This window comes from Camelus dromedarius, chromosome 33 (assembly GCF_036321535.1).
Source record: "Camelus dromedarius isolate mCamDro1 chromosome 33, mCamDro1.pat, whole genome shotgun sequence".
Lineage (NCBI taxonomy): Eukaryota > Metazoa > Chordata > Mammalia > Artiodactyla > Camelidae > Camelus > Camelus dromedarius.
Genome location: NC_087468.1, coordinates 14,959,215 through 15,016,834, shown reverse-complemented (window position 1 = coordinate 15,016,834; position 57,620 = coordinate 14,959,215). Strand labels below are relative to the sequence as shown.

The following is a 57,620-nucleotide window of genomic DNA, read 5'->3' as shown; positions in this document are numbered from 1 at the left end:
CCAGGCCTCCCCTCTCCTTCATGGGGCTCCTGTTGTGTGGGAAACACCTGGGCAGCTTTGGTTTCGTTGGTTTGCTGTGACCAAACCAGACTGGTTTCGCTGCCTCTCTCCCTCACACGGCAGGCTAAGCCCCAAATAACTCCAAGGCATTGAAGAGGAAGAGAGAGACCTGTGGGTCGTGTGTGGGTCTGTGCCGCGGGCTTATTTAAGTACATTCAGTCAGTAACTGTTTGTCTGAGCCAAACTGTGTGCTCAGCATGGGGCAACCGAGTCACCCTCCAGCGTGTCCTCATGTCTGTAAAGCCCCCAAGGGCAGGCCGGCCTGGTGACCATGTGTCTAGGGAGGACCAAGTCCCGCCTGAGCTCTGCCGGGCTGCTCTGCCCTTGGCGCGGCCCCTGTCAGTGGAGGAGATGGGCAGGTAGGCCGTGAACCCATCTGCCAACACAGCCGTGTGGGCTCAGGGTGGTGAAGGAGCTCAGAGGAGGGGGTCTCGAGAATCTGCTAGTGGAAGAGAATGGGGCCAGGTCGGGGGATGTGTCACTGAGGAGGTGGCATTTGAGCTGCCCTCTGAAGGATGAAAGGAATTCACCAGGTGGAGGGAGGGCACTCTTGGCAGGAGAACAGCATGATCAAAGCTCAGAGGCTTGGGTGTATGAGGCACAGAGAGGGTGCTATGGGTGTGAGGGGGTGTGTGTGTGTAAGAGAGAGTCAGAGACACACAGAGACAGAGACTCCGTTGATGCTCACCTAACTTTTTTGGTCTCTGATTTCCCCCTTGAGCCCCTGCCCCGGGGCTCTTGGCCCAGCCCTGGCCTCTCCGGGCCTCTCCCGGCCCCCCTGTGGGCTCGGAGCTTCTGCATTTGAGCCCCACAAGAGCTTCCCTGTTCCCTCAGCAGCTCCCGCCTTGACTTTGTTCTTCCTAAGCCGGCCCTACGCTTGGCTTCCATGAGGACACTTGATCCCATCCCGTGGCTGGCAGTGGGGCGCGGCCCTCGGAGCAGCTGCGGGGATGGTGTTGACTCCAGATGGAAAGTGTTTCGAGAATTCTGACGTGACATCACGCTGTCAGGACACTGCGCGGCCAGTAACTGATCTGGGAAGGGCCAGGTGAAGTCATTTCCAACCTTGCCGCTGGTCCAGGGCTGGCTGGGACCAGGGAGCCCGGCTGCGGGCGTGGGGATCTAGAACCAAGGGTGACACCGGGAGAGGCCTTCTGGGCGTCTGACTGTCACCGGGAGCAGCCCCGAGGCAAACAGAGGCACTTCATCCATTTCCTGTGACTTGAGCCCAGCGGAGGCGCCGCACTCACATCACGGGCTGTGGGTGAGGCTGCCTGGCTGCTCTCGGCTCTCCCACCCCATCCCGGGGCTTTGGCCACCTCTCACAGGGCCATTCCCAAAGGACCACTGACACTCTGCATGTGGCCTCCCCCGGCTCAGCCCTGCTAGCCCCGCTAAGCCCTGCTTAGCCAGGTGAAGAGTGGGGGCTGCCCAGCCGCCTGCCGGAGGGGGAAAGGGGAGCCCCGCCACAGCTGACATCCGCACCCGGGCCCAGGCCCAGGGCTTGTCTTCAAGGCACCATCTGTTGCCTGCGAGGGCTGAGCAGGGACAGAAGTCTGGCACCGGAGCTCAGAAGGCAGGGCTGGGAGGGGCAAGCCACAGGGCTTGCATGGCGGTTTGGGGATGCCCTCGGGGAGACAGCACCCTCATTGCCCCTTCTTCTGCCACCATCACCCACCTGTGCAAAGTCTGGACCTGGGCCTGAAGAATAAAAAGAGTTAGAAGCGGTCAGTCCCCAGTTCAGGCGGGCTTCGGCTTCCCTGACATCAAGAGCATTCCCTTCTGGGGAAGCCAGAGGGCACAGCCAGATGGTCTCCAGCCCAGGCCCTGGGCTTCGGGCCACAGGATGGGCTGCCCGGGGTTGGCGCCCTGGCTGGCTCTCTGCCCCTCCCTGGGAGCAGGCCAGGGACACAGAGCTGGACATGGTGGGAGACACCTCTGGGTGGGAACAAAACCTCGGCTGGTCAGGGCCCTCAGGACAGGGACATGCTCATGGGGACTGGGAGCAAGAGAGCCATCTGGGCCCTTGGCTGCCTATTCCTGCCACCTGCTGCTTTAAAAGGGGCCGGTGGGTTTGGTGGGTTGGAGAGAAGGGAAAAAGGGAAGGTGAGGGGGCCCGAAGATCAGGAGGGAAAGAGAGAAAAACATGAGAGGGGGAGGAGGAGAAGGGGAGGAGAGGGGAGAGGAAGGGTTGGGGTACAGGTAACAGACACCCCAAAATAACAGTGCCTTAAACAAGATGGCAGATGGCAGTTCCTCTTACATAGGTAGGTGGTCCAGTGCTAGAGTGGGCTCATTCTTTTTCCACCATTCCTGACAATCCTGAGCTGCTGCGTGGACGAAGGGGTGGGAAAGGGGCGGGGCCCACACCTCATTTTAGGGCCCCGTGAGGGGGTTGTACACATCACTTCCCTGCAAGCTCACTGGCCAGAATGTAGTCACGAGAGAGACACAGCTGCGAGAGAGGCTGGGAAATGCAGTCTTTGTTCTGAGCACCCATGTGTCTAGAGAAAAAAGCTCAATGAGAAAGGAGACTGGATATCGGGGCAGGAAAATAAAGAGGAAGGGCAGCTCTTGGAAGAACGAGAGGAGAGGACAGGAAGGGAAGGAGGGTAAAACCCTTTGGAGCAGCTTGTACCCATGGCCAGACCTGACCTCCCAGCACATCTGGCTCCACCCCAGGGTGGCCAGGTTTAGGGGTCTGTCATAAGCAAGTTCCTCGTGGGCCAGGAGCCCTTTCCCTTCTGAAAAGTCGATTAACCTGCTTCTGAAGCCCAGAGCTGAAGTGGGCTGTGGATGCCTTGCCAAAGGTCTCTGGAGAAGTTCTGCATCTAACAAAAAAAAAAAGAAGAAGAAGGAGGGGGAGGAGGGGGGAGGGGGGGAGGGGAGGGGGAGGGGGGAGGAGGAGGAGAAGAAGGAGAAGAAGGAGGAGGAGGAGGAGAAGAAGGAGAAGAAGGAGAAGGAGGAGAAGGAGAAGAAAAAGAAGAAAAAGAAAAAGAAAAAGACAATACAGGGTTTTACTTTCCTGCTTAGCCAAGAAGATGCTCCGGAGTGACCTGGTGATGGTGAGGAGGACGTGATAAGCCACACTTAAGTCAAACTCTTTCAGGACAAAAGGAAGGAACTTGTCCTGTTTCCTTCAAGGTACGTGAAGGTACATAACACATGGGGCCACTTCACATATCAATCAGGTTGCTTTGGGCCGCAAGTAACAGTAAACCCAACCCAAATGTTCAATCAGAGCGTGTATTATGTCCCCAAACAAGAAGTCCAGATGAGGGCAGTTCCAGGATTGGTTAATTCAACAGCTCTGTGATGTCTGGGCTCTGGTTCCATTTCCCAGAAATTCTCATAGCTTTTTTTTTTTTTAACGTTTCTTTATTGAGTTATAGTCATTTTACAATGTTGTGTCAATTTCCAGTGCACAGCACAATTTTCAGTTATACATGAACACACATATATTCATTGTCACATTTTTTTGCTTTGAGCTACCACAAGATCTTGTATATATTCCCCTGTGCTACACAGTATAATCTTGTTTATCTATTCTGCATATGCCTGTCAATGTCTACAAATTTTAAAATCCCAGTCTGTCCCTTCCCACCCCCCTCCCCCTCTCATAGCTTTCTTCTTTGGTTATAAGATGGCAGCCAGACCTGCAAGCATTACATCCTCCTAAAATTGCTTTCAAAGAAAGTCTGTTCCTCCCCAGTGTCATTTTATCTGGGTGGATAACCTTTCTCAGAATCTCTCCATTAGAATTTCCCTTCTCTTGGCTACACTGGGTTACCTCTCTGCTCTTAATCAAATACTGGCAAGGGGAAATGGGATTACCCCTTCCCATGGGATGGCTGGGTTAGACCAGCTGTGACTCATCATGTGGGGCCCACTTTCTCTGAGCGCACTGCATCTAGATTCGAACAAAAATGAGTTCTGTTATCAGAGAAATAGGGAGCCATTGCCTCATGCGGTGTCTTTAATATGTCTACAAATTCTTTGACTCTTCCCTTCAAAAGGTGGCAGCAGATTCTCATCCCCTTGAGTGTGGGCTGAGCCTAGTGGTTCATTTCTAACGAATAGAGAGTGGCAGGAGCGATCATGCATGAATTTGGAGACCAGGTATAAAAGGCAGAGGAGATTTTGCCTTTCTTTCTCTTGGATCACTTGTTCCAGGAAGGCCAGCCACCGGGCCACGAGGACACTCCGGTGGCCCCACAAAAAAGTCCACATGGGGAGGAAGTGAGACCTTCTACCAACAGCCATATGAGGGAGCCATTTTGGAAATGGGTCTTCCAGCCCCAGTCAAGTCTTCAGATGACCGCAGCCCTGGCCAACGTCTTGACGACAACCTTGTGAGAGACCCCAAGCCAAAACCCTCCAGCTAAGCTACTCTCAGATTCCTGACTTTCTCACAGGAACTGTGAGATCATAAATGTTTATTGTTTGAAGCCACCAAGTTCTGGGGTGATTTGTTGTGCAGCCAGAGATGGGACTAGGGTAAAGCGGGTGAGGAAACCAGGGCACAAAGTCTGAGGTCCAGTGCTGAGAGTGAGTGCCTCCTTAGATACTGTGCCCTCGGTTCCTCACTTCCACCTCTGTATCTAGCAGTACATAAACCTCCACACCCCTTTCCTCTTCCCAGCATTCTCCAGCTTGTACTTGGCGGTCCTTGGGGTTCTGAAGAAGCTGGCTGCATCTCTGGGTCAAAGGGTGGAGCATGCGGCTAAGCCCGTCAGCACATTCCAGTACCCTTACATCATGGTGACAGGCTCGGTTGTGGCACGTGACCCAGTCTCGTCCAATCAGAGTAGATGTCAAGCCTTTCGCTAGGGATGCTGGGACAGATATGATTACACTTGATTGAACAAGTCAGTGTAACCATTGGGGATTTCTGGTAGCCTTTTTGGGGACCTCTGAGGGGAATCAGTTTGAGGATAATGCTGTTAGAAGGATACAAAGAAACCGGGTTTTTGGTAATATTGTTCAGCTGCTAGATTAACACCTACCCAGAGCCAGCTTTCTCTCTGGACTTTTGAGCCCAGTGAGCTCAGAATTTCCCTTTAAAATATTTAAACCAGTTTGAGTCTGGTTTTCTATTACAGGCAAAGGAAAACCCAAATGTGATGTTAAACACACATAGGAGACCCCACATCGGTTACTCACACAGATGCTGCCAAGGACCCAGCTGTTCCACACTGTGCAGAGTAATTATCCAGATGTTCTGCCGAAGTGTTCTTGTTTCAGCCAGATGTTGAATATCTTGTAGATGCGAGGTTAACATGATCTAATGCTTAAAAGCAAACGTTCCCCTCTTCCCCTCACTCCTTTGCCCCCGATCTGGTGCCTGCCCACTTCTGGTCCTTTCCAGGTAGTCATGTCCCACCCAACTCCTCAGGCAGGTGCCATGACTTGTATCATGTGAAACCACCTCCCCGACTTGTCCCCTTCTTCCACGACTATTTGGACCAGGAATTTGTATCTAGCCCAGAGAGCCAGTCTAGGGGCTGGGCAATAACCCATGTGTGGCCTGGCATGAAGAGATGAGCTGGGGCAATTAGCGTCTTTCTTTGTCTCTCTGAACTAAGACATCTTGAAAAAGTGGTTACAAGCAGAGCCATGGAGCAGAGATGGGGCCCCTGGAGGATGTTAAGCAAACAAAAGTTATACAGGAGCAGAAATGAGAAGCAGGTGAGGCTACAAGGAGAGAAGCATTATCCTAGAGTCCAGGGAAAGAGTGAGCTTGTTGGTAGGGAGAAGAGGATGGAGTCAATCCACAGAGAAGCTGACTCCTGAGAGACGGCAGGAGCCACTGAGAAAGAGATGGAGAAGAATTAGTCAGGATAGGCTAGATTCTGCTGTGGGAACAAACATCCCCCAAAGCTCAGTGGCTTAACCCAACAAGAGTTCATTCTGGACCACACATGACATGTCCGTCACAGGTGAGCAGAGGAGGCTCTGTGCACTTGGTCTCGTGAGAACTCAGGCCAACAGAGGTTCCATCTTGACACATGTTTCCATGATTGCAAAGGTGGGGGAAGGAAATTCAGCCAGTTGCATGTCAGCTGTTTAGGCTTCTGTCCAGAGGTGACACCTGCCCCTTCTGCTTACGATTCATTGGCTAAAACAAAGCTCATGGCTGTGCCTAATTTTAAAGGTAGAAGAGTTGTGTGATACTATTGTGTGCATAGAAAGGGGAAAACCAGGAATGTTTGTGACCAGTCTTATTGATGTCCAGAGAGAGGGAAGCTGGTCCTGAAAGAAGCCTCAGGTCCCACAGGTCCAGATTTTGGGGGGCCTTGCCTTACTGCTGTGGTTTGTACTCACACGAGATCCCCATCCCCACCAGCCTCCCTCTCCACACACATGCTTATTTCTTGCCCTACCTCCAGAGACTCCTTATTTCCTTTGAATGCTCCTTTCCCAGTGAAGGACTCCGTTCCTCAAAAGCCTAAAGCCAGCACAAATCACCTCTGTGTCTCTGTTTGATTACAAGGTGGTGATCTCAGGAATGTCCCAGAGGACTGTGGGAAACTCAGTTTGCACATGAAGACTTTGTAGGCTCCCCTGGCAGGAAATGATCCACATCCATGAAGCTTTCTAGTGCTTACTCTTTGCCAAGCACTGGGCTAAGAAGTTTGCTTGAATTATCTCATTTAAAACCCTTTTCAAAAAATTCTTATTTTTTACTGAAGTGTGGTCAGTTTACAATGTTAGTTTCAGGTGTACAGCAAAGTGATTTAGTTACACACACACACACACACATTTGTTTTCAGAATCTTTTTCATTACAACTCATTATAATAAATTGAATATAGTTCCCTGTGCCATACTTGTTGTTTATCTATTTTATATACAGTAATGTGTGTTTCTTAATCCCAAACTCCTAATCTCCCTCCCCTCTTCTTTCCCCTCCTGGTAACCACAGTTTGCTTTCTACGTCCATGAGTCTTAAAATACTTTTTGGCCTCATTTTGCAGATGAAGAAACTGTGGCATTGAAACTATGGCATCTCCCTCGAGGTTTGATTTTCGTATCTTTGTTCCTTACATTATAATATGCACCCGAGAGAGATGGTGAGGAGGGCTTCAGGACTGATGGGCCAGCCCTGGGGGACCGAAGTTAATCTTTGGGGAGCGGATAAGGGGGGAAGCTGCCTCAGGTAGGTAGACAGCTTACCTCCAAGGAGGAGAAACACACTTAGTGGGGCAGGGTGTGGTATCCTGCAGATGCCCTTGGGCCCGGACTCAAGTCCTTCTTGGAGAAGATTAAGAAGTTGAAAGAAAATATGCTGTCTTTGATTGAGCACATACAGTGACCAAATTGTGGTCTCTAAGCATCTTTCCTCACTGAAAGGATCCAAGGCTTCTCGGAGAATTGGCTGTTTCCAGATCCAGAGCAGCAATTATATAAGATAAGCCCAGAGAATCTTGTATCCAAAGGTAAGAAAGCTGTCAAACACCACCGGGGCTGTGTCAGAAGGACTCACATGCCAACCAGAAGGAGCTCCTGCAGGATAAAATGGGATCATTTGTGCATCAAAACCAAAACTGAACAAACAACCCTGCAATGAAGTGAAACACATCAAGTAGTTTTAAAAGCCACGAATTCAAAATAATAATTGAAAAAAGACACTTGGAAGATGCTCAGAGAAAACCAACCAGTATTCTGAGAACTGATAAATAAAGGGAAAGAAGTTTTTAAAAAGCTGCCTGTGGCATCTCCCAATGATACCGCGAAGTTGAGGTTAGTTGGAAGGCTTCCCATGTGCTCCGTAAACTCTCCCTCAGGCTTTTTCCAGGCCTGAATTTCCACCATTAGAGACTCATTTCTTTGACTTTAGAAATGTCCTGAATCAGAGTCAAAGTGCCCTTGGGAAAGGTTTGCTAACTACTTTCCTCACAGATTGTAATAGAGGAAAAGTAGAGAATCCCTTGGTTTCTGGGTCTGGACAGGCAAGGGTACAGATAGAGAGAGGGGCTGGAGGGGAAGAACTTAGCACCAGCACGGAGGGCAGCGGAACCCCCTGGGCTGGCCTTCTGAAGTGCAGCTCCTTGACAGCCCAATCAGCTGGAGTCTGATCCAGCAGGTGGAAAGAATGGCAGAGACGTGCATTTTGTCACACGTCCCAGGTGATTTGAACACAGGGTGTTCTGCATTTTCTGGGAGACACTGGTCCAGGGTTCCTGAATCTCTCCTCTTGGCCTGTGTGACTTCCTGCTCCAGCAGCTCTGAACTGTCACTACTGAGCACTTACAGCCTCCACAGACTTCACCAGACCCCTCAACCTTGGACCTCTTCACTACTGCCAGGTCCCTTTAAGATGCCAGGCCCTTCCTGGTGTGGGGAAGCTGGTGCCATGGAGAAGGGCCCCAGCCACAAGGGTGCCAGTGTGAGCCACCTGCCCTCAGCCCCTCTCATGGCTTCGCAAGTGGTCCCAACATGCTCAAATTCTCGTGTGAAAACCCACTTACTCGTGGCCCCTGACGCTTGGCAACCTTTCCTTGGGCTCTGCTGGCCCAGGACCCTACCTCTCAGCCCGGGCCCTGAGGTGCCCTGGGCCCTGGGGTCCCTCTTGCCTCCCTAGTGTCCTCATGGGACACATCCCTGAACAGGAGGTTCTCTGCCACCTCGCTGATCAGCTCTGAGGCTCAGCCAGATTTGGAGCTAGTCTGAGTCCATCCTTCCCTAGCCAGGCTCCTCAGCCTGTCTCTTTCCCGGGGACTGACTGCCCAGGTCAGGGCTGACCTTCCAAGTCCGGTCCCCACAGCCCCGGCCCTGACCAACGGGTCCAGGCTGAAAGCCCCTGTTCTGACACCAAGCCTTTGCCTGACCCGTGGGTTAGCTTGGGCGCCAGCCTCGGCCCTCCCCGGCTGGCCTGTCCCCCACCCCCTGAGCCTGGGTTATGACATCTTTCTGCCGAGCGGCTCTTATTTTGAGAAGACAAACACGGTGGCGCCCACAGGCATGTGCACACGCTAGCACACGCACACACGCACCCCTCCCGGCCCCGACGCCTCACGCGCTGGCGTGAAAATCCGGCTGGCCGTGTTTATTTTTCTTCCTTTTAATTTCCTCTTTAGAACAAACGCCAGTGCTGTAACACTGAGCACCCTCCCCTTTCAGATCCGCAGCCTCCCCCCAGCCCCGCACTCGCCCCGGTCCTGGCCCTCCCGGTCCTCCCCTCGCAGCTGTGAATGAGAACAGAGTCAGTCTTTTAGCAGGAGGCAGGGGCCTGAAGGGATTGATCTGAGCCTCAAAGCCAGCAGGGGAGGGGGGCTGGTGAGTGTGTGTCTCTGTTCCTTAGAAACTCTCGGCACATCCCTGAGCTCCTCTTTTTCCCTGTGCCTTGGAGCGAACACCTCCCTGCCTCACCCCTCCCCCTTCCTTCCACATTTTATTTGAATTCATTTTTGGTCCCATGCATTTTGTTTTCTGTTTTCGACAAGGGAGCCTGAATCAGGGCCTCAGAAAAACAAGGCCGAGCTGCCAACTGGAAATGTTTGCTCTGGGGGCGAGTTCGGAGGCTGGCGTCAGGCGGGGCAAGATCCGTGCCAGTGGAATGTGATTTGGGGGGGAAGCTGCAGGTCACTCAATCGCTGGCAGCCCGCCCGGGAGCAACTGAATGCTTTCTGGGCTGTGTGTGTGTGTGTGCGTGTGTGTGTGTGTAGACTTTTTTCCCTCTTGCAAACAGAGCCCTGGAGACGTGGAGACAGAAGCATTAGGAAGAAACTAGACAAGGGTTGGAAAATCAGGGGAACTGGGAAGATTAGGTGGGTGGGGGTGGGAAGAGGGTGCCAGGATCCGTGCGGCCACTGCATCCAGCACCCTCTGTGTTCTCTGTCTGGAGTTGGGGGTTCCTGCGAGTAAGGGGAGATGCAGACCACCCTGGGCCCCAGCGACTCATGGGCTCTTTGGAGAAACAGGACTCCCAGTACAGAACACAGTCAGGCCAGCCTGGACGTTTCCCAGAGCGGGCTGCATGATTGGCTGATGGTGTTCAGGGAAGGCTTCCTAGAGGAGGTGTGGTAGGGTCTGGGCCCCGAAGCATGAAGTACAGGTCTGCCTCTGCTTACAGTGGGGGAATAAACCCCTAATAAACTCACCACCCATTGAAACTACTGTTAAGTGAGAATGCATTTAAGACAAGCAACTTACTGAACATCATAGCTGAGCCTAGCCTACCTAGATGGGCTCAGAACACGTACACTAGCCTACAGCTGGGCAGTCGTCTAACACAAAGTCTATTTTATAATAAAATTTGACCAGCTCATGTAAGTTATGGAATACGGGACTGAAAGTGAAAAACAGAAGGTCGTCTGGGTCCAGAATGGTTGGGTGATGGCGTGATGGTGTGCTTGGGAACTGCGGCTGCCGCTGCCGGCATCTCAAGAGAGTATCTCTTGTACCGCGTGTACAGGAAAAGAACAGAATTCAAAATTCCAGGTACAGGGTCTACTGAATGTGTATCAGTTTCACACCATTGTAAAGTCGAAAACCCCGTCAAACCATTGGAAGTCGGGGACTGTACGTGTGGCATTGAAAGGAAAGCGCGGATGTTTAGGATACTGTTAGTGGCTACCACGGGCCAAGCCCTGTGCTGAGCCCTTAATCCTCCCAACAGCCCACAAGGGTCTGTGAGCTTTCTATCCGAAATTGCAAACAAGGAAACTGAGGCCCAGAGAGATTAGGGAATGTGACCAAGCTCCCAGCTTGTAAGTGTTAAGCCGTGTTCAGCTCAGAGCCTGACTTCTCTCCACCACCAAGGGTCCCTTCCCACTGAGCCAAGTTCCCTGGGTTAAGGGACTGTTTTTGTTTTTTATTTTTATTTTTTTGTCCCTGGAAAGAGAATTGTTAAATTCAAGTTGGGGATCTAAGATGCCAATGTGGACTTCCCAGAGGGAAGTGTGACAAGTGCTCGGAGATCAGAGGGACACTTGCCTCGTCTCACCCATCCCCAGAGGTGGTAGGTGGTGGCTGGGCCCCTTGGCAGTCTCGCCAGAGGTCCTACTATGCCAGGCTTCTCCGACAGCCTGGCTCACTGTACCAATGACTTGTGTCCCCTCCCACACTCCTCAGCAAACCCCTTCACATGCCAAGATCTTTCCCATCCCAAATGTTCACCGTGGGACTGCCCACTTCGGGGGCCCTTAGAAGTTATCTGCTGTTCCTAGTAGGGCATGCACTCCAGGTGGGCCAGACAGAATGGATTTATCCAGGGCAACCTGCAGGACCCAAGAAGTGAAGTCAGGGACCCCAGAGGTGCCAGTGCTTCCCAAGATGCATAGCAAGTCTGTTCCCTGAGGAGTGGTCTGGACAGCCTTTGAGCTGTCACAGATGGAAGGAGAGAATCTAAGATGGCAGAACTGACGTGTAGGTGTTGGGTGGGGGGCGTCCGGGCCTCTGCAGAAGGGTTCTGGGCCAGAGGAAGCAGGGTCCATTGCAAGGTCTCTCCTGGGCTTGGGAGAGGAGATGGAGATGAGCCAGGTTTGGCTGGGAGGAGAAGATGGGGGCGAGGGAGTAGAGTCATGGTCAAATGGTTAGACCCAAGCTTGTTGGGGCAGAGGTCAGGTGGACGGTTCTCCATCTGATTAGAACGACTCTGCTGGTCATTTGGGGATTTTATTGTCCTGTGGCCAAATTGTTGGTTAGTCTCACCTACCGATGGCTTCTGACCGTCTAAGCACTAGTGTTAGGTAAACACTGGCGTGGGGGTCACCCAGGCCTGCCAGATCACCTACATTGGTCGACCTGATTTGTCAATTCCATGAGATGACTGCTTTTACCAGTTATTTCCAGGAAACAGACAACTGACTGAATTAACCAAACCCAATAACCGTTTTGGTTTTTCAAAGGCAGTCTTTGGATCTGACATCTTTGGTCCTCGGAGACATAGAGGCCCCCTGCCATTTACCAACAACAGCCAGACCCCCCAAGAAGGCTGGGAAAGGCCCTACAAACAATGGGCTTTGGGACTTAGTCTCCCCCATCAATAAAATGGGAAGGCTGGACTAGACCCAGAGCGGCCAACACATGGCCTGAATACTGCTCTTCTTCCCCTTTTGTCCATGGCAGACATTGCCAATTGATTACAGCACTCTTTCCCAGGGGACCCAGATGCAGCCTCAGAATCCTTTCAGTGCAGGGCTTCAGGCAGCCCCTACCAATCAATTAGATCTGGCAGGCAGGATAGAAGGCATCTGTCCTCTGGGCCCTAGGTGATCTCCAAGCCTCCCTCCAGCTGTGCTGACCTAGGATTGCAACGTATTAGGTGCCTGAGGCCTCAGTCTGGAGACCACCAGGTCGACAGCTGTCCCCAGGGCTTCCCGGGTCTGCGGCGCTGCCCTGGGGCTGGGCCGTGGGGTAGCCGCTACCTTTTTCATTTTCCTCACTGCTAATAAATGTGCATTGCGTCAGCTCCGTTCTGCCCCCTCACGTTCTCCGGCTGCCGCCATCTGCGGGGACTTTCTCAGAGAGCTGTAAAAATAGTTTTTCAAGGATCCTGTACAGAAGAAGCAGCCAGGCCTTTTTTTTTTTTGTTTCCTTTCTTTTTGGAGGGATTGGGGAATATGGGTAGGGACTACTTCACAATGAAGGAATGTGCTCCTTGGGGAATTTAAAATTGTTTGCCTTGGAAAAAAAAAAAAAAAGAAGAAGAAGAAGAAGAAGAAAAAGAAGAAGGAGTTATCACACTCTGGTAACAGCTCCCAGGAGATCACTGGTTTAAGCCAGGTCTTGTTAGGCTGTTGACAACCAGGTCCTGATGAGCAAAGCACTAATGGGCTGCTGGCTCGCTCCCTGGCCGCCCCCTGGCTGATCCAGCTTCGGTGTTCCAGTGGGCTTGATGGCCGTGACAGAGCTTTCCTTGCCTGCAACAGGGGTTAGGGCTGCAGGAGAGCTAACTTTCTTATGAGTGTAGGTTTCCCTTCCCCCTACTGTGCTCTGGGGCTTGAGGAGGCTTAAGACACATGCTAAGATGCTCAGATCCCGGGGCAGGTGGGTGCTATCACATCCTCACTCTTCCCATTTTATAGGTGAAGAAACTGAGGCTTGCTGAGGGCAGGAGACAGGGGAAGCAGGTGCCCAAGGGAAGGGTCCTGGTCCTGGGGACAGAATACATCTCTTGTCTCCGAGACCAGCAAATCAAAGCTGCAAGAAAACTCCGAGAGCGTCCAGCCCAGAGCTTCTTCAACCTGGGTAATGTGTGCTCCTGTCTCAAAGGGTGACACGTTGTCACAGAGCCCGAGGACATAGTTATGCTCTTCTGCTTTATGCTTTTAATTCTTATACAATTATAAGCAGAAATTAATAAATTAACAAGAAAAATGGAAAAGGTGATAAAATTCATATTAAGAACATGAAATTATCATGACGGATAATGTTATTTTGCTGAAACAGCCCATAGGGCATTGGAGAGGAGCAGAGCAGATGCCACAGAAGACCCTGGGCCTTCTGCATCAGAGGCCATCTGGGGGACAGTGTGATGCCGGGAGAGGGAAGAGGACCAGAGAAGGCAGGGCCAAGTCAGAGGCTGGTCGGAGGAGGCAAACAGCCTGGACTCTTAGCTGCTTCGGGCAGCCCTCGTGTTCTTTTAGGGGGTGAGCTTGCCCAGCACAGCCTGGCTTGCAGTGTAGCTTCCTTGGGTGAATCTCCTTGAGGCTCAGACATCCCCTCACTTCCTGGTGACTTCCTGACAGTCAGGGCGGTGCTCTGTGACCATCCCCTCTCTCCTCTGCCGTCTTACCTGCTCATGGGAAGAACCTTCGCTAAGCTTTGTAAGCGAGCAGGTGCCTCTCCTGCCTGCCACTTCCTGTCTCTTTTGGGTGAGAACACGGACCTTAGACATGAAGCGTTAGTCGACCATAGAGGGTGTGACAAGGAGAAAGGGGCTGGCGGTTCCACCTGTAAGTGGGTGGTGAGGGGAGGCCTTAGTGAGGAGGTTTGGAGGGGGCAAGGGAGCCAGCCGTGGCAGTTGTCAGGGAGGTGATCTGCCTGGCCAAATCCCACCATCCTTCCAGCCTGTTCCAGCCCCGTCCTGCAGCCTGGCTTCATCTGTCAAATGAATGAATGAATGACTGTTGATTTGCACCCATCGTCCCCCACTTAGTTTATTAGGCTGGGAGACCCAAAGCCAGAGAAGAGAGGGTGAATTCGACACAACTGCTGGTGCCCGGTGGTCAGAGCAGCTATTCCTGGGACGTGATCAGCTCTGTCTCTGGACACACTGATTTCTTCTGTCAAAGCAGCTGGTTGAATATCTGAGTAAGACCTGGTCTGAACTGAGCAGTGGGCCTTCGTTCATCCAGTAAATATTTGAGTGTCTGCTGTGTACCAGGATTGTTCTAGATGCTGGGACACAGCAGTGAACAAGGCAGGCAAAATTTTCTGCCCCCATGGAGCTGACATTCTAGTGGTGGAGGAAAAATAAATGAAAACCCTATATAATGTGTCTGGTGATGGTTAAGTGCTTGAAAAATTAAAGCCAGGAAGAGGTAGATACTGAAGGGGAAGGGTACAAACTTTATATGAGGTGCCTAGGGACAGCCTTACTGAGAAGGTGACATCAAAACACCAGGAGAGGGTAAGGGTGTGAGCCACCAGGCTACCTGGGGGGAGAGCATTCCAGGCCAAGGGAACAGCCAGGGCAAAGGCCCTGAGGCAGAAGGGAGCTTGCTGGGTAAGTTCAAGGAGTAGCAAGAAACCGAGTGGTGGGAGGATGGAAGGGATGAGGTCAGAGAGGAAATGGGGGACCAGATGTCAGCCTTGGTTCCTGCGCTAATGCTCCAGTTCTCTGTTACTGCATAACCAACCACCCCAAAGTGCAGTGGCTTAACACAACAATTCAAGTCTCGTTCCCTGTGGGTTGGTTCTGTGGGTTGGCTGGGCTCAGCTGGGCGGTTCTTGCTCAGGTTCCCCCATGTGGTTGTAGCCAGACAGAGGCTAGAGGCGTCTGGAGGCTCCCCTGGGCTGGCTGTTCACATGCCTTCCTCACTCACAGGTCTGGCACCACAGGGCTCTCTGCGGGGCCTTTCGCTCCAGCAGAGCAACCTGGACTTCTCACACGGTGCCCCAGGGCTCCCACTGGCAGGAAGCTGAAGGAGATAGTCGCCTTAAAGCTCAGTGTCCCTTCGGCTCCTGCAGGCCCCTGTGAGCCACGGCAGTCGCAGGCCAGCCCAGGTTCACGGGGCGGAGAAGCAGACGCCACCTGTCCAGACTTGCAGAGGGAGAGGATTGCTGGCAGCCCCTAACACACCGGAGCAAAATAGGAAGTCACCGGGAGGCTCTGAGCAGAGGAATGACATGATGTGTCCTGTGTTTCAAAGGCTGTCTGGCCAACTGTGTGGAAACCTGGCACCAGCCTGTCCGTCATGCCAGGCTCTCCCTGGGGCTTGTGGGACACCTTCTCTCCCGACCCAACCCTCCCATTGCCTCCCCGACCACAGGCGTCAGGACTAGGTGAGCCCCTCGGGCTACGCCCTCTGCAGGGGAAGCTGCTCCACTGACCACAGAGCATGTGCTCCATCCGAGCTGAGCAGGTGGCACTGGCGCATCCCAGAGGGAGTCCCAGAGAGGGAGGGCTGAAAGTCTCCCTCCCTCCCTCCTGCTGCACCCTTATCCAGCCCCTGTCCCAGCCCTGAAGGCTTTCTTAATTTTCCATAGTCGAGATGGTCACTTGGACAGAGGGAGGCAGAAGGAAGGCTGGAGAGTGAGTCTGGAAGAGCTCCCTGCCTGCATGTCTCATTGCTCTGGATCCAGCAACCTGCTGGTTAATGGTGGCTGTGCGGACACTGACTGAAGGGTAGGGAGGGGCTTTCGGGGCCACCAGGCTGGCTGTGTGCTACTTTCTGCTCACTCCCCTGGGTGTTCCTATCGGGGTGGGTATGAGCACAACTCCAGAAGGCCCTGATCACAGGCGTTCTGTTTCCTCCTGGCAGACTAACTGCCATTCTTTCTCCCTTTCTCGAATGGATGACACACCCACTTTGGAACAATCTGAACAGCCAGAAACAGGGACTCCAGAGTCAGGAATGTAGAGTTCCATGTAACAGGTATCCAAGGGTCCATCCCATTTGGCCAAGAAGACAGCAGTCACTGCAGAGACACCCTGCTCTTACCCATGGGTGGCACATACGCACTCAGGAATTGCTGGGAAGATTCTACCCAGCAATGCCAGGAGGGCACCAGTGTCTGGATGAGATCTGGGGTCCACATGCCTGAGGCCATCACATGCCCAGAGGCAGTGCCCTGCCACCTGACCCTGACCCTGACCTGGAAGGAGCTGGAGCGGCCCTAGCTGGTCCAAGGGAGGTTGGTGGCACATGCAGGGACAGCCAGGTTACTAGAAAAGCCAGGCCCATAGGTGGCCCAGTTACTTACCTCCCCAGTTGCTAGTCATTGACATCTCTGGAGGCAGCAAAGCACAATGGTTCAAAGCTTGAGTTTTTGAGTCAGTTGACCTGGGTTCAAATCTCACTTCTGTTACTTCCTGTCTGTTGGTAAGTTTTTTTTAAATCTAAGAGCCTCAGTTTCCTTATCTGTAGAATGGGCTTATTTCCCTTGGTCATTATAAGGACTTAGTGAAATAGAGCCTGATTTCACTTCCCGTGTGGTAGTGATTATTGCTGCCTGGCTTTCTAGCGTTTGTTCCTAGTGGCCTAAGCCTTTCTTGTCTTCACTTCCCTTTCTAGCTTTGTCCCTATTCCCTGGACCAGCCATCCAGGGGATGTGGAACCTCCCAGTGGCACTATCAGGCTAGCCCAGAGTAACCTCAAAACACTTGATTCAGTGGGGGATATTTTTAATGTTGGGCGTAGGTTTTCATTCCAAGCAGGAAGTGAGACCACCTGGAGCCTCTAAAGCCTTTTTATCTTGGCAATTCTATGAATTCACAAAATCCATATCACTGTCATCAGAGGACCACCACTCGGCTCTAAATCCTTGTGGGGAGAGGGCTATGTTGTGTGTAGTCCAGACAGTGTCCTACCACCAGGGGGCGCCGGCAGGCTAGTCTGTCTCCACTTCTCCCAGAGGCTCAGGGAAGGGACCTGGGTGGCAGGTTTGCCCTTAGGCTGGGGCGGGGGGCATGGGCAGTTAGCTTGGTCTTTGAAGGTCTGCCACCTGGTGGACTGGGATTCGCAAAAACAGGGATCCCTCACATCACTTGGGCCCTCCTGTTTGCCTCCTGTTCTGATACACGGCATTCAGTCTTAACGACTAAGGGGATAACGCACGGAAAACAAACTGCAGCTCAGAGAGGTGAAAGGGTTGCTCAAGGCCACACAGCTGGTAAGCCTCCTAGGCTAGCTTGATGCCAACCCCTAGGTCCCGCAGGAGAGGCAGCATAGTGAGGGGGGAGGGAGTGTGTCCTGGGAGACAGGAGCTGGGTCTGAGTCCCACTCTACCTCCACCCAGCACAGCTGACCACTCCTGTCCACTCCTATTTCCTCCTTCCACCCCATGGGATCTCAGTGACCTTCTCCTCTTTTTGGGAGAATTGGTGATGGGCTCAGGATCAGCATGAGCAGAGCCCTGGATACTCAACCAAAACACGTGATTTTCCTGGAGCACAGCCTGGCCTCTTCAGGGACAATTTTCAGTCTTGCCAGACTTCCACATGCCCCATCTAGCCATGGACACCCCAGGCTGCAAGTGCAGCCTGAGCCTGGGGGCAGATGCTGGGATGCAAGAAGCGAGGGCAGCTGCATTAACCCAGGATGCTTAAGGCCACCATTCACTCGGCTTTATGCACCATGCTCAGTTCTGCACATGCAGCCTCACTTAATCCTCATGCCAGTCCTATGAGGCACAATGTTATGATCTCCATTTTACGGAGGAGGAAACTGAGGCTCAGGGAGTACCATAGCAGCTCTGGAAAGGGGAGCTTGGCTTCAGTACCTAGATCTGCTGACTGGCTAGATCAATGAGGAGTGAGCAAGCTGGGGTCTCAGCCCCTGCTTGGGATCTGGAGAATGTAGAGGGCATGAGTGTTTCAGCAAAGGTTTCCTGGCCACTGACTCTTGGAGACAGGGAGGAAGGAAACTGTGGCTTTTCAGGAGCTCACAAACCCAGGGGTTCAGACAGGACCCAGTGGAGGACAAGTGGCAGCAATAGTTGTGAGTGAGACCATCCAAAGGCCAGCAAGAGGGATGGGGGCTGTGATGATCAGCCAAAGAGCCAGCCATCAAAGGGTGAGAAGAGCGTGCTCTGCAGAGGGTCCTGGGCTGGTGGAGGAAACAGCAGGAAAGGGGGGGTCTTCTCTCTGGGGCACACCCTTGGTTTTCAGGAGAGAGAGAAGGTCTGGGAAGATGCTGGGTGTCCAGGGAAGGGGGCCCCTCACTTTTATGATGCTGGGACCCATCTTGGTGGAAAACATGAGATTTTGCATTTACGGCCATCGGAAAACTGCATATTTCTGTGTATCTGTCCCTGTGTGAATGTGAACGTGTGAATGTGTCTTTGAAGCCTTATGTCAAAGTCCTTTTACATCTGTGGTCTCTTTTACTTCCCCAGCTACCTTGAGAGTTTGGCTGGACAGAAATATCATTCTCAAGGACAGATTCAGAACCCCAGTGGGATGAGCTATCTTGCTTACGGTCATGGGGCTCGATAGTTGAAAAGTCTAGCACAATCTATGCTCTTGCCCCTCAATCTTCTGCTTAGACTCCTATCCTACCTCCCAGGGGGCCCTGTATGTCACAGACCACCGTGCCATCTGCCCTTTCTCACCCCCAGGGCATTCTCCCCAGAGGACAGAGGGGACTCCAGACTGAGAATAAGCCCTGAATTTTCACAAGAAAACCCCCATCAGGTCTGGTGGGTCTGGGGGCGGGAGTGAAGGACTGAAACCAAAAAGATGAAGATCCCAGTGGCTACAGAGGCCAGGGCCCAAGGCCAGAGTCAAGGGTCCATTTTCTCCTCCCAAACTGCTTTAAGCACCTACCATCGTCTTAAGGAGAAACTGTCACAAAAAAGGACCTGTGAAGAGTGAAGCCATGTGCTCATGTTCAGAGAAGCTGCGGGGAGACAGGCGGGAGACAGACGAGGGCAAGGGCCCGCTGGTTTGATCTTTTCTTTCCAGAATCTCCAGTGGGATGGCATTGAGGACCAAGGGTCTGGGGAGTTGACCTCTGTCCCCTGCCAATGACAATGAGCACCTGCAAAGCTCTCCCTCTGTACCAGGCTGCTCTGAACGCTTCACATATATATGTTCAATTAGTCCTCACGACACAGAGGGAGGAAGGCACAATTATTACTTCCATTTTACAGATGAGGAAATGGAGGCACAGAAAGGTTCAGTGACTTGCCCAACATCACTGAGTTTGTAAGTGGCAGAGCTGACATGTGAACCCAGAATATCTGCCTCCAGGCACTCTTCCGCCTCTATTATTAACAGTAATAATAACCAAACTACCATTTGATGAGAGCCTCCTACGTGCCTGGGGCTTAACTCCTCACAGCAACACTGTGACTTAGGCATCGATGTTCTCCGAATTTCTCATTTCATAGATGAGTAAATCCACGCTTAGCCGGCAGCCTGGGGTGAGGTGACTTCAGAGTCGCACAGAGGCGACTTCCACTCTGCTCGGCCTCTTTAACTCGTGCGTGACAGCCGGAAAACACATTCCCTTTCAGGGCCTCAGTGTCCCTGTCGCTTGCCTTCTGCCCCTGGCCTCCCTGCCTCAGCAAGTGACAGAGAGGATGGGGCTGCGGGACGCGGGGAGTGAGGGTCTCAGGCAATCCCAGAGCCTTTCCCTTCCCTCATCGACCCCCCCCAGGAGAAGTCGCCGTTCTGTTTCTTTCTCAGTTGTCAAGCTGGAGTGGAGGGGTGGACCTGGAGGTGCTGGGTGCGGAAGGTGGACGCTGCGGCACCGAGAGGTCAGCAAGGCCGGGTAGAGAAGGCCCAGCTCTGATCTGGGGAAGAGCCGAAGGGCCCAGAAGCCACGTGCCGGGAGCAGACTGTCCTCTGGGAAAAGAGGAGCGCCCTGGACTTGAGGAGGGGGCGTGGAGGGAGAGCCAGAGGAGGCAGGTTCTGGGCAGAAGGGATGGGGGTAGGGGGAGGTAGAGAGGACGCGGACAAAGGAGGCGGCCGGCAGCCCAGCTGTTTTGAAAAATGCTTCCTGTTTCTTTAAAGGCGCTCGCGGCTCGGGCGGCCGGGGCTGGGGAGGCGGCGGCGGCGGGAGCTGCCTCCTCTCCGGGCGGCGGCGCTGACTGATCTCGCGAACTGGGCTTCTGTGTAAACTGAGGCTAAACAAACACAGATGGAGCGCAGCGGGCGTTCTCCAGAAATGCTGGCAAGGCAGCAGCGACTTCAGATGACACTCTGAGCGCTCCGGGAGAGGACAGCCCGGCGGCTTCGCGGAGCCGGCGGCGCAGCTGCCCCGGGCGTGGGGGAGAAAGGGAGGGAGGGAGGGAGGGAGCGAGCAGGGGGAGAGCTGGAGACTCCGAGGCGCTGAGCGCGGCGGCCGCCCGGGCAGAGCCGGCGCGCAGCGTGCAGAGCGAGCGCGGCGGGCGCGCGTCCCGGGGAGCCCCACGCCCCTGCCTCGCGCGCTGCCCGCGCCATGAAGCACATCCCGGTTCTCGAGGACGGGCCGTGGAAGACCGTGTGTGTGAAGGAGCTGAACGGCCTCAAGAAGCTCAAGCGGAAAGGCAAGGAGCCGGCGCGGCGCGCGAACGGCTATAAAACTTTCCGATTGGACTTGGAAGCGCCCGAGCACGGCGCCACCGCCACCAACGGGCTGCGGGACAGGACCCAGCGGCTGCAGCCGGTCCCGGCCCCAGTACCAGCCCGGGTGGCGCCGGCCGTTCCCTCAGGTGGGGGCGCGGACACCGCCGGGGAGCGCGGGGGCGCCCGGGCGCCGGAGGTCTTGGACGCGCGGAAACGCGGCTTCGCCCTGGGCGCAGTGGGGCCGGGACTCCCCACGCCGCCGCCGCCACCGCCGCCGCCTTCCGCGCCCCAGGGCCAGGTACCTGGGGGTCCTGAGGCACAGCCTTTTCGGGAGCCTGGCCTGCGTCCCCGCATCTTGCTGTGTGCACCGCCTGCACGCCCCGCGCCATCGGCGCCCCCTGCGCCCCCGGAGTCCTCAGTGCGCCCCGCGCCCCCCACGCGCCCTGGGGAAAGTTCTTACTCGTCAATTTCACACGTAATTTACAATAACCACCCGGATTCCTCCGCGTCGCCTAGGAAACGGCCAGGAGAAGCTACCGCCGCCTCCTCGGAGATCAAAGCCCTGCAGCAGACCCGGAGGCTCCTGGCGAACGCCAGGGAGCGGACGCGGGTACACACCATCAGCGCAGCCTTCGAGGCGCTCAGGAAGCAGGTACCAGCTCCCAGCCGCACACTCTCACTGCGCCCGGGGATGACTGCGGGAGCGGGTGGGTGAGTGGAGGGGGCATTTTAGGGAGGATGAGGATAGGGGTAAGAGACAAGTTGTCCCCGACTTGTTGGCCCCAAGGCCCAGACAGGTTTGGGTCCCCCTGGAGCAGTGACCTTTGCCACAGCGTTGGTACAGATCTTAGTTTGCAAAGCGGTGATGAAGGTTCGAGATCTCTGGCACGGGCACGCCCTGGTTACAGCCACCCCCATCCCCCCGGGGTGACCCTGTCTGCGCGTCTGACTTCAGCCCTCATAGTTCACTTTTATGGCAGACAATATTTGTCTCCCGGAGTCCCTTGGGCGCGGTGGGGAATGGAGAGGGGGAATGTGGGAATCTGTCTCTGGCGGGGAAGTGGGGGAAGACCCTTCCCCTTCCGGCAATTTGGCGTGGTCTCGGAGGCCCCGAATGCTGTGGAGGGGCGGTCCTGGTTTTGCCAGAATATATGGGTCCCGCGTTCCGGGGGAAGTCTGTCACCACTCCCCATTCAGCCCCCACCCCCCAGCAGGGATGCCCCTGCATTCAGATTGCTTCTAAGCTCTTCACCCCTTGCCCCTCGTGTCCTTAAGAATCGGGGCTACAAGCCTGCGCCCCCCCACCGCGGGGCGGCCTCCGGAATTGGCTGGAGAGAGCCCTTCCTAGGAGATCCCCGCCGCTGCTGCCTTTCACCCCGTGCCGAAGCAGGAAGGGCTGCTGAGGGGACTGGTTGTTTGGAGGATCTTCAGAAACTAGTTCTGGGGTGGGTTAGGGCTTTTTAGTTTGGAACGGGCTGGGGCTGTCCTCACCAGACACTGTCTTCTGGGGATGGCGTGGGGGGAGGGGACGGGGAAAAATACTTGTCCAAGAAATACCTAAAGTGGGGAGCGGCAGTTTTACAGTTCCACTTCGGCCGAAACTGAGACTGCCCTGGGGTTCTAGGCTGCTCATTTTCTTAGAGCAAAGAGAGATCTCAGAAGAGAATGGTAAGTGCCCCCCACCCCAGGGCACAAGGAGGGGTTTGAGGGTGGATGTGACTGGTTTGAATGGGCAAGATTTTTGCTTGCGCTGTAGCTGACTTCCTGTGTGACTCCAGGAAAGTTGCTTACCCTCTCTGTGTTTTAGCCATCCGCAAAGGATTTCAGAAATCATCATCTTCTATCTGGATCACACTCTCCTCTTCCTCTTGTGGGTAGGGCAGGCAAGGTGCCTGTGTCCATCCATGGGAGGGGAATTGAACTCCTGGGGAAAAGAGGCTCTATGACTTTGGAGCCAAAGTGTCTCACTTGGGTTTGGGTCAGTGAGATGGAGTGAACTGGAGGGGTTAGATAGCTGTTACTGACCCTATGTTGGGATTCTGGACAGTGAGCTCAGTGGAGAATTCAGTCTCACCCTCAGGCAGTGGCTCTGTGTTTGAATGCCTGGGGACAGTGGCAGCTAGTAGGGCATCCTGCCACCTCTCCCCCCCCCCAGGATGGAAGGATCAGATGGCAGAGAGATGCCTGTCCACCAGCTCACCTTGCAGCTAGGGAAACCCCTCTCAGATCGGGGCAGTGCCCAGAGCATCACAGGTGGGGAGTAGCACGGTAGGGCTGACACCTAGGTCCTTTGGCTGCTGCTTCAGGGTCCTTTTTACTCCTCTGGCTGCCTCTTTTAGTTCTGAGAAAATGTTCATGAGCTCTGTGTGCTCAGCTACATCTCATTTGTCCAGTGGCTTCAACTTCTTTCAATAATAAATTCCATTTTGTTTGATCTTAACATCCCTGTCAGTTGAATTAGCCCACTTAATGGAATGGAAAACTGAGACATGAAGAAAGAAGGAAGGAGACTCTTCCAAGATCACCTGGTGGGTTAGGGAAGATGACAGAAGTTTCTCGAATGCCAGTGCTTCTCACAGTGTCATCTGTATTCGCACTGCGAGCTCCCCACCCCGACTTGTAGTGCCATTAATAGTTGGAAGCTGGGCATGTATATGGCTCGCTCTGAGATGAGACTGTAAATCCTGGTTTCCTTTCACTTCTACCCTTCTTGTGGGGAAGTTCTGTGTAAGAGGGACAAATTCAGAGTGTACGCACACACGCAGGTACACACAATTGTCTGTATACACACGATCAGTACACGTGCCCAGGAGCACACACAAGTGCAAGAAGCACCTGTTACTGGCTGTTCCCCCCGTGCCCAAACCATCTGTCCCTTCCCCGTAAACGCTGCTCGTGGGCACCTGTCTGTTGTCTGGGAGGAAAGAAATACAGCGGGGACACTTCTGGTCCCAGAGCCTGGGCTGAGGCCATACTCACTATGTCCCCATCACACAGTCCCCATCCAATGGGGAAAGTCCTATGTCTCCGACGCACTCCCTCCTCCTCTGGGCATGTAGAAGGCACACACATGTGCATATGCACATACACACACGCACGTACGTGTGTGTGTGTCCCTATCCAGACTGGCTGTGGCTCTGGATCTAGGCTCAGGCTTGACCGTTTGAAATGGGCCCTGGGAAAGGAGGGAAGGAAGGACGATGGTTCTGTCTGAAATGAGGCCTTGGCCATTGCACCAATGAGGTCAGTTCTGCAGTTGTAGCTCTGCTCTGGGGCTTGGTTTCCCTAAGCAGCTTCCTGGTACCATGAAAAGAGCACTGGGTGGGGAGTCCAGAGGTTGGAGTTTGAGTCATGCCTCTTTTGTATGCTTTCTGTGTGACCCTGGACAAGTCACTTTCCCTCTCTGAGCCTTAGCTGCTAAAGCTGGAAAATGGTGACAATGCTGGGCCTCATACACAGCTTTTTTGCAAAGAGCGAATGAAAAAAGGAATGGGGGCCGTGGGAGGAATGAACATTTTTTGAGCATCTACAGAGCCCTCAGTGCTGGGCAAAGGCCTTGACAGATGTGTAAATAAGAATTCCATAACCATTTAAATAACGATTATAGAAATTACCATTTATCGGAGACTTGCTTTGTGCTGGGCCTGTGCTGAGTGTGTTATGTGTATTAGTTCATTTAACGAAATAGGTGTTTCCAGCCCCCACCCCAGCCCCACCCCCAGTTTCACAGATGGTGAGACTGAGCTTCAGAGACTCATGTAAGTCGGTGGCAGTCTCACAGCCTTTCTCTGCCGCATGTGGCCTCGCGGGTTTCGCGCTGCACACCTCCCTGGCCACTCACTCCCCAGGCTCCGGGGTGCGGGTGCTCCCCGGGCCTGGTGTGGTCGCAGCCTGCCGTAGATGTGTGCCGCTGTCATTGCAGAGCCCGGATTCGAGTCAGAGTCAGTGAGTCGCTCCAGCGCCCCGGCTCCTAGGCCCAGGGAAGCCACACAGCCTCCTGTGTCATCCAGCCCACCATGCTCTTAACCAGGAGGGGAACGGGGGTGGGGGGGCTGCCTGGCCATGGAAGCGCAAACTGGGGAGAGAGAGGCCCTCTGGTCTGGGGTGTGTGTGTCAGCCAGGCCCCGGGTGGTGGGTGTGCAGGGCAGATGGTCAGGCCGCAGCACATGCCACCAGCCCAGCTGCGTGGGGCCCTCCCTGTCGCCTCATGTGAAGGCCATGTGTGCACAGCTGGGCCTGGCCCATGTGCGGGGCTGCTCCGCGCCAGGTGGGAGGGGGTCCAAGGGAAAGCCTGGCCTTGCTGGGGGGGGGGGAGGGGAGGGGCCAGAGCTGCGGGCCTCGGCCTCTTGGCAGAACCCTCTGGCTCACAGGCCGTGCTCACCCTTGGGGCGTCTGGTGTGCGTGCAGATTTCCTCTCTTCCTTAGAAGTGTGAATGGAGGGATGGCAGCCTAGCCAGGCGGAGGCCCGAGGCAGCAGGGAGGAGCCCTCAGGACCCGCCGAGGTGCTTCTTCATTAAGGAGGTACCCAGCCCATGGGCCCCTCCTCTGCTTCCCCTGGAGTGTCCCAAGGACTCTTCCATAGTGGACTCAGGGTGGCCCAGGAGGGGGCATGAAGATGGCACCCCCAGCCCAGCACCTCCCTCAATCTCAGACCCCAGAGAATGCCAGGGGCCAGAGCCTCCACGCAGCCTGTGTACCCCTCCTCAGGGAATGAGGGACAGGTCTGCTTGCCTCCAGACAGGAGGGGGTGACGGAGGTCTCTCTTCTGCTGCCTTGTGCCCACAGTCACCAGGGCAGCTGTTGGTGGAGACTCACTGCGCTGGGCCACGTGCCTTACCTGGGCCTGTTGTCTGCATTTCTGTAGGGCTGCCTCCCTGTTTCACAGGCAAGGACGCTTACAGGGAGGCAGAGAAAGTGGCCAGGATTTGTCCCATCTCGCCCCGGGGCCATGGCTCTGAACTGCTCAGACCTGGGTTCTCTGGGTCCAGCCTCATTGCTGTGTAGCTGGTGGGGACTTTGTCTAAATGGAACTTGACAAGAACCTTGACCAGCTCTGTGAAGTGGCTTTGCCGCAGGGAGGCAGCACTCGCTGGATTTCAAGCGGAATTGAGTGAGGATGCAGTGATGTCGGAGCTCAGTGGGTCCAGGAATCTTGGTGGGCTGGCAGGAGGGCGTCTTGAGCGGGGTCCAAGGGTAGGTAGGTGTTGGCACAGAGACAGGGGGTGGAGGTCTTCGAGGCCTCCCCTGCGCTGGCTGGTCGGGTCCTGGCTTTGTTTCTCTGTAGCATCTCCTACATCTGCCCACGATTTCATTCTGCGGTAACAGGTATTCTGATGCCCGTTTTGTTGGTAAGTAAAGAGGTCCCCTAAAGTTGTGGACCTGCCTGAGATCACATGGACGGCCAGGACTGGAGCGTGGTCCTCAGGATCCCAGGCTCTTTTTCTTCTGCTTTCTGGAGCCAGAGGAGGGTCCAGCTTGGGGTAGGTGGGATGGAATCTTTTAGGGACATAGGGGTCTGTGAAAATCCCCATGCCTGTTTCCCAGAAGCTTAACAGTTCTTGAGGGGTGAGCACGAGGCAGGTCCTTTTACTTTCCTGGAAGTTGGGCTGCCTGTCAGGAGTTGGAGCCAAGCGAGCCTGCCACCTCCTTTGGCCTGTGTCCTCTGACCAGGCCGAGCAGACGACTGCTGGGGGGTCCTCTGTAGGCAGTGGGGGTGGCTGGGCTCTGGTGGCTCGCTGTGGATGCTCAGAGAGGTAATACACAAAGGCCTGGGTCCCTTGGAGTCCAGAACTCTCCATCCCCAGCTCAGAAGGGTGGGCTGCCCACCTCCCCACCTTGGGCTATAGATGCTCACCCACGCCCCAAGAGGTTGCTTCTGGCTGATTGGAAAGAGCCCAGCTAAGGTGTGAGTTCAAAACCCAGCTCATCGCTCATCATCTGAGAGATACAGGAAGTTCTCATGCCCCCAGGCATCAAATGCTTCTCTCTAAAGTCTTCATTTCTACCTCATGGGGCTGTTTAGAGGTGAAATGTACTCAGAACACCCAGTCCTCTGCCTGGCCTTAGTAGGTCACGAGAAACAGCAAGGGGTGATCTGTTCCCAGCAGTCATGGAGGGTACACACGCGTTATCCCCACTCTCCAGATGAGAAAACTAAGGCTCAGAGGGGTGAAGGTGCCTGTCCAAAATCACACCACTGTTAAGTGCTTGGGATTCAGACTAGCTCGTTCTGCCCTACCTTGACCTCCAAGAATCAGAACTGGTTGCTAGACCCTCACTGGCCAGGGTGCCTCCAAGCTGGGCTCTCAGGCTCCAGGCTGCTGCATCCTGGGGCGTGGGCACCAGGAGGATCTGGAATTAGCCAGGGGAGCTGTGGAACACCCCCCGGGGAGTGAGAGGAGGAGAAGTGAGTGGCCAAAATTTGTCCCTGGTGTCCCCTCTGTTGCTGGGAGAGCCCGGTGGCCTTGTGCCTTCCTTGGGCGATAGACAGAAAAACTTCTGGCTCCAGCCACGTCTCGGCTGAATGACCTGGGGCCCAATATGTCACCTCTCTGTTTCCTCATATGTCAGTGGGGTAACAATCTTTATTTTGAAGAAGGTTTCAGTGGGATAAAACTACCTGTAAATAGTGGTCGCAGAGCCAGGTAAACAACCAGAACTCAGTTGATGGCTTTCTTGTTAGACCTGGACTTTGAGAGAAGCAATGGGACAGAGTGACAAATCTGGGACAAAGCTGGCTCAGAACCTGGCACGGGAGCCCCTAGGTTGGCCTTGCCCTCATCTGTTGTCCCCTGGTGACCCTGGACACCCACGTGGAGATCCTGCCCTAGATCCCTGCCCCCTACTGGCAGGGAAGCTCAGCTGCCCAGGGGCCAAGGGCTCAAGGCCTTGGTAACTCCCAGCGTGGCCTCTGGGTGACAGCACACTAGGGACTGTGTCCCTGAGCTGCGCGCCGTGTCCAGAGCCTCAACCAGGCAGGCACTCCCTCCTGGGGCACAGAGGAGGCAGAGGTGTTGGGCTGAGCCCTGAGACCCCCTAACCCTGCCCCTGCCCCAGGACTCCCGGGAACCTTTCTGTCCTACAGATCTTGTTTATTTGTTCAGGCTGATAAAGCAGGATTCTCTGGACCCTGGTTGGGAACAGGCAAAGTGCATTTTTCTCTGAGCTTTTCTTGGATGGGTTTGGAGCTGTCGCCGGGGCTGGGGGGGAAGAGGGAATGCTTAGGAGCTGGTGGTCCCTCTGTCACCTCCCTGCCCCTCCTTGGGTTTCCTGGCCTGGTGAGGGGTGACTCCTTGGCTGCTGGAGGATATGGAAAGGTGACAGAAAACCTTTCCTCTGGCCTGGACTGGGGTCTCTGGATCCCCAGAGGGTGAGGGATGAGCAGGTGCTATGTTCTGGCCAGATCTCTTGTTTCTCACCCTCTCCAGAGCCCCTGTTTGGAGACCTTCTGCAACACCCACCATAGGAAAAGTTTTGCTGAATTATATCAGGCCTTACTCTGCGCAGTGCATACACCATTTCCTTTAGTCCTCACCATGCTGTGAGGTCAGTCCTGTTAACAATGCGATGAGGACGCTAAGGCTCAGAAAGGTCGTCTCTTGCCCAGGGTCTTGTATCTGGGAGGAGCTGGAGCCAGGAGTTGAACCCAGGTGCCCAAAAATTATGCGGGCTTAACTAACTCTTCACCAAATAACTACATCTTCATCGTCAGAGAGAGAACAGCTTCTGAATACAGTTCTAAACACTCTGGAGATGCCTGGTGAACATGCAGGGAGATCATTCATCTGTTCATTCATTCCCTCCTTCAACAAGCCCCTCTGAGGCCTGTTGTGGGCGGGGCCTGCGCTAGGCTCTGCACACAGAGGCCTTCCCCTGACGGCAGCCAGGGAGACTGACCGTTCAGTGAGTCACAGTAATCAGGAGTTAAGGACAGATCGGGGCTGTTAGGGAATCATCAGGGGCAAGCACCCTTACTTCCCTGGTGCAGGGTTGGGTGGGGAGGTTAGAGGAAGGAAGATCCTGGACAAAGTGAGCTTTTACTGTTTAATTCTTATTTTTTATTGACGTGTAGTCGATTTACAGTGTTAGTTTCAGCAAAGTGTACAGCAAAGTGATTCAGTGATACATACACATGACTATACATATGTGTGTGTATATTTAGATTCTTTCCCATTCCATGTCACTACAAAGTGAGCTTTAAAGTAAGGCTCATGTGTTGCTGCATTTAGGGCCCTCATCTGAAGGGAAGGACGCGTCAGAGCAGCGGTGGGCTCTCTCGGTCCGCACCTGTCAGAAGGGCTTTGTGGTGGCGTCTCCACACTACGGCGCAGAACTCTGCTGCCGTCTTTGTAACTTCCTGCTCACGCTGCCGGAACACTGGTGGGCAGTGCTGGAGACCCCGTCTCTTCACCCCGTATGAATTCCTGTGCAGTTAGTGAAGGTCTAGCTGGTGATGAATGTTAAGTGTGTTGAGTCTGGTTGGGGCTCCGTTTATTAGGCACATGTTGTATATCCAGGCCCAGAGGGCAGAACGTAAACGAGAAAAGAGAAAGCCAATGACATGTGGGTCTCCCGGCTAAGCACTGACACTTGCCTTCTGGTATGTTCCCAGGGTCCCGGGTGCCTAACTCTGGGATAACGTTATAGCATCCCTCTTGAGTGTAAGTTCTCTGATGACAGAAACGAATTATTATTCATTGTTGGACCCCAAGTGCCCAGCGAGACAAATGTCACTGAATGAATGAACAGACTCTCAGAGCTGAAAAACAGCTGTTCTCTCTGAGAGACTCCTTCTCAGGGAGTCGGGGACGGAGCTCCGTCCTGGAGGGGCCTCCCTGTGCTCCGTGCTCACTGACATTTGGGGAAGAGCAGAGCCTCGCGTGGCCCCCCACAAGGTGGGAATGCGGATGCCTCCTGGGGTTTGCAAGTGGCCACACTGTGATGTGTGTGTGGGGACAGCAGGTGGCCCAGAAGAGGGAATGAAATCTGGGTTGCGGGATTATACAGGCCACCTCTGCCACCTCGCAGTCCCCTCTCCTGCAGTGCAGTGTCTGTGAGTGGCTCACAGCTGCCTGGCCAAGGTGCCCTTCCGGGTCGTGCTCAGCAGGGACCCCGGCAGCCCCTCCTGACGCCTCCTCACTCCCCAGGTGCCGTGTTACTCGTACGGGCAGAAGCTGTCCAAGCTGGCCATCCTGAGGATCGCCTGTAACTACATCCTGTCCCTGGCGCGGCTGGCCGACCTGGACTACAGCGCCGACCACAGCAACCTTAGCTTCTCCGAGTGCGTGCAGCGCTGCACCCGCACCCTGCAGGCCGAGGGCCGCGCCAAGAAGCGCAAGGTAAGCGTGGCCACGTAGGCAGCAGCCTCCGGGGAGGGCGGGGGAGGTGGGGACAGGAACTTGGGGCGCCTCTCACTCACCCAGGCTTCCAAACGGACCATCAAGGTCAGCCTTGTGGAGGTTCCAGGTCTCCTCAGGCCCCTGGGGTCATGTGTGACTCTCCTGCTGGTGATGGGGCCGCTGGGTACCAGGGACAGTCGCCCTGGGACAGTCGCCCAGGGCCTCTGGGCCTGGCTTTGCTCATCACTTAGATGAGGAGGACGAATCATCTCTGCAGCTCTTTCTGGTGCTGAATTCCCCATGCAGCCCCGGATTGGTGTCACATCAGGGTGAGCTCCCCTGAGCAAGTGACAGCCCAGGAGAGCCTTCAGTATTTTGGGAATTTGTCCTGGCCTGTGGCTTACCTCTGGCCACGCATTAAAGCAAGTAATCTTCATTCATTCATTCCAAAGAGATTTGCTGAGCCCTAGCCATGTGCTGAGCTTGCTGGGCAGGGGTATAAAGATGATAAACATGTGGTCCCAGCTGCCCCCCGCAGCTTGCAGGACAGTCAGAGACCCTCTTGCCCATGGATAAAGGCAGGTCAGTGTAGCGAGGAGACTGGAGGCCTGTGCTGGGACAGTGGAAGGCCAGGCGGAGGAGGGACAGGTTACCTCTCCTGCCCAAGGGTGTTTGGAACTTAGTCTAAGTGGTGTTTGAGTTGGGATCAGCAGGACCACCAAGAGGTCATCAGGCAGATGAGGCAGGAACAGCATCCAAGGCAGAGGGAACAGTGTGTACAAAGCCTACTGTGCTTGGAGAAATGTGTGTGGGAGGAAAGGGGGGAGCACAGCTGTGGTTCCCAGATGGCCTGTGCTTCCAGCATTTCCAGTTGGGGGTCATTGCCATGCAGTGCAGAGCAAGGCTTATGGCAGCCGTCTGGGTCTCCGAGGCCCCGAGGCTAGAGGGAGAGAGACAGAGGGGGGGGGCCCAGTCTGTGTCCATAAGGAGGATGGAGGTGGTGAGAGATGCCTGACTCCCCAGGGCATCCAGGGATGGGGAGGGTGGGGGGAGCCAGGTGACTCTGGCACCCTCCATCTGTTCTTCCCTTCCATCCTGGCTGGACCCTCCTCCATCTCTGACATTCCTCCCCCAGCCCCGCTCCAAGGAGGCCCCTCTCCAGGTTCTCCAGGTTTCCCAGAGGCCCCTTCAAGAGGCTTCAAGCCAGAAAGGCCCTCAGTGAACTGTCCTGCCCACAGCAAGGAGGGCCCCTGGCTTGTCCCCACCGCAAGCCAGTGCAGTGGGGTGATGGCCCATCGCAATCCTGGGAGTGATTTAACATGGACCAGTTAGATGAAATCTTCGTCAAGTGGGTGAGAGAGGAAGCGCGACTGGCTGCTCCTGGGGCGGCTTTCCTCTGGAAAGTGACGCGGGTAAATTAAGGGTGTGATTGATGGCTCCATGCCGCTCTCTGTGACAAAGGAGGGTTGTAAACTCTCCATGAACTTCCCCTGGCATTTGGGTGGGTGGAGGTGTGGATGGGCAGGGTGGCCAGGCACCACTTTCCCATCTCTGCCCCTCGCTCCCCCTCTCCCCATGTCCTCCCCCACCCATCAAAGGCAGGAGCGCAGGGGACCTCTCCTTCCCTGTTCTTTGACTGGAGCAGAGTGTCCTGGGCTGGGGAGGAAGCTACACACTTGGGAAGTGAGGGGATAAGGGTGCAGGGGTGATGATGCCCCGCAGAGATGACCTTCTGGCTTCCCCTGAAATCACCTTATATTTGAGACCCCTTAGAGACTATCTGGTCCAGCCTCCCCATTGTTCAGATTGGGAGACTGAGGTGGCAGATTGTGGATAAGAGCATCAAACAGCCCTGAGTTCAACGCCTGGCTCACCACCTACCAGCTGTGTCATTTTGGACCCATTTCTTAACCTCTTCTTGCCTCAGTTTTCTCATCAGTAAGTGGAGATGGTGGAAACATCCATGATTTCCAAATCCTTTTCCAGTCTGACTCCAAGCAGAGGTCTTGCCTCACCTCTGAAGGACAAGGGGACCCCTGTGTCCTGCCAGGTGGGCTGTCCTGAGGCTGCCATCTCTTGAGCACCATGTCTGGGGGACTTAGAAGGAGGGACAGGACAGGGTCCTGGCATTGCTGGGACATCTGAGACCCTGCAACTGCCCTGGTGGATCACAGGACCACCTCACTCCGGCCGTGTGTGCCTTCCTGCCTTTCTGTCACCAGACAGGTGGGTAAGTTTCAAGGTGGCCTCAGGGATGGTCTTTAGTGACCCGCCTTGTGGCCATGAATGGCTGGGGTGGGCCACTGCTTTGTTAACCAGAACCAAGGGAGCTGATGTCCCTGGAAACACACTATTCATTCATTCATTCATTCATTCATTCAGTGTTTATGAAGCCCCTGCAGTGAGTTCCACACCGGGGAATGCAGTCCTGTGCACATGGGCGCCGCGATGGGTGTTTCTGGTGGGCTGGGCTTGACTCCCCATAGTCCCTGTAGACGGAGCGTGTGGACGTGGGGCTCAGATCAAGCCCCTGTTCCCCTCCCCTGCAGCCACTGAGGGCAGCCTGAAGTTGTGGGGATGAGAGCGAGTCAGGCTTCCATTCTGATGAGGGACATAGAAAGCAACGAGAGGAAGAAACTAGAAAACGTGCCGATGTAAGTGACCAGCTGGAAGAAGTCCTCCATGAGTGATTGTCACCAATGTCATTGATGGTGCTGAGCTCTCCCCCTTGGGGGTGGCTCCCTCACCGTTCATGTGCCCCAGAGGCTGGGCAACCTTTCTCCAGGACACCTCCTTGAGAGATTGTCCTCAGTGTCCCCTGATGAACTGCCCTGTCCCCCCAGACCTGTCTTAAGAATGGGATTTAAAGTGAACTTGACTTATTCTTTTGCCCATCTCAGCCCTTCTTTCCAGGGGGTGGGGACCCACATCCTTTGACTGGTGAGTCTGCCATCTCTGGGCCTCACAGGACGTGACTTTGGGGGTTCAGGGCCTGTTGCGAAGCCCCGGTCGCGCAGAGAGGCCCGTAGGAGGCCGCCCAGCAGAGAGACAGGTGGGAGGAGAGAAGGGCTCTGGAGAGCTCAGCTCTGACTCCGGCTGCAGCCGGAGATAATGCATGTTAAGCACCTGGCTCTGGGCCATGTTTCCGCAGCTCCTGTTTTTAAAGCAGCAACTCCTAGGAGCTTCTGAGGAGGAGGAGGAGGAAGACCAGCAGAACTGTTCCACACCTGGGCCGGGTGGGCATTGCCAGACCTGCAGAATAGGAAAGGATCAATTTCCCACAGTCTTGGGTACTGCCTTCCAGCAATTTTAAGGCATTGAGTAATAACGATGATGATAATGATGGTGATAATAATAATAATAATAATGAAAAACAGCAGCAGCAGCAGATACTAACATTGATGGCGTAGTTTAAGACCTGGTGATAAATGACCAGTAAGTTCCTGGCCCTAAGTTGCTCGCTGGCCCCAGGTTGGAGGTGGGGAGAGTTAAGGTGAATCCTAGTGCACTGAGCTCAGGGCTGTACCAGAGGCCTGGGCAGTGACTGGTGACCCCCAGGGCTGTGACTGTCGCTGCCTGTGCCAGCCAGAGAGGTTGGGTCTGCAAGGCCAGAGGATGCTCCTCACCCTGTGGGTGGGCTGGTGCAGAGGAGGCGTGAGGCTGGTATAGCTCCGTCAGACCTGTGTCTTGCCTCTTTCCCTCCTGTTTTCTGGGCAGGGGAGGCTTTTCGTGGTGATGGCAAGTCCAAGGGTAGCTGGGCTCCTCTTTGGAAGGACATCTTGGGTGCAGACTTCCGTAGCTTCGGTGCTAGGGACAAACTGAGGTGGCATATTGGCTTTGAGGGTCAGTGGGAGTCATGGGTGTTCTGAGTGGGTGGCTGAACCCAGGCCTCGGACAGGACCCGGTGGCACCTGCATTTTATGTGGACTGTTCCTGGGCCCCGCGGTGTTCAAGGCAGAGTTCCCCAGAGCTCCTCCTCTGGCTGGATCTCGGCCCCTGGGAGCACCTGTGTTCCCAGAGTGCCCACCGAGGGGCACTGTCCTGTCTCTGTCCCCACCTGCCACGTACATAGTCACCCCCACTGGGGCTTCGGTCTCCACTTCTGTAAAGTGAGTTGACCCCAGAAGTGATTTCTAAGCCCCCTTCTGGTCGGACTTTCCGGGCTGAGGTCACCCCAGTCCCTTTTCTTGTCTAAATGACTGAATGCATTACGCTCCCGTCCTCTCTGCCCATCACGGGCATTTCACGCAGATTTGCAAGCCTCCCACAGGGACTGTTGGGACCCCAGTGCAGTGCGCCCTGAGAATACTGCCAACACCTGATGTTCTTAGAGCCTGGATCACGCACCAGGTGTGGTGCTTGCTGCTTAGTACTTCCGATGTTTCACCCTGTTGACTCCTCCCACCATCCCTGCAAGGTGGGTGATGGTGTTGTCCCATTACACAAACAGCAAAACTGAGGCTCAGAGGCCTGAAGCACTTGCCAGTAAGTGAGGGGCCTGAGGCTCCCACCACTTCCCTGTCCTGCCTCCAGCATGGAAACGGGGTGGTGAGAGGAGGTCCTGTTCCCACATCCTCCGGGCCATGTTACTGAGTTAAATACCATTTGTTCTGAAAGCCTGTGGAGTCCATCTCTGCTGGGAGAAAAGGGGGGTGGGGTGGGAAACCACCATCAGATTCTCTTCTCGTCATAAAAATGGATGCAGTTTCTTTTTTCCTGGCATTCCAATGACATAGACGTTTGTCACCAGCTGTTTGTGCTAACACGGAGTGTTCTCTCAGCTGCTGCTTCCCCTCTCGCATTTGACATCGTTAGCCCACAAGGCTGGCGGGGACTGGGCTGGAGGGGTCGTTGGCTTCAGACGCCCTCAGGTTGGCTTAGGGCTGCCTTCCTCTGATGTTCCCCGGGTGGTCCCGAGGCGGGGGAGGGGCAGGGGCACTGCTCTCCCTCTTCTTGCACTCTCTTCACCGCCCCCTCTCTTTTTCCAAGTGCTCCTCTCCAGACCTTCACTCACAGACCCCACCCATCTCCCCACCACACTATGAATGACAGCTCGGGGTCTCAGACAGCGAGAAAGAAGCAACCTCTCTTGCTCAGGGAGTCACAGAGATGTGGGAAGCTCCAGCTGATGCTGTAACCCACCACTCCTCAGAGAACCCCCCAGAGCACTTTGAGCCAAGTGCCCCCTGGAAAGCCCTGCAGAGGCTCAGTGGTCCTTGATCCAGGATGCTGTAGGTGGGGGTTAAGTTGAGAGAACCCTACAGTACTCCGTGGTGCTGTCATTTAAGGCACATAGAAGTACAACAGGGAGACCTCCAAGGCAAGACCGCGAAGTAGGCAGAGTGTAGGCTTTGGGGCCGGAGACCTGGGTTTGAGTCCCGGCCCTAGCTGTGTGATCTTGGGCATGCTACCTAACTTCTCTGATCCCCCGTTCTCTCATGTGTAAAGTGAGAGCTTACATACCTTCCCTGCCACCTTGCTGGAAGGATTAAACAGGATCCCATATGAGAAAGGGCTGGCATTTTCTTAGTGCCGGAAAGGAAATCTCATGAATTACGGCTACAAGGTAACAGCTTCATAGGGAAGCCCCGGAGGAACATCTCAGGAAAGGGCAGTGCCCGGAATGGATGAATGACTGACCGGCCAAGAGGAGGGCAAGTAGTTCTGAATGGGGGACTCCACTGTCTCCAGCACTTCAGGGCAAACCCCTGGCCCCTCTCCAGCCGGCCCAGAAATCCTTGGGCTTTTAAAGTTCATGAATTCATATCAAAGAACATGCACAACATTTGGCTGTACATGGTAATAATGCTAATAAACAGACTATCACTAACCATCGTGCCGACCGTGTAGCGAGTGCCCTTTGTGTGCCAAGCACCTCCCCTACGTTATCTCTGTCCCTTATGCTAACCCAATGAGTTAGCACCACCACTCCCATTGCACAGAGGGGAAGCCGAGGCCCAGAGAAGGGCAGTCATTTGCCCAGGGCCGTGCAGCTCGGAGGTGGGGGAGCTGCTTGAGCCCCTGTGTGTCTCTGGTTCCAAACTCTGAGCTCTTCAGCGCCTACACCAGCCAGCCCTGCAGCTCACACACTGCCCAGCAGGGTGGCCTGTGCCCGGGGAGCAGGGGGCACCAAATGCGGGTGCAGGGCCTCCTCCGAACAACCGCTCTTATGTAAGCAGCAGGGCTGCAGCGCATGGAGGGAGGCTCCATTTAGCAGCAGGGAGCCACTAGCCCGCCGGGGGCGGGGGTGGGGGTGGTGGCATGGGGTGGGGGAGCTGTCACCGACCCCCGGCACCCCCCACCCACCGCCCCCCAGCGCCGCCGCCGCCAGCGAGGCCTGACACCGGGTTAAGTCGCCTGGCGGCCTCTGGCTGCAGCTGGGAGCGCGCCTGGTTCCCATTCGGGGCGCTGTGGTTTTGATTAGCTGTTCCGCGAGGCGGGCCTGGTGGCGAGGCCATGGGAGCTCCGCTGGAACAGAGGGTCCCCCGCCCGGCCGCCGCAGCCCCCCCCCCCCCCTCCTGGCAGCCCCAGACTCCAGATGTTCCGAGCGCTCGCTGGGAAGGCCTGCTGGCGCCACGGAGGGCAGAGGGCAGGGAAAGCACGCGAGCTGGAAGCCCAGGCACTCAGTCACCGCAGGCCTTGGCAGCCCGCCCAGCCCTCTGCTGGCACATTCCCCAGCTCTCCCCTGGCCATCTGTTCCCAAAAAACCCTTTCAGAGCCTCATCATCACTCAGGATACAACAGCACGAGCAGCTGGTTTGGAGGCAGCAGGGAAAACCGTGCAAAAGGTCCTTTGTGAGAGAGGAAACTCGCTTATGAATAACAGGGCTGGACGCCGTAAAAGCTGGCGGCTGGAATCCGTGTTTCTCAGGCGCCACTGTCTTCTCTCGACTCTTTATCTCTGGTTTTTATTTTGTTTCCCCTTGTTTGCTTTTAATGTTGTTTCTTCCTCTTCTTGCACCAGTTGTGACTTTTCTTCCTCCTCTAAGGTGCCCGAAGGCCACCTAATTAGCTCCCCCGGACGCTGCCCGACTGTTTTTTCTTCTCGAAGCTGTTAAAATTGGGGCTGGTTGGAAGTGACTGTTTCCATAAAACCTCGGCTGGAGGAGACAGGGGAGGAAGAAGGTGCCCGGGAGGGCACGGTGTGGGCAGGGCAGCAGAAAGTCGTAAACCCCAGGGAGGGCGGAGTCGGGCAGAGCTGGTGCAGAGACTCCCCCGCCCTGCCCCAGCTCATCAGAAGGCAACACGGAGACACTTTGGGAGGACAGTGGCATTTGTGAGACACCCAGTGCCTGGCCCCTCAGCTGATTGCAGTATGTATGACATGAAGCCTTTTTTAAGAACTGCCACCGCTGCCAGAAACTTCTGGGAGATGTCTGCCTGGAATCTGGGCACCTCCTGGGAGCAGTCACCGGGTGGCCTGTCGGGGACCTGTGAGGTGCTGGAGAAGGGCTGGCAGCTGGGAGGCCAGCATGGGGGTGGGGGAAGGAGAGGGCAAAGCCTGGCCGCCTTCCTCATGCTCCCTGGACCCCTGAGAAGGAGCTGAGAGTCAGGCCCAGGGCTGCCAGTTGGAGGTGGGGAGGGGGACGCCTCCCAAGCATAGATGGTGGTGACCTCACGAGGGGGGTGACAGGTCAAGGGCAGGGAACGGGGTTGGGGGGCTGCGTCCCCTTTCCTTTCTCAATTCCCGCATCCCTTTTTCGCTGCCTTCCCCACACTGTCAGTGAGATGCAGGAGCTTGGCAGCCCCTCCCCTGCAGCAGAGAAAGCCGGTGGCCCACACGGCTGTGGGTGGCCGGCTCTTCACAAGCTGAGGCTTGGGCTCTGCACTTCACTCAGCCCGTACTTCACTCCTCCCTCCTCTCTTCCCAGTTTCAGTCGGGGAGACTGGAGACGGCAGCTCCCAGCCCGGCAGGACAAAACATTTATGTTTATCACAGTTTCAGGGCCATTAATCTCTCTGTCTGAAGGGCTGGGCATAGGTGGAGATCCGCCCTCCTTGCTAAGGCCTCAGTGGGCAGGTGTCTGGTCTGGACACGGAGGCTGATCTCGGCTTTGCCCTGGGGGCTGCCTGGCTGGGTAGCCTCGCTCCAGTGTCTTATCTGGGCCATTCCAGGCTGCCTCCCGATCTATCCAGGGATCAGTGGCACAAAGGATGTGAAATTGTTTTCTGAACTCTGCCCTCCCTCCTGTGTCTCCTGCCTGAGAAGTTGCTCTGACCCAGTGACCAGAACTTGCTTTGCAGCCCAGAGGCTTCTAGAAGGACTGAGTGGTGGGGCTGGGGGCCAAGGCTGCCCTCCCACTGGGGTGACCAGGACCATACTGCCCACTGCCCAGCCTTGAGCCCCCCGGCACAGTGGAAGGCCTGGCACGGGGGGCGCCAGCTGGCCCTGGTTTCCCACCTGTCCTTGAGCTGGTCACCCTCTTTCTACCTGCCCCCATAGACCGGAAGGATGGCTCTAGGGGAAAGTATAAATCCCTGCCTTCCTTGAACTCCTGGTATGTACGAATGTTTCTAGAGAGTGAAGTAGGGATCCTTTCCCATCTTCAAGGTGCTCCACTTTCCACCCAGAGTTCACGGCCACCTGGGGCCTGGCTCACCTGCCCAGCTGCTCCCTGGCTCAGTTCATCCCCACCTGAGACCGTCCCAGCAGCTCTGCTAAAAAGCTAGGTCTGACCACCTCACTCCCCTGCTTGAGACCCCTTAGGGGCTCCTCACATGCCAGAGGTAGAGGCCAGACTTCCTTACAGGGCACCCGCCCCGCCCCCCCCCCCCCCCACCCCGGAGTAACCTGGCTCCAGCCGGTCACTCCCTGTGTCCCAATTTACACTCCAGCAACACGGAACTCCTCGCCCAAAGGGGCTATTTTTGGCCTCTGTGCTCACACCGTCCCTTCTGCCTGGAATGCCCTTCTCCCCTGTCTGTCGGGCTCACTCCTGCTCATTCTGGAAGGCTCAGCTCCTCCGGGAATCCCTCCCTGACCCCTACCCCAGCCTCCTCTCCAAGGCCCCATAGCACAGCCACCCCCCGGCCCTTGCCACAAGGGTGCAGAGTCTAATTCAGGAAAGAGTCTATGATAAACTGTGAAGAATGTCATAACACGGTGTATTAGGTGATACTCTATTATGTGACATTTTAGAGTTCATTTTATGTCATTACAGTTTATTATATTTTTAGGTGATATTTTGCCTGATGTATTATGTGATATTCAAACTCTATACTACATCGCATTACGTTACACAGTGTGTGTTCAGGGCACCTCTCTAGCTGGACGGTGAGCCCTTTTGTCTCTGTCCCAGCTCCCGGCACACAGGAAGCCCCCAGATGATGGCACAGTGTTCCTTCCACTAAAATCCACACGGCGGGGGCCGAGTATTCCCGTGCTGAAGGCAAAGACTCTAGGGAAGGGTGAGCTGGGGGCTTCAGGACACAGCCGGAGAAGGGCCTCTGGTCTCCCCAGGGCTGCTGTCTGGGGAGCTCGGGCCCTTGTTCCTTCGAATCAGGGAGGAGAGCTTTGCATTTCAGATCACAGAGCCCCTTCAAGCAGCAACTTAAATGAACAGGGCTCCTGCTTCTCACAGGAACGGTGAGGGGAGGGGGCTGCTCCCTGGGCCCCAAGACCGCAGTGACGCTAAGGCTTCAGGCTTCTTTTGGCCTTCACCTCGTGGCTGCACAGTGGCTGCCACAGCACCAAGCCCTTCATCTGAACACTGCATCCAAGACAGGGCAGGGGGCCTTGCCGGGAAAAGTGTTTCTCTTCACCAGTGTTTCTCTACCCCCTACTCCTAAAAGAAGGGGTACTCTCCTTGAAACTGAGGAAGACACTGGGGCCTCTCAGCTGGGAGGGCAGCCAGGGAAACAGCCACATGGCTTGTCCCTGGAGGGTGGACCCTGATTTGTGACCGAGCGGTTTTTCTTCCTGATGGGCTGACCAGAGTCATAGCCTTCACCACAGTGCCAGGCCTGCACCTCCACGGGCTTGCCCTCTCGGCACGGCAGCCCTGCAAAGTGAGTGCCAACAGCCCCGTTTTCACTTGACAGCACTGAGGTTCAGAGAACCTGGGGGACCAGGCCGGGCCACGGGTGACCTTTCTGCACAGTGCTTTACAGTTTGCAGAGCCCTCTCACACGCGTTATTCCCTTGAGTCCTACAGTGACCTCCTGAGATCCACATTACTAACCGTGGGAGCTGGGTGAGGAGGCTGGGACCCACCGGAGGAAGTCACCCCGGGCCACACGGCTGGGAGAGGTGGAGCGGGACCTCAGCAGGCTCATTTGGCCCCGTGAATCAAGTGCTGTGAATGCAGACCGTCACTGCCTCAGCTCTCCCCGGGTGAGGGGGTGTCCAGCCGTGCGGGGCCCCAGGCGGGAGGATGTGGCTCTGAGTCTCAGCCTAGCCGCCCAGGAGCTCTGTAACCTTAGGCACGTGCCTCTTCCAAGCTTCGCTTTCCTCCTGAGACATGGGTGAAAATGTCCATGGTGAGTAGGGGTCAAGGGAATGACGGCCATGAAAGAGCCTTGTCAACTGGATGCACTGTGCAGTCACTGGGGCTCCTGGAGGACACGGCCGGTCCATCAGGAAAGTGGGCAGAGGGACCCCGAGTGTCCCCTTCCCACCTGGTGACTTACACTTAGACTGAGCTGCCCACGGAAGACTTGACTGTGTTGCCAGGCAGAGGACACTGGGGTCCATCCTTGTGCTGTGTGTATGTGTGTGTGCACGCGTGCGTGTGCGCACATGCACAGGTATGCTGGTGTGTCTGTAGGCACCGTCTGTCAGCATCAGATGGAGGGCCTCCCCCATGGTGGGCTGAGTTCCCGTCCAGGTGGGACACACACTCGTGAGGTGCCTGGAAGTCTTCAAGGGTTTCAGAACTTCCTCTCTCCCCCCAGAGGCCGAAAGCCCTGAGAGCAAATAGGATGGAACCAGGCAGCTGGGCACATGGGGGCGGCCCTTCAAGCCCACCCAGAACCTGGAGAACAGTGACCAGGCGTTGCTGAGAACCCCCTGCCCCCTCCACGACAGTCATGCTCTCCTGCCACCCTGTCCCCACCACACACACACACACACACACACACACACACACACACACAAGCACACACACACGACGTGGGTGGGCAGCCAGTATGGTTATTTGCAAAGATCGATTCCCCTGGCCCACCCACCCCCTCCACACGTAGTGGGTCTTCAGTTATTTAACCTCTACTTATATGAGCAGAAAAAGACAAAGTAAGCTTGAAGGACCCTGCACATTTACTGAAGAATAAATAGTTTTGAGTGTTTACTATGTGCCAGGCATTGTCTGAGAGGCTGGGTCACTGTGGAGAACAAAACAAACAAAGGCTGCACCCTTCAGAACTCAGGCTAAATGACACAAAGGTCGTGCAGGAAAGCCCACAGGAGGGCCCCGTGGGGACCTTCTTCAGAGCCCATGATGCTCCGTCTGCACGCAGTTCTTACAAGCCTGGCTCCCTGGTGTCTCAGGTCAGAGCAGTTAAGCAGAAACAGCCGGGAGGCCGGCTCCTGGAGCAGGTGCAGGGACAGCCCGCAGCATCACAGCCGGTGGCCTGATGGCGTGGGAAAAAACAGGAAAAGAAAAGAGCAATGACACCAGAGACTCAGGAGAGCCAAGAGGCTTGGGGCCATTTGGTGTTGGGATAGAGGGCCCCAGAAGCCTCAAGGACCCGGGGAGTTTTCTGTAGATGACGTTCCCAGGCTTGGCCTTGAGTTGTCAAGAGGAAGCTGAAGTACATCCAGTAGCGTCTGACAGAGAATGCAGGGAAGTGCATCAGTGACTGGGACCTGGGACCCGTCCAAGCTGTTTGGGCACAGAAAACACATGGCTTCCTTTCTCAGGGAAACTCGCTTCTGCACAGGGACTCATTCTCCTGGGGGCCCACATCGGGCAGGCTGGGCCGTTGTCTGTTTTATTTGCTGCAGGATGCTCGGTGCTCTGAATGGAGCCTGACAACGTCTAAACGCTCCGGAAATACTCACAAAATGAATGGAAGTGTGGAAGCGGGGCCAGTGAGGTGTTTCCAGCTGTCTTCCACGATATCTCATCGGCAGCTCCTCTGTGCCTGGTCCCGAGTGGAGCCCTGGCCATCTGAAAGGGACATACAGTTCCTGCCTTGAGGAGCTGATGGGCAAGTTGGGGGAGACACACGCACACATATACACACACACATATATACATACGAGTGTGCGCTGACACGTGGCTGCCTAACGCTGAGTGCTTGGCTTCACAGCCATTGTGTTCTTTAATCCTCCCTATGGCCTCACATAGTAGGCTACTATTATTACCATTTTATAGGTGGAGAAACTTGAGGCACAGAGAGGTTAAGTAACTTGCTGAAAGTCACACAGCTGGTAGAATGGGGAAGTCAGGATTCAAACAGGGCCCCTCTGATGCCACAGGCAGCACATTTAACCACCATGCTCATTACCTGCCAGTGGGCGTGCGTGTGTGTACGGGTGTGTATGTGTGTGCACTTGCAAGTGCGTGTGCACACGTGTATGTGTGTGTGTGTGTGTGAAAGATTCGTTTCTCTTCCCAGTGCTTTCGTGGTGTCACTGATGGTCAGGGTGGTGGTGAGTGAAGCGCCCTGATCGGAGATGTCCCACCCTTGCCTGGATCCCGCGGTGTCTCCAGAATCTAACTATGAGCAGCTTAGGGACGATGGGGGAGGGAGGTGCTTTTCTCATCTTAAGGCCTTGTTTGCTCACTGTTTTTGCGGAAGTCATTTGGTTATTTGGGCTGACCAGGGGTCTCGTGGACTCTGCCAGCCACTCCATTACTGCTGCCACTGGTCCTCAACTACCCGCAGCTAGACTCTTACTGCAGGGGTGGGTGTCCCCTGAAGACGTGACGACATGGGCTTTGCAAAGGCTTGCAGGCCAGCAGTTTGGCATGAATTGGCTTGTCTGGTTGGTGCCGCTGCCACTTTGCCATTGGGGAGGGCAGGCACTGAGATGTGCAGGAGAGTGATGGGGAGCTCAGGAGGAGGCAGGCCTGGCAGGGACTCCCGGCACGGTGGCTGGGGCTGTGTGCATGGGCGTGTGTTGGGGGTTTGTGTGAGGGTCATGAGTCAGGCCCGCCGGGAAGCTGTGAGGGAGCAGGGCCTTCCCCACCTGGCTCGGCCACCTGTCTGCTCAGCTGTCTGCTCCCCTCCAGCCGGGGCGCCTCCTCTGGCTATGGGGTGAGGTCAGGGGCTCCTTGTGCTTCTGAGGTCTGGAAAAGCAGCGTGTAGCCAAGTGGAATGGGCTGGACAACCTCACAGGATTGGAAGCAGATGGGAGGCTGCAGCAGCTGGGCGTCAGGCCTGACCCAGGCCGGCTCGACCCTCGCAGCGCCCCACACTGTGGGTGGGGTGGGGAGGGGGCCAAGAAAGACAGACAGGCTGATGGACGTGGAGGGAGAAACAGAGGAGAGGCCGAGAGAGAGCTGGCAGAGACACACGGCGGAGCAAGGAGAGAGAAGCAGAGATTGGCAGCCGGAGAGCGGCCTGCGCCCAAGGAGGCGTCAGCACGGCCCCCTGCCTGTCCCCTGCAGGCTCCAGCCTCCCACTGTCAGCCACCTCCTCTAGGCCCCAAGGGATAAGTCTGAGATTTTCTTAGAACAAAGGAGGTGGCAGCTGGGTGGATGGCTTGAGGACTTGCTAGTCCCGTTTGCCAGTAAAGACGCTGAACCCTTGAGGGCCTTAGGGGCCTGCCTTGCTCTGCTGTGTCCTAGCAGTGCGACCGAGGGCCTCCTTGTCCCCATCTGCAGAACAGAAGTGATCGCCACCCCCCAGGTCTGGATAACACAGCACATGCAAAGGAGTGTAACCCGGCCCAGACGAGGACACCCTCAACATAGTGGCCGTGAGCGCCAGTCTGCTGACTTCCGTCCCCAGGCCTAGGAAGACAGGGTGCCGAGGACGAAGTGGCCCCTTCTCTCAGGAGCTCCAGGTGGAGCTGTGCGGAGTGAGCAGGTGGATGGTGACAGTGGCACCAACCATAATTCGTGGCACAGAGAGACGGAGGAGGCGTTGCTGGGAAGTGCTTGGGGACTTCAGAGGAGAAACATACTTCCCCCTGCCTGCAGTGGAGGTGGGTCTGGCGGGGTAAGCGGCTGGACTGCAGCTGGCCCTCCTTGTCCTGGACTGGGGACCCAGCAGGAACACAGCCCTGCCCTCCTGGAGCCTCTGCTGCCATGGGTGGGGGTAACCCTGAGCAAGGGTCTGCTGGAGGGACGAGGGGGTTGCTCCTCAGTGCTGGCCCTGGGCGCCCAGTCCCAGCTCTGCCTCCGGCACCTTCACACGGGAGGGCTCCCCAGGGTTACCCAATGGTTGTTTCTTACTGCTAGGGCAGTTCTTCTGTATGTCCTTGGCTGACCCTGAGGTTTGAACATATCCATTGGCCTCGGTCAGTGAGGGGTTTAGACAGCTGGAGGCACCCCATGCTCCCGACCTGGGCGGGCGGGGCAGGGCTGTAACATCGCAGGCAGCTGTCTGCGCGCGGATGGCTGCCGGGAGCCCCGCCGTCCTGTTCACCCTTCTGGTGAGCAGGCTTCAGGGACACAACAGGGAACACAGTCTAATCTTTATCAGCGACAGTGGTTTCAGCTTTGCCCGGGGGTTCGACTGGAAGCTGCCCCAGGGCAGGGACTTTAACCCCAGTGCAGAGCACAGAGTAAGAGTTCAGTCGATCTTTGTTGAGTAAATGAATTTTTCTGCCCATTTACGGTCCCCAGGTGGACTCTTCCTGGCTCACAAGGGGCTCTGGCCATAACTTTGCAACTCTTAGACGCCTGGGACCTCGAGGGCCCTCCCAGCCCGGACACAGAGTGATCCTTGATTCACACCATGTTCCCACCCTCGGCAAACAGCCGCCAGCTCCAACTGCTCATACATTTCCTGCCTGTCACCCTTGGCGCCCCGGCCAGGCCAGCCGGAGGCGCTGGGGGTGGCTGGTCCTTACCTGCTTCCAGTTCCCTGGGAAGTTTGGAGGCCAGAACCCCAGGCCTGAGCTTGTGCCCAGAATAACTTCAGCAGAGCCTGGCCCTGGGAGTTGCGGAAGCAGATCTGCCAGATGCAAAGATGTATGGGCTGGAGTGTTAGAGAAAACACAAACACCAGCTTGTGGTGCAGTTTGCACAAGCTGAATTCACTCCCGTGAAACGTGACACAGGTCTGCCTGAGCACAGGCAGGGTGTGTGGAACTCTCGGTGGGGAGATGGAGTTGATTTAAATGTTTCCCTTCTGTTCCCTTGCTTGTATTTTCAAAATTTTCTATAATTAACATGTACTGCCTCCTCATTTACAAAAATGTTAACAGTTTTATTGAGATTCTAGTTTATCCATTGAAAGTGTGTAATTCAGTGGTTTTTAATATTTTCGCTAAAATGTGGCCATCACCACAGCCAATTTTAGAGCATTTTCATCAGCCCCCGAAGAAACCTCATACGCTTTCAGTCACTTTCTACACCCCAGTCTCCCTCTCCCTCCCAATCTACAGATTTCCCTGTTTTGGACATTTCGTGTGAATGGGCTCATATAAACTGTGGGCTTTTGTGTCTGGCTCTTTTCAGCTAGCATACTGTTTTCAAGGTTCATCCCTGTTCTGTTATGTATTAATACTTCATTCCCTTTCATGACTAAATAATATTCCATCACATGGATATACCACACTTTGGTTATTCATTCACCATGGACATGACTTAAGTAATTTAAAAATTGTGCTTATGTTTGTTTTTTTTTTAAAGAACTTGTCAAAAGCAGATTGGTCAAGATGACAGTTGGTTCAGTATGACTGTTTCTGATTGCTTGTTTTGAGACTTTTCAGCCTATGGTGCTGTTTTATGTTTTCAAACACCAGCGAGGACCCAGCTCACATCATGGAACCAGCTCTTTGCAGGAATGTGAGTTGATGCCTTCAGGTGCTTCCACTGTGTTTCAGGCCCTGCTGCGGGTGGGGCTCCCTTGTCCCATTGATTCTTTGCGACTGACCTAGAAGCTGGGTACTCTTACTGTGCTCATTTTAAAGATGAGTAAACCGAGGCTCTGCGAGATCAACCAGCCTGTCCAGGACCCCACAGCCTCACTGACTTTGGGGCCAAGATGAACTCTAGCGATCAGCATTTAGAACCAAATATGAACCCCCCTTTCTGGCCCACATGTTAGTGTACGTAGAAGTGAAACGTTAAACAATGTTTGATAGCGTGGGTCTTGAAAAATACTTCTCTCGTGACCTCCCTGCTTGTCTTTCAGATTTTAGTTTTAAAATGACATTTCCAATCTGACTACTCTTTATAGGACAGACCATTAGGAGGAAAAGCCTCAGGATTTCAATCCCACTTGACGTTTTTTTCTGCACATAGAAGGTTGTATCCAAATTGCTTAAATATAGAAAAACGTGTAATTTGAAAATAGTGAAAAACGGTTAAGTAGGTAAAGTGGACACCATAGACTTAAAATGAACTTAAAAGGTAAAATAACTTATAGATAGAAATAATCGTTTTTTAAAATGCCCCCAAAGTGGGGAAATTACCCTGCAATGCACAGAAGTGACCAAGACAGGAAACTAGTCCACTTAAAAACAGAGACAAACTTGGTCAGCAGAGGAGGTATAATTAGAGATTTAAAAACTGGAAGTGAGCAAAAGCAGAAAGATGCAATATTGTTCCAGGGGTCACAACAATTACCACAATTCCCCTAAAGCATAGGCACCGTTACAAAAATGCTAAACGTTACATTTGAAATAGGAAACATACCCCGTGGTACATAGACGCTACAGTAAATGAAATGCCTGTGACTGGAAGTGTTTATTCACAGGTTCAGCAAATATTTATCCAGATGCCACTGTGTGTCTGGACTGTTCTAAGCTCTGTGGGCTGGAGCAGCGAGCAGGGCAGCCCGCGTCCCTGCCCTCATGGAGCTGACCTTCTGACCACAAGCAAGTGAACAGATAAAGCGATGATTTCTGTCCATGATAACTCAGCCACCTGCCACACTGACCAAATAACCTTCATCGGACTCAGTGCCTCAGACCAGCTCAAAGGGACCCCGGAGGCGTCGCGTCTAGTCATTTTCAAAGTTGATGTAAGCGAGCAGCAGGACCTTGTTTAAAGGGCATCCTCCGTGCTGCAGGGGCTTCTCAGGGTGAGAGCCTTCCTCAGCCGTCCCCAGAGCCGTGGCCACCTTGGATCCTGCATCCACAGAACGCCAGAGCCAGATGGGATGCAAGAGGCCCTCTCAAGCTGTGCGTCTCACACGGAGATGTAGTCTGTTGCCAGGGGTTACGTGAGAAGGGGTCTGTGGTGTGGTTGTCACAGCGCCGAGTACGTCCAGACCTCTCCCCCATATTTGTAGTTGTGTTTGTAGGTGCATGCACACACACACACATTCACACACCCACATCTACACACACACATACCCACACACGCACACCCTCACCCCGCTTCTTCTGAAGAGATGGCATCTGTAGGTTTCTCTCCTATCTCTCAGCCACAGCTGATTGGTCTAGGGGACGAAATCTGACCGAGGCTCGACCAACTGACTGCCCTCGCTGGGCGTTTGGAGTTGGGATGCTGAGAGACGGGGATCCGTGGGTAGACAAACAGGAAAGACGCAGAGCTGGGAAGTGGCTGAGTGATGCTGTGCAAATGCCTAGAGGGAAGGGCCAAAGACTGCACCTCCAGAGGTTGCAAGCTTTCCCGAGACTTCCCCCGGCCTCTCTGAAATGCCCTTATGTAGCCTTGAATAAGCCTCTTTTTACTCTAGCGTAGTCACAATCGCACAAAGGGTCCGGAAAACACTGGGTAAATAAAGCCACAGGAATTTCTTTACTGCAGGACTTTCCAGGGGCTTTACTATGTTAGTATACATAGTGACTTTCCAAAATGGGGCCAAAGTCTGTGCTGTCTCCCACACTCACGGGATACGCCTCACCTGGCTGGTGTTCTGCAGAGGACCCTCTAGGGCGTTCTAGTCCATGCCCTTGTACTTGTATTCACTGTACAAGTGAAGGAGTTAAAGCACAGAGAGGGAGAGTGAGTTCCTGAAGGCCACATAGCTGGTTGATTGCAGGAAAGGTCTTGGCACCTAAGTCCTCCCAGTGTTCTTCCCACATGCCCCAGCTGACATAAGGCTTCCTTGGATGGTTGATGCATGTGCTGGGATTCTTGGACCAAGGTGGGTGGTGGGAATGCAGGTCCAGTGTGGACACTAGGGAAAGGGTGGGGTTGAGAATTGAAGGCCAGGGCTTGGCAGGAGGAACCCCTGTCTCCCTTGCTCTTGGGTGGTAGCCATGGCTTCAGCAGGTCTGAGGGCTTGGGCCTGGGCCTGGCCACCCGGCTGCCTTCCCTGGACAGCCAGGAGGACGGCTCCAGCTGCCCAGCCTTCTGCGCCATCCCCCAGACCACAGGCAGACCGAGCAAGGGAGGAACCCTGGGCCAGTCCTCGGCAGGGCCCGCCCAGGCAGCCAGCGCCGGGATGACGCGGGCTGTAAATCACTCCGTGGACCACAGACCCAGTGCCATCCCCACGGGTTTCCTTTCCGCTTCTTAATCCTCCTCCTCAGACTTGGTAACAAAAAGCAGATTCCTGCTGGGGCCAGCCACGCACCATGGGCTTCGAGACTGTAAGCCTGGACTCACCACATCAAGATGCGCCATCCTCTCACTTTTCCTTTTCCCCTTCTTAGCTGCTATTAGCTGCAGGACACGCCCTCCGCCTGGCCTGGCTCCCTCGCCCTCCCGGACCCCCTTCCAGCCTTGCCCTAGCCTCACACCTTGGCTGCCTGCCGAGCGGCCGCCCAGGCCTGAGGCTCACCAGGGCCTGTGGTTAGCAGCCCCTCCAGCCTCATGGTTTGGCTGCAGCCCGGCTCCCCGAGCCTCCCTTTCAGCAGGAGCCGCCTCCGTGTGGTAGAGTAAACATTGCCAGTCTGGGTTCCAGTCCTCTCGCTGCCAGCTTGTAGCACTTTACCTCTGAGACGTGGATGGGAGAGAGCTCGCTGGCACCTCGGAGGTGCCTGACAGATGTTTTGCTTCAAAAATAAGTACTTAAGCTGTTGGTTCAGGGTTGTTGCAAGAAGCCAAAGAGAAGTCTTTGGAACTGTGTTATTAGGCTCGTGCTGGGCCGAGTTGAGGGACGGCTCCAATGCTCTTGGTGGTCTCAGTGGACGTGGAACCCTTGAAGAGCCTCCCACCAGCTCTCACCTCCCCCAAAAGCTAGAGCTCCAGCCGCCCCCAGGACCTTGCCCCATCTCCTATCCCTTCCTGGTAGCAAGTCACCCTCCCTGGTCAGTTTTCTCACATGCAACGCCAAGTTCAGCTGCCGGAGTGAAGTTTCCAAAGGCCAGGACTGCCAGGAACTTAAAGATGGGCTAGCCTAGTGTTTTCCAGTTGTGCCCATAGCACCGGGGTTCTCAGAAGTGTCCCAGGTTCCACGTTGGAGGGAATGCAATAGACTTTGGGTCCCCCTCTCTCTGTGGCCCCCAGACTCTCCTGATCCGAGTGGACCAGAACCATGTTTGCCTGTTTCCTGTGTTAGAATTCCAAGGTCAGACTTCATTTTGACTACAGTTGAAGAGGCTGTCATTTTATAGATGAGGACTGTCATTGTACAGAGAACATGAGGCCCAGCTGGCAGGTGGATGGGCTGGGCCTAGAGTCAGCCTCTTGGCTGCTGGAGTGAGATCTTGTCTGGGGGTGTAGGGAAAAGGGGCCGCGGACACCGTTCCCGTGGGGAGCAGGGCTGACTCGGACATCCCTCAGAGGAGGGACCTGGGCGATTGTGGTATCAAGGCCAGGTGTCCCTCAGCTTCTTCTGCCCGCCACAGCCCTTCCCATTCCCCTCAACCAAAGAATTCAGCAGTGGCTCTGAAATGCAGTGAAGTCGGGGGGGGGGGGGGAGTCAAGGGGACATTGCGGGCTCTGATGGCAGCCAGTCCTGGCTCCAAATGCAAACTCCATCCCTTACTGAACCTTTCAAGATGCAGTCCCTGTCCGGGCCGCACGTGTCCCTCCCAAGGCAGCTGCGAGGATTAAGAAAGAGAAGATGTTGTGGGTGTGGCACCTGGTACAGGTCGGCCTTCTGGATTTGGGGCCAGTAGGGGCTGCTTCTGACGGCTGGTTGTTTCTTTCAGGAGTGACCGGCTACAGGCTAGTCCAAGGACGCTGTTGTGGGCCCTCTTCCCAGTCAAGCTTGAGGAGAAGGTGAGCTTACCAAGTCCAGCCTCGTCTTCCTCTCTCAGATGCCACCGGATGCTCAGACCACCGCATCTCAGGACAGGAGCTTGCCTGCCTTCCTCCCCCCACCCCCCGTCTCCTCTCCCTCCCTCCGCAGCCACTCCACGGTGACTTTGCACTTTGCTGTCTGCCTGGTGAGGTGGGGAGAGCAAAGCCTTCCCCTCCCCTGGGCCTGAGGCCTACCGTCCGGCTGCAGAAATTCATTGCCAAAGATTCGACAGAGACACTGAACGAAATGGGGTGAGAAGACCCCGCAGTGAAAAGCCACACTGTTGCTCTGTGACCTTTGCTCCTCCTGCTGCCCGGGTCCCATCTCATGCCAAAGATGAGTCGGCAATTCCACGAGGAACTCATGGAAGGGATGGACGTTTGGTGACCATTGGAAGCCCTTGACCTTCTGACCCTGAACTTTCTACACTGGGCCCTGAGCTGGCTGGACCCAAGATAAGCCTTCTGGGGGCTGTGAGAGGGAGGCTGGGGGTGCCTGTGGGGAGTGGGATCTGAGATCCCGGTCCCTCTCTCCCTCCCACTGGCTGTCAGGCCTCTGACCCTGATTCTCCATGTTCCCTGGGCCCAGGCTCCTTCTTGGGCCCTGAGCATCATGGGAAGGGAGTGAGGGTAGGGGTGAGGGAGAAGCAATATTGACCATCTGTACTCCACCCCAGGGACTTGCCCCAAGGTGACCTGCCTAAGGGTCTTGGCTCCCCCACCGGCCTAGCCAGCCACTCCTTGCCAGGGGCCTAGCGTCCTGGCTGGGCACACAAGATGGTGCCCTGCCCGGGGCCAGTGGTCTGTGACCGGTTGTGCCGGGGGGCAGAGGGGAGGAAGGGACCAGGGGAATGGGCCAGTATGTGGGGAGGAGGGCATGTTTGGAGTCAAGGCCTATTCCTTCCTTGTGCTCAAAAGGCCAAAGCTGTTCACATCTGTGCTCAACCATCTGCTTCAAATTGAAGTAAAAGCCCCAACATGTAAAGAAAACACTTGCTTGTGTTGACGGCCTCTGTGGGTGACCAGGACTTTGGCTGGTCAGTTGGGGAGGGTTGTTGGGGAGGGAAGAGGTTGAGAGACCTTCAGGAAGCAGGCAGTGTGAGAATGAGTGTGTCTGTGTGTTTAAGGGGGTTGGGGTGGGGCCCTTGCCACGGCCTCGGCCTGAACTAGTGACCAGGAGGCCTGTCAGGGACACGTGAGGACCTCTCTGCTTCGTACCTCACTTACTCCATACCATGAGTTTATAAGGTAGGGAATGAATTTTTAATCCCATTGTACAGATGAGGAAACTGAGGCCCCAGGGAGCCAGGGCCAGTCAGTGACAGAGCCACGTTCTCACCCCAAATCCTGTGCTCTTCACCCTCTTCCAGCCCCATAGCCCAGTTCCAGCCCAAAGTCTGTGTAGTCTTGACCTATCACTTCCCCTAAGAGGGCCAAAGATGGGACCCACTGGGGATGGGGGAGCGGGTAATAAGAACTGGGAAAGGACTGTCAGGGTGGAGGGCTGTCAGGAGGGGCGGGGCTGCCCAAGGAGAGGGGAGGCAATGAGGGAAGGAGGCTGGGCCTTTGCAGGGTGCACGTCTGTTCTGTGGTTCCGCCCAGCGGCGCCCTCTCTTGTCTGCTCCCCAGGCTCCGGGACTGGGGCTGAAGTGTCTGCCTGCAGAGCAGGCTGTAAGGAGCCTCCTCCTCTTGCACCAGTGTTTCCAGGCGTGGTTCTTGCCAAGGGACTGAGCTGCACCGGCTGGTCCTGGGTCTGGGACAGAAGCAGGGGGCACAGGCTGCCGATGGCACGCCTCAGAGCAACGGTGCCCTGGAAGCAGGTCAGGCAGAGTGGGCTTGGCGTGGGGGCTGAGAGGGGATGATTAGGAAAGGCAGTCACCCCAGTGGCCCTCTGCACCGCTGAGTAACGCTGGCGGCAGTCCCCAGGGAAGCAGGAACCATGGACCAGCCAGCATCAAATGTGCTGACTTGGTAAGAGGACCCTTCCTGTTACTAAAGGATTGGGGGGGTACCCCATCCTGCCGGGGGAGCAGACCCATGGCTTTTCTACCCAGCAGCAACTCATGGTCTCTACTCCCCACCCCTCCCCTGCTCATCAGCTGCATCCAAGCTGGGTATGAGGAATAGGGAGATGGAGCCCACATGGTGCCTGTCTTCACAGAGCTCAGAGTTCTGAACAGAAGCAAATAACTGTGATGCAGTCAGATGACTAGGTGTTGTTGGAAGCTTCAGGAAAGAAACACTGAACCCCCCCGGGGAGGTATCATGAAGGGCTTTCCTAGAAAGAAGCCATGTGAGTTGGATCTTGAAGGATGAATAGAAGTTTTCTAAGCAGAGGAATGGGAGAAGAGCTTTCTATGCAGAGAAGTATCTAGTTCTGGCAAGATATTGGTATCACCTGAAGAGATTATTAAATATTGATATAAAGTGTTAATGCCAGAGTTCCATCTCCAGAGGTTCTGCTATATTGGTCTGGAGGGTGGTCTGGGCATTTGGGATTTTTAAAAGCGCCCAAAGTGAGTACAATGTGCAGGCAAGGCTGAGAGCTGCTGGTTTAAGTGGGCTCAGGTCTCTGACAAAAAGGTGATTTAGAATCCCTGCTATGGGATTCGGGCTGTGCTAGAGTTGTGGAGGAGTATGTGTGTGTACAGACAGACACTCAAAGTGTTGTGATGCCCTCAGATGACTGTATGAATGTACACACACAAGTATGTGCGTAGATGACTGATTAAAAGTCCGTGCTTGTGGGGGAGGGTGTAGCTCAAATGGTAGAGTGCGTGCTTAGCAAGAATGAGGTCCCAGATTCAATCCCCAGTACCTCTGTCAAAAAAACCCTAATAATAAGTAAATAGACCTAATGGCCTCCCTCCCCAATTTTTAAAAATTAAATAAAGAAAGATATACATAAAAAAGCCTGTGCTTTTCCCGTTTTCCAGCTTCGCTTCCCATGCAGCAGTTGGTGTTCTTGTGCACGCGTGCGTGCGCACACACACACTCACGCACACACTCCTTGTGGGCACATGCACCGTGTACATTCCCAGGGAAGGGAAATCCATCTCACGTGGATGCAGATTTCATCAGCAGCCTTTTCAACAGTTTACATAAGCAGCCACACAAGAAGGCCCTCCCCAAATAAAAATTATGAAGAGCCACCCCGTGGGCGTTTGAGAGGGCCTGTTCTGGTCCAGCCGAGGCCGTGGTCACAGGGTCCCGGCAGATCTGTTTGCACGCACATGCCGTCCGTGCTCTGTTGTTTGTTCTGGGTCCTGGCCCTGCACCGGGGACGGCTTGGCAGCCAGCAGCCGCAGAGGGAGTGTGTCCACGTGGGAAGCCACGTGTGTACACACGTATCTGCGTGCGTATCTGCTGCGTGCCACGTTCCCACAGCGCTTGCTTCCTGCTCTCCGAAGACAAGACCACAAAGAACGGCTCCGGGAATCACAGATCTCCCCAGCTCAAAGCTGAGCCCTACAAGACCCTTTAAAAACTCCGTGCACATGGGCTGCACGCTGCTTCCTGGTTCTGGCCTTGGAACAACCCAGAAGAGAGGTGTAAATTCCGGGGACGGGGTTCCACAAGTCTCTGGGCCCCTTTCTGGGCTCTCTGCATGGCCAGGGTCCTGGTGGATTCCATCTCCCCACACTGTACTTCCTCCTGTCCCCATGGCCCACCACTCTGTCCTGGACCTCCTCCTTCCCCACCTCCTTCCTCACCGTGTCCTGTGATGTCCTGGTTCTTTTCTTGATTACCCCACTCACCATCTCCCCTTCCCCAAGCCAATGAGGAGCCGGAGCGGGCAGGTCCAGGGTTTGAGAGCTGCATAGCAGAGCCGTGAGCAGGGCCTGCGTAGGGAGTGGAGGTACAGAGAGCTCCTTTGTACCCTGCGGCACAGGGCAGAGACCTGGGCACCGCTAATCAGGCTGAGATGGGGCTGTGCTGTGGGGCAGCCAGGGCAGGCTCGCTATGGGGCTGGAGCAGGGCCTGCATCCACCTCCCTCCTTCCACATCACTTCCTGGGCTACAAAATAGCCTGGACTTCTCAAAGCAAGACTCGGACCTCTCCAAGCATCTATCAGATCTAGGAGGACAGGGAGGCAAGGAGGGTGGCCCTGTCTGGATGGTGGGGTTGGTGGGGTTGGGGCGGCTGGCTTCACCCTTTGCCCCAGGAGCCTCACCTTCCCATGGGTCTCTGCTGGCCCCCTGTACCCTAGACAAACTATGTCTGCCTCCCTGAAGACAGGCGCCTCAGGGAACTTGGATTTACAAACAACGACTTTGTTTCACAGCTATCTGGGCATGTGTCAAATATCCAGATGGTGCTATGAATTCTTAGAGGTCAAAGATTAGGTCAAATTCATCTCCAAATCCTCCAAAAGGCCTTGCAAAATGTATATATTGGTTTCTTTGTCGAATGAATGAATAAAAGATGAACGATATGGTAATTCACGCATTTATTTTCTTCCTTCCACAAATGACTACCAAGCAGCTAATTTGTTCAAGACCCTAAGAGAGGAGGACCCAGGCCTTTTCCAAGACCTCAAAGCTGTTCAGAGGGAGAAGGTTCGCAGCAGAGCAGAGCCCAGGCTTGGGGCTTTTTGTTCTTTCTGTGGCTGAGCCTTTGAAAACTGCGCTCCTGCAAACAGGAGAACTTACAGCACACAGTGCCTGGTGCCTAGTAGGCACTTCATTGAAGGTGTGTGGATGAATGAATGAAAGCTGCCTCGTCCCTTACTGCCCCTCCTCAGACATCACTAATCAATGGTGGCTCTTTGTTTCCCAGGGCCCTGAAGCTGCCTGAGTTTAGGACTATTAATCAATTGACAAGACATGCTGTCTTGGCCATCCTGGTCTCCTGGCCACACTAAGTGATAGGTGGGAACACCCTCAGGCCAGCCTCCTGGGGCACCAGCAGGATGATATGATTGAGGGCATGTTAGGAAGTCACCTTCCTTATGCTCATGGGTCTGTGTGGTCGCCTCCTGGCTGTCTTCCCTGTCTTGAATCTGTTCCCTGCCCACCCTCCTCCACTACTGCTGATAGAGGTGTGTTTCGGAACTCCCTTCCCTGGGCCCGTGGCCTCCAGGCAAAGTCCAGTCTCCTTAGCTGCCCATTGGACTTGTCATGGGTGGTCCCATCCTCTCCTCCAGTGTTTCCAGTATCTCTTCAGACTCAGTGGCCCCCGGTTTGGTCACTGAGGGATGCTGGCCAAATCCCTTCCCCCGCTGTTAACAGCCCCTCTTTCTCAGTCATGTCCCAGTTCCTTTTCCTCTGGCTGCCCAGGAAACAAGATTCTTTCTGGACACTCATGTTTGCTGCAAAAGAAGCAGTTCCTTTTAAATCTAACTTTCCTCTGTGTCACATCCACCCAGGCCCCCTGGGCCCCTAGGGCAATCTAGTTCTTCAGTCTCAGAACCTGGGCAGGCAGAGAGGCCCTACTTACCCCTACAGCAATGGCCTAGGTTTACGTCCTCCCATCCTAAGGGCTCGGCTTTCCTGTTCATATAAAACTAAGAACATCACCTCGCCCCAGCCTCAGTGGGAAGAATTCCCAGTGTTGCCCCAGATCTCAGAGATTCTCGCGGGACTTTCAGCCCCACGGCTGTCTCTGCTTCGCTCTAACTCTCTCTCTCTCAATCACCTCCTGTCCCTTCTCTCTACCCTGCTTCAGCTCAAGGGAACACAGCCACGCTCCCTTGATTTCCCCAAAACATCACTCACAAGGCGTTGTGTATTGAGAAATTATTTTTCTCTTTCTGGATGATTTAAAAAAATGTTTACACTCACAGAAAACCAAACAGGACCTTCCCTCTTTCTTCCTAATTTATTTAGCTGGTTTCATGTATTTTTTGACAGGTTCATCATGTTTCCGGCAGTTATAAATATTTTCCCCTCTGGCTTCACTCCCTGACACTACATTTCTGGGCTGTGACTCACCGGAGTTGTCCCACAGCTGGGGCTTGAATCCAGTCTTTTTTCTTCAATTTAACATCTCCCTGCCCGACCCCAGGTCACCACCAAATCCCAGCCTGAAAACAGGAGACTATAAAATACAATGCCCGGTGGAAATGTCACAGCAAATATGACAGCTGGCTGCATCTCTCACCCACCGTCAGCTGAGCAGGTATCCAGGGTCTTGCCTCTGGGAGGTGAGATGCAAGGCTTGGACCAGCCACGCTCCTCTCCCCAGACTCTCCTATGACCAAGTCTTGTCCAAAGGCAGCTGACTGGCAATACCGCGGGGAGGAGAGGACAGGACAGAGCCTGTCCCTTTCCCCAAGGGACAGGCAGAACCTTGAGCTTAGCCTGGTGTTAAGCCCATGCCCCAAACCACCTTCAAAGCCATCTGGCCCACAGACGACATGCATTCATCCTCCGGGATTTCATTTCCAGCTCTACCACCAGAAGTTTCTAGAGAATTTTCCTCTTGCAGGCACACATATGCATGCAACTCACTGACTTTTTTTTTTTTCAATAAAGAACTCAAAATCCTCCAAGGCCCAGGAAATAAAATCTCCATTTTTGGAGAAGAAAATAGAACAAAAAAGCCAGTTTTTGGTACACTTCAGGATAGCTATGCTGACCTTTATTTTCTAAATAAAAATCAGGGCAAGAAGTCTGACAAAGATTTCAGTGTCTCTTCATGGTGTGGGAGGCAGCTTAGGAAGCTAAATGTTGTAATTCAGGGGACAGCTCTGAGATGAACAGGGCTAGGCTTTCTAAGAACAAAGGGTTCAATGATCTTCTCTACTGGGAATCGTAGCTAACACCTCCCCTTTGTAATGTCCTGCAGTAGGAAAGCCCATTTAAATTTTTTTAAATTTATTTTTTATTGAATGAAAGATTCTTTAAATTCTATAGTGCTTTACAATTTTCAAAGGTTGCACACACATGATTTCACATAATCCCATAACAACCCTTTTAAAATTTATTTATTTTAGTTGCAACAGTTTTTAATTTTCAAAAAAATTTTAATTAAAATTTTGTTTAATTAAAAAAAATTTAATCCCCTACCCCTATATTTGCCCCTCCGTTAAAATTTGAGAAACCATTGTCTCCCAAACTTATCTGAGCACTTACCTCTAAGAAAAATTTTTATTGTGGTAAAACATATACAACACAATAGTTATCACTTAAACCACTTTAAGCACAGAATTCTCTGGCATTAAATACATTCGTAATGTTGTGTAACCGTCACCACTATCTATACCCCAAAGTTTTCCACCATCTCCGACAAAAGCTCTGCACGCATCAAACAGTAACGCCCCACTTCCCACCTGCCCCAGCCCCGGCCCCTGATAGCTTCTGTTCTACTTCCTGTCTCTACGGCTCTGATTGGCTCAGT

At 54.6% G+C, this 57,620-nt stretch overlaps 1 protein-coding gene across 1 annotated transcript; it reads left to right on the top strand.

Annotated features, from left to right (window-relative positions):
• Positions 1-20,496: 20,496 nt before the first annotated feature.
• On the top strand, positions 20,497-51,268 carry ATOH8 (atonal bHLH transcription factor 8). The gene is made up of 3 exons (XM_010997842.3): positions 20,497-21,373; positions 29,868-30,059; positions 50,188-51,268. The coding sequence occupies exons 1-3, from the start codon at positions 20,615-20,617 to the stop codon at positions 50,191-50,193; spliced, it is 957 nt and encodes a 318-aa protein (XP_010996144.3). The 5' UTR covers positions 20,497-20,614; the 3' UTR covers positions 50,194-51,268.
• The last annotated feature ends 6,352 nt before the right edge of the window (positions 51,269-57,620 follow it).

Bases quoted from the DNA above. Each gene is read 5' to 3' on its own strand.
- ATOH8 (XM_010997842.3), top strand. From the start codon at position 20,615: ATGAAGCACATCCCGGTTCTCGAGGACGGGCCGTGGAAGACCGTGTGT. The intron at 21,374-29,867 runs GTACCAGCTCCC...CTCACTCCCCAG, and splicing joins TCGAGGCGCTCAGGAAGCAG to GTGCCGTGTTACTCGTACGG.